The sequence below is a fragment of the Pinus tabuliformis genome, chromosome Q, assembly GCF_031772625.1.
Source record: "Pinus tabuliformis cultivar Carrire ecotype Pingquan chromosome Q, CPIR1, whole genome shotgun sequence".
Classification (NCBI taxonomy): domain Eukaryota; kingdom Viridiplantae; phylum Streptophyta; class Pinopsida; order Pinales; family Pinaceae; genus Pinus; species Pinus tabuliformis.
This window is the reverse complement of record NC_142296.1, coordinates 616,950,128-617,022,216: the sequence shown is the minus strand read 5'-3', so window position 1 is coordinate 617,022,216 and position 72,089 is coordinate 616,950,128. Positions and strand designations below refer to the sequence as shown.

Here is a 72,089-nt window from a genome sequence, read left to right as displayed (position 1 = left end):
GATCATGAAAACAGTATGAAAAATAATGTATTGTATTGTATCTTATTACAGGTCTCCTCCCAGCATTGAAAGAACTTCAGATCCTCCTAATAAAGCATTTCACCCGATAAACGGCCTCATACTTTAGGGGGCAACTGTTATAGACATTTTTGTGCCTTACAGCTATAAGCATGAAATGTCCATAATCCAAGGGATCCAAAGTCCCTAAAAGTGTTGTTCCTACCCCTAAAGGAACAAGGTGAACCAATGACAGCTTCTCCCAGAAGTTCTCCACCAGAAACTGCTCAAAACTAGTCAAATCAGGATCAATTCAGAAGCTCCACTAGCTGCCTGCGTTGCAAAGCACCCAAATACACTGGCTAGGTACGTTGCAACGCACTTGAATGCACTACCCAGGTGCGTTGAGCGGGAAATGACAAGTGGCAGAGTCATTCAACGAGGTGGAGAGACAATGGAAGCTTCCAGAATCTTCTCCAATGACACTTGCCTCACTGAATTCGACCAGTGATGAGTAAGAGGCTCTCAGTCTCCAAGTGGAAGCAAGAACTGACAGAGAGAGGCCATAAGTCAAAACATAAGCTGACTCATCCTCTCTGCTTACATATATATATGGATCCCTCATCCCAGAGATCCAGAGGCTGGAATTTTGTACTTTGCAGAGAATTGCTGTTGGTTTGAGATTGAGATTAGTGCATTGGGTGATTTATGCTTTGTTGGAGGTGAGGAAGGGATTCCTTTGCTGGGAGGTAGATGCTGGATCGGGACTCACTTGGTTGTATCTCCTCTTGGACTTTCTTATCATATCAATAAAATTATTTGAGTTTCTCCTACATGCTGTGTATCAATGATGTTTTGTTATATTTGCATGTTTAGCTTAATCTGATCCTAAGCTTTTTATGAATGTAAATCTATATCTTCGTGTAGTTTCTCTCTTCTGTGATCTTGCAGGAATTTGGTGAAGCTGGGCCGGTAAGGGAGCAGGGAGCTGGGAGCTATTGAAGAGAGGAGCGATTGGATCAACAAACTAGCGCAAGACACAGGTTAGTTAACCCTTCATCTTCGTTTACATTTCATAAAGAAGAATACTCAAGTAGTTTTCCTTGTTTGTTGCTAAGGCACTGTCACACCTTAGAGTGGGATAGGGGTGTTCTGAATGGATACTTTTCCCAACAACACCAGGTGGATCTACAAGGTGAAGCAAGCAGCAGATGGAACCATCGAGAAACATGTTGGCTTTGTGGGGCCTGACCTAGGTTCAACGTTAGTTAGCCAAACAAATCCCTACACTACTGGCCCTTTCGGCATCAGCCCGCGGAGTGCAGACCGAAGTCTCACCCGAAGCAGTATGGAGGGATGCTGGAACCAAGTTTTTGCACCCTGATATGGTCATGATGTCGGTTTATACCCTCTGTTCCTACTTTTGCATAGGTCACTAAGCTTTAGGGCTTTGTAAGTCTACCCTTTATTCTGTGCTTTAGTACCTCCACGAATGTGTATGATTGACCTTCGCGCAACCATAACCTGCGATCCAGATACTTTCGCGCTGCTATGACAACGTATTGTATAGGTTCCCAAGTTATCTTAAGTGTTTAATTATCTTACTAAACAATCATATTTAGCGCTGAGTAAACTGATATTCTTACTTGCATTCAATTAACCAATATAATCACATACATTCACGCATCACATAAACATTGTAAATTAAACCCAAAACACGATATAACTAGATGCATTAACAGGAAATAAATACATAGAAATTGTAGAATACTTCTCTTTATTGATATCTTCAGTTTGGCACAGACTCTATCCGCCCTGCGCACACAGCTACAGGGGTTCACGCACTCAATTGTGGACGTCCACCCTAGGCCTCTGCACACTCAGTTGCAGAGCCTCTACCTACGCTAGGACCCGAAACACTTAGACTTCTCTACCAAGACTCTTCACTTCATTCTTCACTATCTTCTAAAGACTACCTAGATCTTACATACTTACCTCCTTTTTATACAATCCCATGGTCCGCGGACCATGGGTGGATCTTTACAGTTGACTTTACACTTTACAAAATAAGGGTGAACAACCCTTTATGACTCATGACAACTTCGCACTCCGCGACACATAATGAGGAGACTTTATAACTTTATTACAAAATTTGTCCCAAAACATGGGCTTTTAGCCCAAAAACTGGCCATGGGGGAATCCGTTCCTAACAAGCCCCCAACAAAAACATGGCGACTCGCCCTCGAGTCACTTTGTGGGCACGAAGATCTTGGTGCAAAGACCTCCCAGCTCGACCTATATGACCACAACCTTGGCAGTGCACTGTGCGGCCGGCTGCTTTGCTTCTTCAACCAACTGCTCGGTCGCTGGTCCTAAATTGTCAGCCTGAAGCTTATGCTGAGTTGCTTGCAGATTCACAAGCTTGCCTTCAATAGAGGTTGTGACCGAATAAGCCTCATCCAACCAGGGATTCAAGCGTGCCTTTATTACTGCCTCCTTGTGCTGCGCTACATCTACCTGTTCTTTCAATTGCTCGGCCTCCTACAGCTTCGCCAGTCTCTGTGTGAGAGCGACGGTTCACGCTGTACCTTTTACTTCGTCATAGTGTTGTTGCAGTTCTCACGCTTCTTTCTCCAGCTGTTGTACATTAGGGTCCTCCTGCAGGCTCTTCAGGACCTCAAATGATTGTTCAAAAAGTTGTGTGCAATTTGCTACTGCACTGTCTACCGCCGTTATCGCCTCTGTGACAACGGTTGCACGTTGCTCCTTTACTTCTGGCGAAGTTGAAGGCTGGGCCTTCAGCTGTAAATCTGCAATTTGTAGGTTCAGCTCCAGCTGAACCCTATCCATCTCTGTGTGAGCGTTGCGCACTAGAAAGCTTGCGGATGCGCACCTCGACCGGTTCTTCTTCAGGAATGGCCAACTCCAGGACCATTCGGCATGCCTCCTCCACGACCTGAATTATATGCTTGTTTCGGTCGGTTACCTCGGTGACGGTAGCGATGGCAGAGTCTCGCTCTAAGGCCATCTGTTCGTTATTAATCCTCTGCTCACTGATCGCCTGTAAAGGGTGGTGTTCGCAGGCCCTCAGCTCTGCAATCACTCCATCCTGCAATAGGTGGAGCGCTTCGCCAGGGAGCGCTACCAAGTTCAACCCCACTCCCTTGAGGGCATTGACAGTGGGCCTGTCAGGTTTATTCTCTGTGGTCAGTGGGTCTATCAGCTTCATTCTCTGTGTTCAGTGCTCCACCAGGCAGCACTATCGCACTGGAGACCTTCGCACGCAGCATCTTGGTAGCTTCTGAAGTGCCGCTAGTGAGGCTAGTGGACAACGTGCCAGCCTGTGCTACGTGGGTCTATAGCTCCTGCAAACCTGTTTGGATGGCCCCCAATAGTAGCTACTGTTGTTACTCAAACTACTGTAGGGCCTTCGCGCTGACATCTCGCATCGTGTCTCCAATGTCATGCAAATTCCCCTCTGTGAGGGTGATTGGGTCCAACGACGTCTTAGTGGCCTTGGATTTCTTCCTCAACCCTCCTTTCTCTTGTTCCCTTGGATGCTTGATGTGGGGCGATGTTTCCCGCGGGTCCGCGCCGTGCTGCTCTGTTTGCTTGTTCGTTTCTTCCTCTGTTTCGAGTGAAGGCGACCTCGCGCCTTTGTTAGAGCCACGCTCTGTTTCACCTATCTACTTTTCCATCTACTGGGCGTCATCGTGCTCCGCCTGAGCCTTGTCAGCGGCCTCCTTCTTCCTCTTCTCGGCCAGATGCACCATCTTCATCTTGGCTTCCTCCATTTTGCGCTGCGCGACGGACTTGCTCGCCCCCACCGCCAAGTTTGAGGTAGTGTGCCACTCTGCCGGCCAACGATCAAGTACTGCATCAATTGCGTCGTCCGTTGCCAAGTAAGGAAAGTCATACCATGTCTGTGCAGGGTCCTTCCGTGCCCTGACCAACACATGGTGAAAGTCTGCCTTGAACTCCATGTACCCTTGCAGGTTGGAAAACACAGTAGACGACAACCATGGTTTGCGATTGATGGCCATGCAGATGTTCATCTCCATCAAGATCCAGAAGATCTTGATATCTTTGATACGCTGAGCATCCTTGGTTGCCCATAACGAAGCGTACTTCGCTGCTTTTGGTAGGTCCGGCATGACTGAGGGGAATTGACTATCTTTAGGAAACTCTCAGGCTACCAACACAATAGACAGTAAGAGACACGCGTAGTGGAAGATCTTGCTGAGCTCATGTGCCTCGCAACAGTTCGCAAAGAACTCACCGAAAAGATAGTGTGCCCAATTGAATTGGACTCCTTCAGCGCATTGGGCTGCAAGAGCTACGACTAGTGCCGACACTTCATCTGCGTGACACTTCCTCATAACCTTTCTTGCCAAAATCTGCATGGCCACCTTGACAGTAGGATCACTGATACTTGAGATGGCATAGCCTCGCGACTTCTTTATGAGCTTGAATTTCTCCTTCATGGCCTTCGCAAGGGCCAGATCACCACCTTTTTCGCCAAACATCATGGCCGGATTTTCCCCTGTGTAGGGCAATTGTGTGATCCTATGGATCAATCTGTCGGTGATGGGTATTGGCTCCTCCAGCCACAGACACCCATCATGCACCAAGCATAGAAGCTGCTTGATGACCAATATTGTAATGGGGGTGCGGTTGTAGTGCTGCACCCATAACAGGTTGAGCAAACCTGCCTTGTCTACTCCCCTAAGCCACTTTCGTGGTTCCAATGCAGTCATCCCGGTGGTTGTGTCAATAATGCGGCGCATTAGTTGCTCTGTCACTAAGTGCGAGAACTTCTCATGGTCAGCTAAGTCCCAATCTTCCAGTTTTAATAGAGGAACCCGCCCCAAGCGCGGTCCTTCAAAGACAATCTCGTCTGGCAGCAGAGGGGTTTGCAAGGGGACCTTGCTCTCGTCAATGTCCTTTGGCACCTTGGTCTTGCCCTTGCACGAAGGGACGTACTTGGGAAAATTAGTGATAGGTTCAGCACCCTGGACTTCAACTTCCTCCACTTCTACCCCCAAGTCCTCATCATCCATTGGGATGTCCTCAATTTATTCCTCCTCTGGCTCCAGGTTAATGGCTTTGCCCTTTTCCTATGTAGTGGGCTTGTCCTTCGGTGGGTTTCTTCTCAGTGACGCGCACACTGGTATTGTAGCTTGCTTGCCCTTTTTATCCTTCGCACTCTCCTTGGTTGGGGTCGACTTCGGTCTAGGAATCCGTGGTGATTTGGGAACTTCAACTAATACTTCTACAACCTTTGGGGAAACTCCCTTTGCCTCCCTGACAACCTCTGACACGACCCCCTCGGCTGTCACTGCTTCGGTGTCCATAGCTTCTGCGGGTGTCGAGATGACGCTATTCAACAGTTCATGTGTCTCCTTTGGTAATTACTCAAACGTCAAACTCGCTATCAGAGCTTTAAAGAATTCATGGTTCATGTGCACTTGAGAGCTCAACAACTCTCAAAATGCCAAGTGTTTTTCATTGGGCAACCACCTGTAATTTATAGGGAATTTTGAATTCAAATCCGACGATTCCTCCCACATTCGTTTCATTAATGCTGGATTAGCGGTATATTTCCAAAGATCTTACCCATAAAGTTCATCTTAAATGCTGGCCGTTGGCTCCATTTGGCCACATTTCTATCGTCAAATCATGAACAGTGACTTTAACAGTCACTTTCTGGCTGACCTACGTAATTTCTCCTTTGGTAGCGCAACTCCCTTCGCGTTGTCGCGAACCATGTGACATTTCCTTGCTCCGCCCAATCCTCCAATCGCTCAGTTCCCCAAACCGGACATTGTAGTTTATAGTCTCGCACCTCCTTTCAGCTGCCTAGAGCGCTAAGACTATGCTACCCTCATATAGTTACCTGGCCGAATCACCGGTGTATGGCTTCAATTTGTTGCCATTCACCTTTCTTGGGAAGGGATCTCCATTTAATTTAACCAAATGAACGGCTCCGCCGTAGGTAATTTCCTTAATGACATAGGGCCCTAACTAGTGCATTCTAAATTTCCCTAGAAATTTATCAAACTTATTGTCGTATAGCAAAACTAGATCATTTACCTTAAAGGTGCACAACTTAATGTGCCAATCATGCCATGTTTTTTCGCGCTGCTTTTGGACCTGTTGGTGAAATCCAGCTAGAAATCTCTCTTCCTCAAGCTCAGCCAGCTGCGCAAGCCTCTCTTCCAGGGCTCCATGATCCGTCATACCCATTAGTGCTGCTTTGTGTAGACTAGGCATAATGTATTCCATGGGCATCACTACTTCAACACCATATACAAGCCTAAAAGGTGTCTGTCCAGTCAACTTTTTGCATACCGTCCGATAGGCCCATAGTACTGCGAGTATGCGTAGGTCCTAATCACTTTGCTGAGCGTTACAAACCTTGGTCAGCATGTTCTCCAACACCTTATTGAATGCTTCCATCGTCCCATTAGCTTGTGGGTGATAAGGCGTTCTTTTCTGGTGATATACCTGAAATTCCTCCATAAGCGCGCTAATCATCTCGTTCAAAAAGTGCGTACCACGATCGCTCATCAGAATCTTTGGACACCCGAATCGCATCAATACATACTCAAAGAGGAACTTCACAGCATTCGCGCTTGTGTAATCCTTCATAGGCTGTGCCTCCGCCCATTGAGTCAAATACTCAGTAACGGTGATAATGTACCGCGCTCCCGTCTTCTTCCCTTCGGGCTGAATGGGTCCCACAAAATCTATCGCCCATTTCTCAAAGGGTTGTAACATCATCTGTGGATTCAGAGGTAGCTCATCCCTTCGCGATGGCCTGCCAGTCCTTTGACACACATCACACGCCTTGCAGTAAGATTTTGAATCCTGATGGAGGGTTGGCCACCACAACCCTGCGCGTAGAATCTTTTGCGCAGTCGCTCTTCCTGCATAGTGGCCTCCGTGAGGGCCAGCTCACCACCTTTTCCGATAAACATCATGGCCGGATTTTCCCCTGTGTAGGGTAGCCATGTGATCCTATGGATCAATCTGTCGGTGATGGGTATTGGCTCCTCCAGCCACAGACACCCATCGTGCACCAAGCATAGCAGCTGCTTGATGACCAATACTGTAATGGGGGTGCAGTTGTAGTGCGACACCCATAGCAGGTTGAGCAGACCTGCCTTGTCTACTCCCCTGAGCCACTTCCGTGGTTCCAATGCAGTCATCCCGGTGGTTGTATCAATAATGCGGCGCATTAGCTGCTCTGTCACTAAGTGCGGGAACTTCTCATGGTCAGCTAAGTCCCAATCTTCCAATTTTAACAGAGGAACCCGCCCCAAGCGCGGTCCTTCAAAGACAATCTCATTTGGCAGCAGAGGGGTTTGCAAGGGGACCTTGCTCTTGTCAATGTCCTTTGGCACCTTGGTCTTGCCCTTGCACGGAGGGACGTACTCGGGAAACTTAGTGATAGGGTTAGCACCCTGGACTTCAACTTCCTCCACTTCTACCCCCAAGTCCTCATCATCCATCGGGATGTCCTCAATTTCTTCCTCCTCCGGCTCCAGGTTAATGGCTTTGCCCTTTTCCTGTGCAGTGGGCTTGTCCTTTGGTGGGTTTCTTCTCAATGACGCACACATCGGTATCGCAGCCTGCTTGCCCTTTTTATCCTTCGCACTCTCCTTGGTTGGGGTCGGCTTTGGTCTAGGCGTCCGTGGTGATTTGGGAACTTCAGTTAATACTTCTGCAACCTCTGGAGCAACTCCCTCTACCTCCCTAACAACCTCTGGCATAGCCCCCTCGGCTGTCACTGCTTCGGTGTCCATAGCTTCTGCGGGTGTCGACATGATGATATTCAACAGTTCGTGTGTCTCCTTTGGTAATTACTCAATCACCGAACTCGCTATCAGAGCTTCAAAGAATTCATGGTTGATGTGCGCTTGAGAGCTCAACAACTCTCAAAATGCCAAGTGTTTTTCGTTGGGCAACCACCTGTAATTTATAGAGAATTTTGAATTCAAATCTGACTGTTCCCCCCACATTCGGTTCATTAATGCCGGATTGGCGATAGATTTCCAAGGATATTACCCATAAATTTCATCTTAAATGCCAGCCGTCTAACCCATTTGGCCACATTTCTACCGTCAAATCATGAACAGTGACTTTAACATCACTTTCTGGATGACCTACGTGATTTCTCCTTGGGTAGCGCAACTCCCTTCGCACTGTCGCGAACCCTGTGACATTCCCTCACTCCGCCCAATCCTCCAATCGCACAGTTCCCCAACACGGACAATTAGTTTATAGTCTCGCACCTCCTTTCAGCTGCCTGGAGCGCTAAGAATATGCTACCCTCATATAGTTACATGGTCGAATCACTGGTGTATGGCTTCATTCAGCTGCCATTCACCTTTCCTAGGAAGGGATCTCCATTTAATTTAACCAATTGAACGGCTTCGCCGTCGGTAATTTCCTTAATGACATAGGGCCCTAACTAGTGCATTCTGAATTTCCATGGAAATTTATCAAACTTACTGTCGTAAATAAAAAATAGATCATTTACCTTAAAGGTGCATAACTTAATGGGCCGATCATGCCATTCTTTTTCGCGCTGCTTTTGGACCTGTTGGTGAAATCCAGCTAGAAATCTCTCTTCCTCAAGCTCATCTAGTTGCGCAAGCCTCTCTTCCAGTGCTCCGTGATCCATCATACCCGTTAGTGCTGCTATGTGCAGACTAGGCACAATGTATTCCATGGGCATCACTGCTTCAACACCATATACAAGCTTAAAAGGTGCCTATCCAGTCAACCTTTTGCATATTGTCCGATAGGCCCATAGTACTGTGGGTATGCGTAAGTCCCAATCACTTTGCTGAGTGTTGCAAACCTTGGTCAGCGCGTTCTCCAACACCTTATTGAATGCTTCCACCATCCGATTAGGTTGTGGGTGATAAGGCATGCTTTTCTGGTGATATACCTGAAATTCCTCTGTCAGCGCGTTGATCGTCTCATTCAGAAAGTGCGTACCATGATCACTCATCAGAATATTTGGACACCTGAATCGCATCAGTACATACTCAAAGAGGAACTTCACAGCATTCACGTCTGTGCAATCCTTCATAGGCTGTGCCTCCATCCATCGAGTCAAATACTCAGTCACGGTGATAATGTACCGCGCTCCCGTCTTCTTCCCTTGGGGTTGAATGGGTCCCACAAAATCTATCACCCATTTCTCAAAGGGTTGTAACGTCATCTATGGATTCAGAGGCAGCTCATCCCTTCGCGATGGCCTGCCAGTCCTTTGACACACATCACACGCCTTGCAGTAAGATTTTGAATCTTGATGGAGGGTTGGCCACCACAACCCTGCGCGTAGAATCTTCTGCACGGTCGCTCTTCGTGCATAGTGTCCTCCCACAATGCCCCCATGAGCATCCATTAGGATACTGCTCCTCTTAAACTTCGGTACATATCGTCGTAATACTTCATCAGACCCCATTTTGTACAGATGTCCGACAATGACAGAAAAGTCTGCTACGCGCACCACTAACTCCTTTTTCTGCTGGACGGTGTAACCTTCTGGGGTAGTTCTTGTCGTTAGGAAGTGTATGATGTCTTCAAAATGACCATCCGTGGCGCACACTACAAATATCTGTGCATTAGGTAATCCCTCCTCCAAATTAGTGGGATCTTCCCCTGTTTCGATGCGCGACAGATGGTCTGGGCCCACGCTTAGTCGTCCAGGTTTCACAATAACCTCAAAATCATTCTCCTGGAACAATAACAACCACCTAAAGGTTCTCCCCCCCAACACAAACTTATCAACCAGGTATTTCAATGCAAAGTGATCTGTATACATCTTAAAATGTCCACCTAGAAAATAGTGTCTAAACTTCTGGAATGTGTATACCATGGCTAACCCTTCGCGCTCAGTGGTGGAATAGTTCTTCTCATCGTTAGATAACCTCATGCTTATGAATGTTATAAGATGGTCTAATTCTCCTCCACTAGCCCGTGTCAGTACTGCTCCTAATGCTATACATGACGCATCTACATGTACATGAAACTCCTTCTTCCAATCCGAGAAGACTAAAATCGGCGCGGTGACCGTTTTTCCTTTCAATACATCCAAGCTCTTTTGACAGTCCTTGTTCCAATAGAATGTGACATCCTTTTTCAACAACTTCTCCATAGGCGCGGTGATCTAGGCATAGCCCTTGATAAACTTCCTGTAATACCCTGTATGTCCTAAGGTTGCGCGCAACTCTTTTACACTCCTTCACACCTCCAAGTTAAGTATCACTGCGATATTCGCAAGATCTACCATCATTCCCTGTCTACAAACCACATGACCCAACAGAGTCCCAAAGGGAACACAAAACAGACACTTCTTCTTGAGCGCGATCTGGTACCTTCGATAGGTATCTAGCATCAGACGCAAACTTTCCGCATGGCGTTTTACTAGCCCAAACATAGTCCAGTCATCAAAGTATAGCTCCAAAAACTTATGAATGAATTCTTTGAATGCAGCAATGACTACGCGCGAAAAAATTGCAGGCGCATTCTTCAATCTGAAAGGCATTATAGTGTACTGAAATCATCCCCACTTAGCCATGAAGGTCATCTTGCTTTTATCCTCAAGTGTAATTTTGATCTGACGGTACCCAGAGAACCCATCAGTGAAAGAATACGCTTCCTATCCACCTATGTTATCTAATACCTCATCTGTGAACGGAGTTGGGAAAGGATCATGTACGCAAGCATCATTCAAATTCCTGAGATCTACGCATATTCTTATTTCATCCTTCTGCTTCTTTTCCTATACCACCATTGCGCTTACCCAATCAGATTCTTCTATGGGCTCAATGATGCCTACTGCGAGCATCTTGTCTAGCTCTAAGCAAACCTTCTCCTTATACTTTGGATTGAGACGGTAAGGTCTTTGCTTGACTGGCTTCGCGTCAGGTTTTAACATGATCTTCATAACGCCCAGATGTCCTATTATCCCTTTTAGCTCCGTAAACTTGGTAGGGAACAAATCTTGGTATTCACAGAGCAATTCAGCGACCTTATCTACCGTCGCGTCATCCCAGTAATTTCCAATCTTCGCAAATTTGGGCTCCGCCTCCGTACCAATATTTACCTGTTTCATTTTCAGTGGCACGGTTATATCAGGATTCTCAATCTGCAGTCCCTTGACCTCGCGGTGACCCTCTGTTTCAGGGATATTAATTTTTTATGGATCGTCGTCTTCTTCTTCAGCAGTCACATTATAGCATTACAGTGCGTGGCTCAGCTGAGTAGTCCAATCGGGTTGAATCAGATCCAAAGGATCTTGCGGTATCCTAAAGATTGCTGCTTTAACTTCTTGTAGCGCTTCGTCGATACAGTCAAACCAGTCTTCAGAGATGAACGTCATTATGAATCCTTCGAGCAGAATATCCAATTCACCTATACCATGGCGTAACTCTGTCTCAAAGTACCAGTTAATCGGGATGATATCCAAGGTGTGACAAAACAAGTGCACCCATTCAGGTTGGGGCTTCACTCCATATGCCTTAGCCCATTTGGTCAAGTGCGCGCGCGGATCATCCTTCCCGTCATATTTGTTTGTCATTCATACCTTCAGCTTCCCAAAGCGTGTTCTCATCACCCTCCTACACTCGTGCCAATCATCAAAGCTACCCTTATGCGTACCCCACCATCTTGCGGGCAGAGCGCACATGGCCCAGTCCAAAGCCTGGAAGTGCTGCTTCTCTGGTACTTACCTCTCAAATGTATCCAAAAATACATCTACATCATTCAAGCCATCATAAGTGGACAGATCTCTTACCTTTGACGACACAACGCAACGACTGGGTCATCATGTTACAACTCACCGTGGTTACTTCATGTAGCCGATTCTGCCAGCGCTCTAATTCTTCATCAGAGTCTGAGGTGCAGGAACTCTCGCGATCCCATGTAATTTGTCCATCCACTATTGGATTCACCCAATCTTGGTCTCGCACTGTTATCTTATATGTAGTCCAAATCGTCATCTCTCTCATAATCGCGGACTGGTTCAGTATAGCACGATCCTTCAACAGGATCTAGGGGTACTATTACACGAAGCGAATTCTTTTCAAATATCATCTTTCGCTTCTTTAGGTTGACTACCCCGTTCACGTCAGTGGCCTAATCAATGCCAAGGAGTGCAGTGTAGGGGTTGTTGTCATCCATAATTTCTATTACTTCAAAGTCAGCCAATGCGCTCGTGCCTTCAATATCTATAGTCACTCCTTGCAGCTGTCCCATGGGGATGATCTTCTGCTGATTTTCCATCCTTAACTGAATCAGAGACCACTGCAGTGTGGGTCTCCCCATCTGCTCCCAAGTCTGCTTTGGTAAAACGTTCGCATCTGACCCCAGATCCAAAATAACCTGATCCATTTCATATTCTCCTATCTGCGCGGTCAGTCTCATTTCTCGCCCTGTCCTTGCTTTATGCTTACTAATCTTCAGTACAACACGCGGTTCACTCGAAGTATTTCTGGTACATCTATTTATAAGCTCCTGTAACCCCTTCACAGCCTTGCTATCACGCAACAGCTTCATGCAAGTCTCTAGAAAGATCGTAAGAATAGAAGGGTCCATCTCCTGGTCAGGCTTATCCTTGCTCCCTGAGGTAGAGACCTTAGCGAAGCTCTTCTTTGCTTCCATGAACGTTTCACATGCACGCTCCAAATCAAATTCAGCCTCCTTCATCGGAGCTTTGCAAACCCATGTGCTGTCTTCGGGTTGTTTCCCCTTATCATCGCCCATTGCAGTTCCACTTCAGAGCACTATATTCACATTCGGATGCTCTTTGCGAGGCTCAGACCTCATCATTTGCAGGTTCTGAGTTGGCTGAGGTGGTAACAACCCTTTGTCACGTATCCTCACTATCAGCGTAGGACAATCTTCTATCTCATGATCAAACTGAGTACAATATTTGCACGACGGTCGCATCGGGTTAGTGCATTCACGGGCATAGTGTCCTGGTCCTCCACAGTTGTAGAAGATTAGCTGTCCCTGACCTCTGCCAGGTCCTCCTCGGCCTCAACCTCATCTACGCCCCTGAAAGTCTATTCGCGCCATGCCAATGATTTGGTTAGGAGGTCTCGTTTCTACCTGGACTTTATAGGCGGGTGTTCTGTCCATCATCAATTCATAACTTCTGCAGTTGCACTCATCATGCCCTACCGACCTGCAGAAGTTGAAGAACAGTTGTTGCGGTGTTTGTTCAAACTTCTGCAGTAAGAGACGGTTATCCGTTGTATGTTTTCCTACTACCTGACATATAGCGCACCACAACGCAGGCCCCGTGCTCGGTCCTTCTTGGGCTTCCAGCCTCAAAGGCATCGGTCCTCCTCCTGCAATATAGTTCACAAAGACCATGCAGTGGTCTTTGTCATGCCCCTGACCTTTACATTTCAGGCACCATACCTCTTCGCGCACCTCTGGTCAAACTGTTCTGTCCTGCTTCAAACTTTGCATTTCAAGGCAAAGATTTTGCAACTGCGCATGGATCTTTTGAACCCCTAGATTTGGATCTTGCATCGGTGTTTCATGCAGTCTCATTGCAATCTCCAAGGCCTCTACCTGAGTCGTAATCTTCTGTTGTGACAGTGCAACCCTTAGGTGAGGCAGGAGTGAAGCCACGAACCACGCGCGGTGCTGTCCATCTATTAAGTTCATATTGGTTTTGTGGATTTTGCACTTCAATCTCTGATCCAATTCCCAAGGTGTCTCGCCTGGTTTCATCGTGATTTCCTTGAAACCCACAATTGACTGTGCCTCGGATTTAGGCCTACTGAATTCTTTATTAAGCGCGGTCTGAATGTCTGCCAACCCAACATTTAGGTTATCATTAGAGTACTTGATGTACCAGGTTAGCGCGTGATCCTGCAAAGTACTAACCAATGTCACCTTCTTCATATGGTCATCTGTGATGCCCTAAGCTTCCCATACAGCTTCCACCATGAACCAAAACTGGTCCGGGTCCTCATTTCCCAAGCCTTTTAACAAAGGCAGCTTCACTGAATTTGCCATGTTGAACTACGGTGGAGGTGGTGGTGGTATGGGTGAAGTCGCAGGTGATGGTGGTGAAGTTGGAGGTGGTGTGGGTGGAGGTGGAAGTCGCGGGAATCCCTATCTTATTAACTGAATTGTACTTCACGGAGAAGCCTGTGCTACTCCCTCTTCATTAGTCAATGGAGGTGAAATCAGTGGCTTATATTTAGGACCCTTTCTTCCTTTGTTTATATAAGTCTTTCCACTTCGCATAGCTCCGAATATCAAGGTAGCTGCATAACCCGTTTTTCGCACAATAACATCTTAATCCAGGTATTTAAAGATTTCAAGTACTTACCTCGCGGACCTTTGAAAAATCACCGCTCTGCCTTACTGTAGCTAACTGAGGAATTGACTGCGAATTCAATCACAAATCCTCCTATGATGCGATTGAGCCAATGATTGACGACACGAGTGATCTTATCCTCAAAGGCTTCCAGTCTCTGTACTAGCTTCGAGGTCCAGACAATAGGACCGTCAAGTATCCACCTTCCTTGGCTATCTGCTAGCTTCGCGATCCACTCGTATAACTCAATTGGAAAGGAACAGAAAAAGATCTCATGGATTTCTGTATATAGGTACCTGTCTAGCCACTGTTCCTTTGTCAGCCGCAGATTTCTATTCTCTTGCACCACGAACTTGTGGATCTTCCTATCCAACCAGTCTTTGACCTCTTTCTTAGTTGGATTCCAGTGATACGACATCACACATCTCTCATGCAGATTACAGTCCCGACAACAGAACCATTTGTTGGTTTTGTGGGGCTTGACCCAGTGTTGGGTGAAACTATGTTCGTTTAATTCCGTTGTAGTACTTACCCAACTATTTAATTTATCAATCCGAGGTCCGTAGACTTACGAGACACACGCACTATATATGCAGGACTGAAGTGGAACTAATCTAATCTAATCTAATCTAATCTAAATTACTGAAATCAAATTAAAGCATTGAAACACTAACTAGGAAAGCATGAAATTGCATAAAGGAAAATAAATAAAACATGTGAAGAAGTGAATGGCAAACAACAAATATGAGCTCATAACAATAAAACTATGTCAAATTATATTACAATAACTAAATTACAAATCATGAAAGAATCAAAGTTAATCTCCATTCTCTATTATTCATTATTCATCCCAATGAAGAGAGAGCACTCTCTTATATACATGAAGAAGATAAGCTTTCCATAATTACATATCCAATATTCCCTCAAGCACTCTCAACTAGTTTCTCATTATTACAAGATATCATCGCACAAATCTCTCAAACATGATCCCACAAATCTCTCTCATATCTTGGATAAGATATGTCTTCATGATTTTCTCCTTAGGATAAGATATGCTTCCATGATTTTATCGATATGCCTCCATGATTTTCTCCATAGAAAAGATATGCCTCCATGATTTTCTCCATAGAAAAAGGCTTGCATAATTATCTCCTTGATATGGTGGAGGAGATATTAATTCTTCACATATTTCCTACACATCACAAAACTCACATATTCTTGAGATATAGATAAAAATATGTACATTTTCTAATAATTAATCATAAATTCACTTATAATACAAAAATGAATAAAATGGAAAATAAGAAGGTGAAACCCAAATGTATGTATGAAAGTGATATGATAACAGGTTAATGGGATGATGAAATGTAAGGAATAGTGAAGAAAAAGGTGGATGAAAATATGACATTTCTGAGTCCCAACATCCTCCCCAACTGAACTTGTTGCATGTCCTCATGCAACCATGCATGGGTATCTTTTAAGAACATTTGGCATACTGAACTTTGGCTTTACATGATGATGTCTTAAATGTTTCCACGATATGTGAGAGACATTTAGTAACAATTTACATTTTCTTATGGTTGGTTCTTGTGTGACAACCATGAATACAAAGAATGTTGGTTCTTGTGTTAACAACATTCATTTAATTTTCTGTTCTCTTTTCTTCAATAATGTAAACACTTACTGGAAATCATAATGTGCATAAGAAAGCCCTTTTGTAATATTAATGAAGCATGCCAATATTGCGTATGAAACAAAGTGCAACAAAATATCATTGGAAAATAAATGTTGGTGAATGGTAAATGGAGTGATAGTGGTGAAGAAATGGAATCATGGAAGTGAATATGTAGTGAATGTAGTTCTCCCCCCCTCAACTGAATTGGTTGCATGTCCGCATGCAACTTAACATGGCGCATGAAAGGAAATGTAGCATGGTGAGGGAATTTTCCAAAATATTCAAGTTAGCATATAAAGAATTGCATGATTAAAGATTAGAAAACAACATACCTCTACTTACCCAAGAATGATGAATTATGCAATAGGAATGTAGCTGCTGCTGCTGCTGGATCGGGAAAATGTGACTGATGTAACTGGATCCTGGAGAATGAAGGAATCTGAACTGCTGATGCTGAATCATGGAAAAGATAAAAGCTGAAAGTGGTACTCTCGTAGATCAGAATGCATGCTGCTGTAACTGCTGAGGGAGTCATGAAAAAGTGTATGGTCTTCACCCGCTACAAACCCGATGGTACAATTCTAAACATGCGAATGAATGTGTCGATGTCGAGCATGAATAGAAATCATTGGATTACCGGCCATTGATGTATGCCGTTAACCAATGCGAGGCAACTCACCATTGATGTCAATGAGTGCCAAGGTACCAGAGTACATCTTGCAAAATGCGAATGGATGTGTCGAGGTCGAGCCACTTGCAAGATCTGAAGATCAAGGGACACTGATGTATTCCCATGATCGCCAGCGAGAGAACTTGCCATTAAGGCATGCAAGCCGCTAGGTACTCAAAATGAACTCTAGTCTATTTCCCAGATAAGGTGCTGGTGTCGATGGGGCAAGACTTGTTGAAAGGTGGGCCTTAAGGAATCCCACATCAGTCAACGCGAGTTTGTACAAAAAGATTTGGTAGGACTATAAATAGAAAGAACTCACGGACAAGCAGTGTGGATCAGCATGGCTAGGAAATCAAGGTAATGTGATCATGGAAAGGGAATGAGTTTTATTCAAAAGGCAAACTGAAAAGGATAAATGGATGTATGCGATTCAGAAAAATAGGCGTGCATGAAGTCGTGAAAGATAAGGAAATGGAAGATGGGCTGCAACACAAGGAAGGTCTAGGCATGTGGAAGGAAAAAGGGAAGTAATCATGACGCAAAAGGTGTGTAGTGGAAAATGTCATGGTATGTGCAGTGAAGAATTTGTTCCTTCAAGCGTCCAATGATGCATGTTTCATTGTGATTTCGAAAAATCACTTTGCATACTCTGAAAAACTTAGCACCATTCCTGCATAAAAATTGTCATCTTCATGTGCCATCTCCATCGATCATTCCTGTATGAAGTGACTCAAAAACAAATTAGCGCATTTTCAAGAATTTACAAAATGTCCATTTTTTTTTTTTTAATTATTTTCCGAAATAACTCTAATTGTGGATGAAAAGGTGTCGCATCATAATGTTGAGCTTTCTGCATAAGCTTCTCGTTGTCCTACACATAACACCAATCTCATTTCACTTGTTAGTATATGCATCCTAACTTTTGCCCATAAATTCACAAAAAATCCAACATACTTTGATTTCCCCCCAACTAAAATTATTGCATGTCCCCATGCAATGTACTCATTGATTGTGCAATACTTTTTTCAAAATGTTTTTATTGGTTTGCAGGAAAATTGATTTAAAACATTTGAAAAGGCGTTGTATTTGTTAGGGAACAAGTAGTGAGTTTATGAATGAATGAGGGCAAATTTTTATTATGATCATTTTTTATTTTTATATTTTTTTTAATCAGAAAAAAAAAGGCACAACAATTTCTTCCTTACTTCAGAAGCAATAAACCTTTATATTTATACATTTTGGTGTCCATATCTAATTTCAGATAATAACCACCTAATGCAAACGAACCGCTGTTTGACATGATGTTGAAAATTTAAAATCAGAGACCTTTGTCACCATGATTTTGCATTCACATTTTCCTTGGATAAAAAAAATCACAACATTTACATAAATCCATAAACGAAGGAATGCAAGCTTGTCTCAAAATACAACACTTAAATGTCTAGAAAGCAAACTCTTAATGTATAATGATGGAGATTGAGAAAATATTATTGCCTTTCTAGTTGTAGCAACTTGCTCTGTCGATAACTATTTCACTTGACCAGAGTTCAATGAAAATAGATTGAGCATTGACATACGTTTCGGTCCCTTGTAAGATTGGTGTATCATTTCATCATAAATTCGACTTAAAGAATGATCTGTCTGCAACAAGATCTCCTCCAGTGGATCTTCCACGGGCACTGTTATGGATCTTCCACGCAAGTCCTCTCAATGATGTTTCTCCTTCATGGCAAATAGAGACGTCCTCTCCATTTATGTGGAGTGCCTGAACCAGTTTCTGATGCAGAGAAGTGTTCGAAGAAATCACAGAAAATAAAAATATGCAGAGAAATTAAATTTTGTAAAGATGTTTATGTGACAGAGTGCATTTGGCACTCAATTGTGTCTTCCTTTCGGTGAATATTCTCCTATCAGCGCAGTGATCCAATCTAGCAGCCACACCATATAGTTTACGCGCAGAAAACCACACAAATTTGGATCACGATGACGCAACCAATTGCACACTTCATGGGAGGATATTAGTCTACTTCTCTTCATGATGCTACATTACACACAAGGAAGGGGCCGCCACTATTTTGAGTGGAAGGGGGAAAGGAGCTAGAATGTGGGACTTCCACTCCCATTTCAATGCGAGATCCCATCAATTTTTGTGATAATGGAGTCAAACATAGTCTGGAACCTGGTTTGCCTTTGCTGGAGAAGGTTTTGAACAAGAGCAGTTATATCTGCAGTGCTCTGAGTTGGATAATGCCAGCTCTTATGAAGATTAATCTGTGGAACACCAAAGCTTCGGTCAGGATGAACGATGCATCGAGTAAACCTGTGATGGTCAAATCAAAGCTCAAGAAGATTTTTGAACGGCAATTTCAAGGAGTTTTGAGGAATTCTTGTGTTGAAAACCCCCCTTCCCAAGCTCTTTCACGCGTATTTCCCGATCCTCGTCCTCCTGGAGAATCATCAGGGCTGCATGATAACAATAACAACACTAATGATAATAATTTGAATGTCCCTAGAATAGCAAGCAATTATTTTGGCGGCAGTGGTAGCTATCACGAGCCGAGCTCTCTCTGTCTGTCAGAAATGGTCTACGACTTCATGGAAAATGGGGGCAAAAACTCAGACTGTGGTCGTCCTCGCTGTAATTGGTTCAATGGACTTTACAGTGGAGATGGAAATGGAGACAGTGGAGACGATCCTAAATCTGCTTTTGCACCAGGCGAAGTCTGTGATATTCGTAAGAGTATTGTACCCTGTGCTAGTGTATGTGAGAGGAACCTTCTGGCGGATGTTTCCAAGCTTGTAGAAGTAGTGAGTCATGAAGGAAATAATGTTTGCAAGGACAAGGAAGACTGCACAAATGGCTGCCTTAGACGAGCTGTAATGAATCGACTTAGGTCTTCTGGATACAACACCAGTTTAAAACATTGATCTGATCATAAAGAGAAAATGCATGTCTGAGAGAAGGTAGTGGTTGTTTAAAATGGCCCGATGCTCTGTTGCGGAAGGCTTGCATGAGTAAGGGGAGGGCTATTGTTTTTCTTGCCAGGTGTCCTGAAACTTGCGCAGGAATATAGCACCCGATAGTGGTGCGAATGCTGATGCATGCATTGGAGCGTTATTCCGCCTCCTCATTGTTATCGAAAAAAAAATACTTCCCACTGACTCCCTTAAGCTGAGGATGCAGTGCCACATTTCACATTTCTGACTGCCATGACGACATGGGCAGCGGAAATTGGAATTCAGGGCCGGTGAATTTTTGCTTCGGACATCCAGAAAGGGATTAGAGGGGCCGCCCGGATCAGGGCAATCACCGCACTGTGATGCACGCCTTGTGTTCGACAATATGTCCACAGCAGATATGTCTTCATGGATTACAATGATTGGAGGGTATGCAAAACATGGCGATTGCGAAGAAGCCATCGCCCTCTTTCATCTAATGCAGGGCCGAGGGATTCGACCTGATAAGTTCATATTTCCCAGTGTTCTTAAAGCCTGTGCTGAACTTGGGTATCTTCAGCAAGGCAGGGAAGTCCACAGACTCGTTAGAGAAAGAGGGTTAGAGTCGGATCCCTTTGTAGAAAGTGCCCTCGTGAATATGTATGTGAAATGTGGGCATTTGGAGAATGCGCGCGAAGTGTTCGACAGAATGTCTCATAGAAATGTGGTCACATGGAGCGCTATGATAGCAGGTTATGTTCAGAATGGGTTTCGGGATAAGGCTATGGAACTCTTTGATAAAATGCGGGTTTTAGGAATAGGATCCAATGAGATTTCATGGAATTCGCTGATTGCAGGATGTGCGCAGAGCGGGGATGGAGAAGAGGCTCTGAAGCTATTTTGTCGAATGCATGAAGAAGGTGGAAAACCCAATTCTGTTACGATCAATCCGAGGGGTCGTCCGAATCACGTGGATCACTGTTATTTTTTTTTTATTTTTTATTTTTTAATTTTATGTTATTATTTATTATTAACAGTCTAGAAAATGAAATTAATCCTATCTTTAAAAACAAAAATGGTTAGTTTTAAATTTTCTTTTTAACAAATGGACACAAAAATTTGCATATTGAAAGATATTTTTGATGAAGCATATTGCAAAACATTTATTTATTCCTGAAATTGGTCGCCTAAATCATCCCTATTTTCTGATCCTCAAGATCGTACAAAGACGCAGGAGGAGAGCATACTTATTCTAAGCAAAACTGAAACCTATTTTCTGATCCTCGAGATCGTACAAAGACGCAGGAGGAGAGCATACTTATTCTAGGTAAAAGCAGAACTGAAAATGAAAGCAAAAGCTAAATCTAAAAGCCTACCTACTCTATACTAATTAGAATTTACAAATTAGCTACGTGTAGTTAAACTTCCAATGAAGCCATTCACGTAGCAGTGACAGCAATAGATTCAGTAGCAAGTTTTCAAATGATGGATGAAAATATTCGAGAGTGGATGAGTCTAGTTGCTGTAACTGCAAATCAACTAAAAAATAAAAAGATGAATCTAATCTAATACTTACCTGGAACCATTGGTCGATAAAGCTTTGATAAGCACAGTTACTCTCACTCAGATTATGCTGTAACTCCTGTTCTTCTTCTCCGATCTGCTGCTCTTCTTCCTCGATCTCCTGTTCGAATGGTTGTTCGCCATCAGATACACAAGATTCTTCAGATGTTGAATCTTCATTTATTTCTTGGGGAGTAGTTGAACTTTCAATTTTTGTCAAGATCTCCTTTTCCAGGGAAGAGGAGATTCCAACTTCTGCAAGGATCTGAGTGAGTAGTTCCAAGCTGACACTCATTATAAAACCATGTTGAAAGAGAAAAGCAAATAAAAATCAGCACACTAACAATTGAATTAAAAACAAAAGGACCACATAAATAATCTTGAATTCAATACTCAATTAAACCCTCTTACAAGGACTGCTCATTAATTGAGTAATTGAATGCTTCAATTATAACCATGAACCATGAATTCATCACACATTCTTCACAGTTGCGAAAATCAAACACACCTGCAGAAATTGAAATTCACACTTGCATAAATGTAAACACACCCTACATGCCCTGATCCATAAGAGGTCGAGCCCATTACGGTATCTCGAATGCGATGCGTAGGCTGTTCCCCACGTCTTACCGCATTAACACCTCGGAGTTAGGAACATGTCTAAACACACTTGCAGAAAAATCAAACTAAACTTCAATCCATCGTGCGTCCCCGGCAACGGCGCCAAAATGTTGGGTGAAACTATGTTCGTTTAATTCCGTTGTAGTACTTACCCAACTATTTAATTTATCAATCCGAGGTCCGTAGACTTACGAGACACATGCACTATATATGCAGGACCGAAGTGGAACTAATCTAATCTAATCTAATCTAAATTACTGAAATCAAATTAAAGCATTGAAACACTAACTAGGAAAGCATGAAATTGCATAAACGAAAATAAATAAAACATGTGAAGAAGTGAATGGCAAACAACAAATATGAGCTCATAACAATAAAACTATGTCAAATTATATTACAATAACTAAATTACAAATCATGAAAGAATCAAAGTTAATCTCCATTCTCTATTATTCATTATTCATCCCAATGAAGAGAGAGCACTCTCTTATATACATGAAGAAGATAAGCTTTCCATAATTACATATCCAATATTCCCTCAAGCACTCTCAACTAGTTTCTCATTATTACAAGATATCATCGCACAAATCTCTCAAACATGATCCCACAAATCTCTCTCATATCTTGGATAAGATATGTCTTCATGATTTTCTCCTTAGGATAAGATATGCTTCCATGATTTTCTCGATATGCCTCCATGATTTTCTCCATAGAAAAGATATGCCTCCATGATTTTCTCCATAGAAAAAGGCTTGCATAATTATCTCCTTGATATGGTGGAGGAGATATTAATTCTTCACATATTTCCTACACATCACAAAACTCACATATTCTTGAGATATAGATAAAAATATGTACATTTTCTAATAATTAATCATAAATTCACTTATAATACAAAAATGAATAAAATGGAAAATAAGAAGGTGAAACCCAAATGTATGTATGAAAGTGATATGATAACAGGTTAATGGGATGATGAAATGTAAGGAATAGTGAAGAAAAAGGTGGATGAAAATATGACATTTCTGAGTCCCAACACCCAAGTTCAACATTAGTTAGCCAAACAAATCCCTACACTACTGGCCCTTTCGGCATCAGCTCACGGAGAGCGAATCGAAGTCTCACCCAAAGCAGTATGGGGGGATGCTGGAACCAAGTTTCCGCACCCTGAGATGGTCGTGATGTCGGTTTATACCCTCTGTTCTTACTTTCGCAAAGGTCACTAAGCTTAAGGTTTCTATTAGTCTACCCTTTATTCTGCCCTTCAGTACCTCTGCAGAGGTGTATGATTGACCTTCACGCAGCCCTAACTCGCGATCCAGATACTTTCGCATTGCTATGACATCGTATTGTATAGGTTCCCAAGTTATATTAAGTGTTTACTTATCTTACTAAACAATCATAGTTAGCGCCGTGTAAACTGATATTCTTGCTTGCGTTCAATTAACCAATATAATCACATACATTCGCGCATCACATAAACATTGTAAATTAAACCCAAAATGCAATATAACCAGATGCATTAACAAGAAATAAATACAGAAATTGTAGAATATTTCTCTTTATTATATCTTCAGTTTGGTACAGACTCTATCCACCCTGCGCACATAGTTGCAAGGGTCTGCGCACGCAGCTGTAGACATCCACCCTAGGCCTCTGCGCACTCAGTTGCAGAGCCTCTACCTAAGCTAAGACCCAAAACACTTAGACTTCTCTACGAAGACTCTTCACTTAATTCTTCGCTATCTTCTAAAGACTACCTAGAGCTTACTTACTTAGCTCGTTTTTATACAATCCCATGGTCCGTGGACCATTGGTGGATCTTTACAACCGACTTTACACGTTACAAAATAAAGGCGGATAACCCTTTATGAATCATGACACCTTCGCGCTCCGCGACCACAAAATGCGAAGACTTTACAACTTTATTACAAAATTTGTCCCAAAACATGGGCTTTTAGCCCCAAAACTGTCCTTGGGGGAACCCGTTCCCAACAAAACACAAAGTCAGATTTGTGGCCAAGGGGTTCTCTTAGATGGAGGGAATTTATTACAAGGAGACCTTTGCTCTAGTAGCAAGGTACTCTTTTATCAGATCAATTCTAGCTCTTGGAGCACAAATGGGATGGAAGATACATCAGATGGATGTGAAGACAACATTCCTCAATGAAGTGATTGAGGAGGAGGTGTACATTGAGCAGCTAGAAGGATTTGAGATCTTCGACAGAGAGTCGCATGTGTGCAGACTCAAGCGAGCGTTGCATGGATTGAAACAAGCACCTCGTTCTTGGTACACCAGGATCAACATCTATTTCGCCAGGTTGGGCTTCACCAAAACTGAAGCAAATGCAAACCTTTACCATATCGTTGTTGAAGGTAAATTATTGATTATAGTATTATATGTCGATGATTTAATTCTATCAGGTGATGAGATGCTGGTCAAATATTGTAAGAGAATTCGAGATGAAGGACCAGGGGCTCATGCATTATTTCCTCGTTATGTAAGTATGGCAAGGAGATGGGGAACTGTTTGTCTCTTAGGGCAAGTATGCCAATGAGATACTGAAGAAGTTCCACATGGAGAGCAACAAACCCATGGAGACTCATCTAGTAGGGAATTGGAGGAAGGAAGATGCTATCATCTATAGGCAACTTGTGGGTTCACTTATGTATTTGGTAAACACATGACCATACATGTGTTATGAAGTTAACTAGCTTAGTCAAGCAATGGTTAAGCCAACCAAAATGTATTGGAAGGTAGCTAAACATGTGTTGAGATGCCTCAGAGGCACCACTCAGTTTGGTCTTTGGTACATGTAGATAGAGAGAATGAAGTTGAAAGGCTTCACAGATGCAGATTGGGAGGGTAATCCATCAGACAAGAAGAGCACATCAGGAGGCATCTTTAGTATTAGGTCAACAATAACTTATTGGTACAACAGGAAGCAGAGAGCAGTTGCACTTAGTTCAGTAAAAATAGAGTACATGGTTTCTAGTCAAGAAGCTTGTGAAGCTATCTAGATGAGGAAGATTATTGTTGGGTTATTTGGTCAAATGACATATCCCATTGTCATTTACAATGACAACTAGAGTTGTATCAAACTCTCTGAGAATACAATTTTTCATGATTGATCCAATCATATCAACATTAGGTATCACCATCTACGAGATTGTGTGCAAAGGAGAATCATGTTGTTGGAGTACATTCCTACAGAGGAGCAAGATGCAGATATTTTGACAAAGGCATTATCAAGATGAAAATTTGAGTTCCATAGATGCAAGATTAGGGTAGTAGATAATCCCTTTTTTGTTGAGAGGGAGTGTTGAAAATGGCAATAAGAAAATCCCGATTTAATTTTCCCTTGAATTAAATTAGGAGAAAAATGTAATTCCACATCACAAGACAATGAGAATGAGTTAACTAAGTTAATTTTAGTTAGTTGGCTCAGTTAATTCGAGTTGAGGGCCTAACTTGAGTCGTGTAGAGTGGTTCCTAAAATTTAGGAGCCTAGGTTGAGTTTAATTTGAGTTGTAATAGTATAATTCAGTTAAACTGAGTTAATGTGAATTAAACTAGTTCCAACTGTTGGAGGAACTTATAAAAGGTCTAGAAGTGGGGTGCAACTTCATGTGTTCAACTAGTTAACTGATAAATCAACCATAATTAACTCATGCATGCATGAAATTTGAGTTACCTAGTTGAGATTGGAGTTCAAGGGAAGTGTACTATTAGTTGTATAATTTTCTAAGTTGTACAGGTGGTGCATGCAGTTAGAGAAGGGCCTATAGGGATTGTGCAATTCAGGATGGGGATTTCCCTAATTAATAGGGGGATAATTCCTTGAGAAACAATGCAAGGAAATAGGAGCTTGGCAGGCAGAAAAATTGGCTAAGTATTGGCCAGAGTCAGCTTGTGAGGCAATGAGATAGATTGTACTAGGGAAAAGGTTTCCCAGGCTTGAGCAAGCATTATAAATCTTCTCTATTTTTCTGATTTAATGCAATATATAGATAGGAAGGGGTTTTGAGCAGTAATTTTTCCCCTTAGATAAATCTTTGAGCATATGTGATTGAATCGTGTCTCGTGTTTTGTGATTTCTCGATCGATTAATTGTTTCCACTTATGAGTAGAGTAGATTCAAGTCTTTTGTTTTAGAATATTACATAAGCAGTTTGAATCTACAAGGAATTTCTACAACAAAGAAATAGAAAGAGAGGCATACCAGTAGTCCAAAGTCTAACAAGACAAAAGCACCAAAAGACACAAAAAACCAGTAGGAAACCAATGACCATACTCAATCATCGAAGGTAATTGACGTTGGATTATCCAACCTAATCCATAGAGGTGGGGGAGAGTGATATGGGCAGTTGACATGTTGTTCGAAGCGAGCCAACCACGATTCCAGCTTCTCAACATTTTTTGCTAGCAAGTTTTGACCCCGCCTAACAACTACAATTCTTTCTCTAACATGGAATTGAATGTAATGCAGCTGATTGAGCGTGGCAGTGACAACTTCATGCTTTTCCCTTCTGGTCCTGTCATAAATTTCCATCCGATCTAGCACAACTTGAAACATGTCATGAAGGGCTGCGGGGCTAATTGACCGACCAATAGCTAAACGTCTCGAGGTACCCGCACGCTCTGAATTTCTACTCAGACCACACACGCCCCCTCCACGACCCTAAACACCACGACCACCCCGCCGAGAGCCTACTCCTCCTCTACCACTGCTTCCTTCAATCGATGCCCCAACCATGCCATCACCAGCTATCCAGCCCCGCTTTATCCCTATAGCAAAGTGACACCCCCCCCTCCCCAACTTCACCAAACTACTCGAGCTGCCCCGATTGGCTGAGACTCCTGACTTCTAAGAGTGGGCGGGAAAATTCCTTGGAGCAGGACGCGTAGTGCAACCACATAAGGACACCCCTGGGACAAGACCCACTACTCACTTCTAACCCTTCCACCACCTCAAAAGCTAGCAAGGGCCTGGCTCTAGTCGCGTAATAACCAAGAAAAAACACCTCTACAAAACTAGCTACCACCACCCGTAAACCTGGAAAGAGGAGATGACAACCACAATTGGCTTCCACACGAGCTAGTTGACCACCTCTACAACTCCATTGACACAAAAAATACCCGAGGGCGGAGTCACAAGCCTCCTGTCAACACCCCATATCCCATAACCGCGAGAGCTTGACTAGGGCCAAGCTTCACTTAGAGCCGATGCCACCAAATCCTTCAGAAAACCCCCAGAACAAATGAAATTCACCCAATTAAACATTAATCACCTAGGAATTCAACCACATACAAAGGAGGCCAAGTCAGAGCCCCTCTACCTCCTCTATCAACCAAATTCCACCCCGATACCCAGGAAAAATTCCCCCAAAAGACAAGCAACACAGGGAACGAATAAGAGACCAGAAAGAGGAGAAAGAATGGAAGTCCCACCACAAGCGAAGTACCCCAACACCAATTCAACCACAAAAAACCCTTATGCTCCACTCTACAGTGCATCACTAAAAGAGAGACCAAAACCGACCACTCTTTCCTTATACAATTCCGCAACCCGCAGACTGGAACAGAGAAAAGGGCCCCGACGAACAAACTTGTAGCTTTTGGATAGCGAACCCAGTGGTTGGAGCGGCGACGTCGAAATCGCCACCACTCCAAAAACACTCGCGAGCTAGAAGACCTTGCCAATATGCAATAGCTTAGACAAACATCATGCAACCTACACACATTGAACCCCATATAAATTTTGTCAATCCCATCATGCGCCATTAAACTCTCGACCTTACCAACATGACATCTGACGAAGGTTGACTGGAATTTCACATGCTTCAGGTAACATTTCGTCTTATGTCTTGTATGTCGATAGGTTGGATGCGCTGTCCTCCTCCCCATCTACCTGCTATGGTTTTTCATTGCCCACGTGTTGGGCCTTTCTCGGGGACCGACACCTCCATCGGGGATATTGGTTTATTATATTTAGAATTGAGACTGTGTTGGTTTCTTCGACGTCTTGGTCTTTGAGAAAATTCCAAAAGTTGGGGGGTTTGCATATGGGTTTCAATCTTGGGTATGCCTCCACTCTCTATCTTGTTCCTCATGATATCAGTCCTTTCAACAGAAATCCATCTGCAAAGCTTGCTGGAATCTGCAGTTTCATCTATACCATAAGAGTGAAAGATTTGACAAGGTTATTTGAAAGTGTCTAGTTTATTTTTAATCAGATTTAGATTTCTCCTCTGCTCGGTTTCATGGACAAGGATTCAGACTCTTGAGTCCTCTTCTGTGGGAAGCCCCTACTCTCACTGCTTGGGAACCCATGAAGCTCTGCTCAAAGCAAACTATGATCTACAAATTAAAATGTGCCAAATGTCCCATACACAAATTGATTTTTCACATAACCTCTTGGCATATCAATTTCAACTCTCTAAATTGGTTGATGAAGTGGATGCCCTCAGAATTATGGTCATGGAACTCAAATTAAGCAAAGAATCCCAGGCATCTATAGACAAACTCTAGGATAACATAGGGCATCATGAAATTGATCTCAACAAGCCACCATCTGACAATGGCTAGTTCCTTCTTGAGGCTGGATGTGGGAATTCTGGTTCCCCTGATTCTTTTGTCAGGTTCGTTGCTAAATGTTTTTTGGAATTGATGGTTTTTCTATGGCATATAATAAGGTCTTCTAATAACAAGTCAGTGAGTTCATAGAGCCCTTTTTGTTATGTATAAGCTCGCTCAGTTAATAGTGTCGTGTTGCAGTCATGTAAATAGGACTTTAGTCTGTTTATGGTTAGTTTAGAGTTTGGTGAATATTATCAGTTATACCTTGGTCTTTATGTCAAGAATGAACTTTGAAGATGTAACTCTTGTGTAACTTGTTGCAACCGGGCACAAATTTCTATCAATATTACTCATTTTTGTTCAATTTTTTGTTGTATAAAAATAAAATAAATAATTGTAATTGTAATTATAATTAATTATTAAACTTGCTTAGATCCATCTTAATTCCGAAGGGAGAAAATATTTTGAGGTACAAACCTCTTTTAAAGTGAAAAGATATTTGATCCCTCTTTTCGCTTGGTAGATCCAAAGTTAAGATGGATCTACGTTGGTTAATATTAATGTTTTTTTGTTTTTTAAATGTTAATAAGTGAAAGGTTGAGTTTATATTTTTGAATTTGATTTGTTAATCATTTTAAATTTAAAATATCATACTTTTCTTTATAGGTTAGGAGATGGAATGTGGGACAAGATGCTTTGTCATGTGGATAGGAAAAACAAATTAATAAACTTTGAAATAAATAAAATATTTAATGTAATTATTGTTAATTAATAAAAAATAATTATTTTATATAAATAATTTTAATAACAAACAAAATTTTAATTTATCTTTTATACATATTCATTCATTTTTCTATTATCTATAATTGTTTTATTACACAATAGAATGTTATTATTTATCTTTAAGAGTTCATCTAATCGGTGGAGTCTTTGTTGTTGAAGCAACTTTGCTATTGAGAGGTCACAAGTTCAATTTCTCTCAACTCTTTTGGGGTCAGGCTTCATGGTTGAGCCGATAGGAAGTGATCATTTGTTTTGAGAAAAGATTTCGGCGATAATCACATCAAAATCCATTTGTCGACGCATTTCGAACTAGCAAGTGTGGTTCATCGTTAGAACAAGATAGCGGTCAATAATTTATGAGGTCGTGAACCACATAAAACATATATATATATATATATATTAATAATATAATAAATTAGTTATTAATATTTTGTATCTCTATTGGATCAGCCACACTTGCTGGATTGAAACATCAACACTACAAATTTTGATATGAATGATTAGGAAATACCAGAACAAAATTACTCTTCTCACAAAAGCGTACACTATGAAATACCCAAATAAATAAAATTAAAAATTAAAAGTTTATATATACTTAACATTAAAAAAATTATAATTTTTTATTCAAAAATCATATATAAAATGTTATATATAGAGAATCACTTATAGTAACTAAAATAGAGTAAATCACATTTTGAGATAGAGCCATCAAATTGTTGAGACTAGTGCATCGTAAAAATTGTCCATTGACCATTTCTATTCAATAATAAACTAGCAATTGCCCCTAAATGTGCAAAGATATGCCGAAGGAATAGATTTTTGGAAATATTATGTAGCCATAAACGGAGTCCACCCACAAAGGTTACATAATTTATTTTCATTTACTACCAAACATGTTTAAAAGAAAACAACATTTAACGTCAAATATGTTTTAAAAACAAAACATGGATGCTACAATACATAACAATAAAATCTAAGAATGAATTTAATGAACGAATGACTATGTACCCAAAAGCAACATACAGTAAAATCTAAGAATGAATTGAATGAACGAATGATTGTGTACCCAAAAGCAACATACAATGATATATTGTATAGTTATTATATGATATCATATGTATGAGTCTTATTATCTACTGTTGTGGTGTTGTTGAAGTGGAGGAGTGACCAAACTCAGGTTTGATTCCTCTAGCTGATGCACAACCTCATCCATATCTAGCCTTGCAGATGGCGTAGGGTCCACACAATGCATAGCCAATTGCAAAGCATTAAGCAACTCATCTCCAGAATTGGAAGCTTCTTTCATCAATTCCAAGTCAAAAACTTCATTAGTCCACTCTTCTTTCACAATGGAAGCAACCCATTCAGGAAGGTCCATCCCATTGTTTGCAGTCATGGGATTTCCTAGTGCCTTGCCAATCAGAAGCTCCAACAAGACAATCCCAAAGTTGTATACATATGTCTTGGTGGTGGCTTTCTTTAGTTTTGTGAGCTCAGGAGCCCTGTATCCAAGAGTCCCTGTTGTGGCAATCACATTGGAATTGGCAACAATTGTCATCAACCTAGACAAGTCAAAATCTGCAATCTTGGCATTCATGTTTGCATCAAGCAGGATGTTGTTGGAAGTGAGATTTCCATGAATGATGTTCTCATTGTTGTGTAGATAAGCAAGTCCTCTCCCTACACCAATTGCAATTTTCATTCTGGTGTGCCAATTCAAAGGTGTCTCTGGGCCTCTTGCATGAAGAAATGTTGCAAGGCTTCCACTAGGCATGAAGTCAAAGACCAAGATTTTTTCATCTTTAGGACCCCAGTAATAAGCTCTCAGAGCAAGCAAATTAGGATGCCTGATCTTCCCAAGAGCATTAGCTTATGTCTTGAATTCTCTTTGACTCTTTGCTATTCGCTCTGTTAGCCTCTTCACTGCAACTTGATTCCCTTCCTCCAAAGTAATCTTATACATAGTTCCATAAGTGCTCTTTCCCATTACTTTTGTAGTTGCACAAAGTAGGTCATTTGTTGTGAAATTTAAGGCCTCTAATTTTGTGGAATATCCAAGTAAACTAGAGGAAATGTTTAGATACTAGATTTTTTACTTGGAATGTTTGGATACTAGCTATATTTGAGAATTCATAAATTTTTGGTTGAGTTGCACTATATTTTCACATGCTTGTTTTTTAACTAAAAAAAAGTAACAATGGAGAAAATGATCTCTAAAATGTATAACTAATAGGAACCTTTGCAAAATAATTTACAATTTAAAGATACTCCTATAATAAGAGTAAGCCCTAGATATGTGAAAATAGAGTGCAACTCAACTAAAAATTTAGAAACTATTGCAAATAGTTAGTATCCAAACATTCCAAGTAAAAAATCTAGTATCTAAACATTTCCACTAGTTTACTTGGATTGTAATAAAACAATTGCTTTATTGACATTCTTGAAAGCTTTTAAACACGATTTAGAGTGCTGGGAAAAAAACCAACCCATGTCAAGAACATCATTTAATATGTGGATCATTGAAGAAGATGGTGCATCCATCATTTTGAGAATTTCTGGTTGTTCATGAGGTTGCTTGCTAGCATATGCCCAATACCAAGGACAACAACATTGAAGGGGAATGCAAAAAATGCACACAATCTTAAGCATCCTCTCCTTCACCATAAAAAAAAAGAGATATTTATTATGGAAAGAAACAACCTTATTAACAACAAAAGATATGATTGACACATCCAATTACAATGTCAATTTCCATCCGAATAGGTTGAAAAGAAACCATATCCACAATTATTACCCCTTATTTCACGGAATATGACGTTGATGAACTGTCACATAGTATTTTTTCTGTGTATTCAGACTTATTTTGAAATTTGTTCTGGAGTGCAAATAGTTCCCTCCTTTACTCTGCTTTCGTAGAGGACTTTTTCAAGTGCCTTGATGGTCAAGTAGAATTGCTTATCTGAACATCTCCCACAGTATCCAATGAAGACAATAGCAAACATAATAAGCAAGGCGATCCCTGAAGTATACAAAGCTTGCACGAAAAGAATATCTGGTGTCATACAAGAGTGAATTGCTAGTAGTAACAAACCAAATGACGACAGCGTAAAAAAGGCACAGTAGTTCTTCCAAGACAAAAACAGGGCATGATATAGGAAACATGGAAGGCTAATAACCATGAGAAGATCAATATACTGCAAATCCTGTCGAAATGAATTGTGCCATGGAGCACTAGCTTTATCAAAGGAATTATCAAAAACTCATGAAAGTGAAGTGAGAAAGAAAAGCATAGATGAAATACATCTGCAAGCAGTTTGAACAGTCTCATAACAGATAATAAGGCGAAAGAAAAGCGAAAAAGAGAGACCAACAATCAACATCAAAGGTATTGCAAATGTGAGATGCATGCCCTCCATTTCACAGTGAACCAGTAGGACAGAGAGCACCAAAAGACCAAAGCATCCAATAAAAAAAAGTACAACATTCTTTCGTTGTTTCCACCGGAAATATTCAAAATCGGTAGAGCTACAAGATGGCATTGGAAAGTGATACTCCCATTTGGCATCAAATTGACCCAACTGTTTTGGATATTTTTCCTTGGATCTCTGGCAACTTGACTTAAAATGCGATACCACTTGATTTTTTTTTGCCTAATCTGAGTCCCACAACCTTGGACTAAACTACTGCCAAAGCTTGGCCTGCCAACCTGCATTTCCCGTTGAACATTTAATCTTGGTGTGTAGGAATTGGAGGTGTACAAGATGGCCCGGTCATTAATCCTAACCCATCAATAACTGTATTCATCAATGACGTCCCAACTTCAGTTCCCTCAGGGCCTATAAATTTGAGGGATTTCTTCGGGGCTGATGCGTTTTTGCTCCATTCCTATGGTGAGTCTGTTCTAGTTAATGAATTTGGATTCGCATGCCTGGACACTGGAGCTACATATTTCTTGGTATGAAATATATAATCTCCTTCTCTTTCTATATGCAGTATCAACATAAGTTCAATTATATCGAAAAAAATTGATTGTAAAAGAGCGGTTGAATTTACTTTTCATGTGTGTGTGTTTGCTTTCTATTTTTGCATATATGAAGTCTCTTTTGCTTTCTATTTTTGCATATATGAAGTCTCTTTTGATTTCTATTTTTGCAGATATGAAGAAATCTCTTTATCAATGGTTTCAAACTAGTCCCAATAACATATTGCTACTCCTAGTTCTTCGGTAGCCCTATTGTATCCTGGCTTAGCTGCTATAGCTCGAGACTTCATATGTTGTACCTATGTTTTTCATGAATTTGTTGCAGTGCATGGCAGGATCAAGATCATAGTACTGCTGATTGTGTGCTTTCAACACTTCCATACTATTCAACTATTCTTTTTTTATTACAAAATGGCCCAAATGTTCTCCGAGCAGAACAGGCGTGGGCTCGATCCATGAAGTATAACGATGGACGCGAGGTCCAGAACGCGAAGGGAGCCAAGCTAGCAAAGCGAAGACTCGAACCTTCAGCACGGGTAGGAAGAGGAGAATTAATCATGGATTCTAACATTTGAGTAACAATGACAATATGATTTCCAAGGATATTGCACTTGTATATCATCATTTTCTGAGTCAAGAATATCTTTTCAATAGGAATCTCCATATCAAGATCTCCACGAGCAACCATAAATGCATCAAACTCACACAAAATTTCATCAAAGTTGACCACACCTTCCCGATTCTCAACCTGCTTATTTTGAAGATGGGGAATGCATTCAGAAGGCTGCCATTGGGAGAAAATGGATTCGGGAATAACGGAGTCATGGGCATTAAGCCGCTTGTGTGGGAAACTTGTGTCGTTGCAATTGCTGTCCTCCTCGGTATTCGAACCTCGCCTATTCGAATTTCCAAAGCTAGTACCGTAATCTTTTAACAAAGTCGTGGGCATTGAGCCGCTTGTGTGGGAAACTTGTGTCGTTGCAATTGTTTTCCTCCGGGATTCGAACCTCGCATATTCGAATTTCCAAAGTATCATAATCTTTATTTTTTCCAAAGCTCTTCCCTGCGTTTTAATGGTAATATCCATCTGCTGGCTTGTGAGCGCCTAGATCAACACCTCTACCGGGTTACTGAAAGTGGAAGGAGATGGCACAATAGTTGTTTCTCTCCATTTCACCATTTCTTTGGTGAGGCATGACAACCACTGCACGTAGAAACACACAAACCCTTCAGACTCGAACCTACCTGAGGCAACGTGGTCTGACAGACACTTGCAACGTGGTAAAAAACGATTTGACGGAGGAGGACGAAATTTAAGTTCATTGATTCGCTGCAGTGAACAATGTCTACACAACAAAAGCCAGCAGGGAGAGTGCCTTTGGCGTAATTGTAGTTTTCATTTGGAATTTCTAATTAAGCGTGGTATCTTTTATGGTTATAAATATTATTTAATTTTTTTAAATGAAAAAATATATAGAATATTTTATGATGTGTATGTAAAGCTATAAGCTTAAAAGATTAACGTTTAATTCTAATGGGTAATTACCACTTTATTATTAGTCCTTTCTATGGATATTCAGATTATAGTGATGAGTTAGTTGTTTACTCTATATATGTGTTTTCTTATTTCTTAAAAAAAATGTTTTTCTTGATTTATTATGTTAAATACAAAGGTTTTTTTTATTAAAAAAATTGTTTCTGTTGATTTACAATATTAAGTATAAAGGAATTGGAATAGTAATTTTATTAGAATTATATATATATATTTTAAATGTTTTTTGGCTTTCAAATTTGAGGTTTTATGGGTGGGTGGTGACATAAATTAAGGTTTCTTACACATTTAATAAAATTTCTTAGCAATATTTATTTTGTCATTGTAACATGCCTTCTCTCATATCTATCCACTTTCACCAGCTTGCTTGGGGTAAACATGAGCTTAGGGGCTACTATGACATGACTCAACCTCCTAGATGACATTAAGGAAATGGATCCGACATAACAAGACCTTATTGACTTCCCTCAGGTGCTATAAGACCCCCAGGAACTAACCAACCTTTCCAGATGCCCAACCCTTGAGTTAACTTACTTTTCAGTGAGCCAGTGTTTTGGGAATATTTAGTGTTCTTGGACAAACGCCTAACCCTCTAGACTTAATAGCTGGTCTAGAAACAACAGACAAAGTAATATCTACTTTTCCTATAAACAACAGATAAAATAAGAGGATAGAGAACCTACTTGTAGCTTCCGCTCGTTCCTTATCTCCCTTGACCGATTCTGTTGCTCCTTCCCGTACTTAAGTCGCTTGAGAAGTACCTGCACACAGACATCAACAAGAACCCATCAAAGCAAATGATATTGATCTATTGTTTATAAATAACATGGAATCGGGAACATGATATACATATGAAAGCATCAACATATAACACATGCATAAGGGAATTCTTTTTGAATATTTTATTGATAAGAGGAAGAATTACAACCCATATGTGCTCGATCCAACGACACTCTTCCAATTCAATTCCATCCTCTTCACCTCATGACAAGCAAGACACTTCAACACTATTACAATACTTGCAATTAGCTCTAATCTCATATCACCAGCATCTCCCTACAATTCAATAATTTACAGCCCCCTGATCTCTTAGATGAGTGATCTTTTTATAGGTGAATGAAGGAGGTTATGCCATCAATGGTGATAATGAATGCCTTTCTAAATTTAGAAATTAGTTCCATGGAAGAAGGGATAGGGGATTGATGTTTTCTAATTCCCTTCCTCATCCAAATGCGAACTCAAAGGAGTAGGTGGCATTGAGAAACTTCTAGAGGCTTCCAATGGATAAGGAATCTTCAACCCTCACGAAAGTTCGCTCAAATTCGTCCAGTGCAGGCCAAAGAGGGACCAAGTGCATTGCATAGCACCCTGTCAGTGTATGGTTTGCGTTGCAACGCACCCTAATGAAGGCCTATCTGCGCTGATATTCTTAGAGGCAGTTTTTGGATGTTTTCAGTGATGGAACTTCTTGGGATGTGAGGCATTCTGATGACTAACTTCTTTAGGGCATGTAACAATTGCATTAGGGGTTGATGGAACCTAATAACATCGATCTGTAAGTTGGGGTTGATGTGCCCAAATGGATCTGTAACAGTTGCTCCCTAAAGCATGAAGTCAAAAATATATATGTCGAGTGAAATGCTTTATCATGAGGAGAGGAGGTTTTGAAATGGAAGGTGACCTGCATCAATTACAATACATATATCATGATAATTTGATTTTTCTCATGAACTAGCTGAGGGAAGGCATACCCATGCTCAGCTTATAAACTTTCATTACATGTACAAATATAGTCGTCTACAGATATAGACCCATGAATGGTTGACCATGAATGTAAGGCCATTGTACATTTGATTTAGTACTCCTGAAAATATCACAGCCCAGATGGATGGAACTAGATCCGGGGTCTTCAATCTCGTTCAATCTTTTTCTCAAGTACAAGTCTAACCATGTGAATAGATGTTCTGAAGTCGAACATGGAAAGACATCGTCTGATTACCAGCCAATGATGTAAGTTGTTAATAGACGCGAGAGGAATCACTGATAATGATAATGACCCTCAAGGTACTATAGTACATTTCGCATGGTGTGAATAAATGATTTGATGTCGAACACCATACAAAGTCTTTCGGTTGAAGGCCATTGATGTCAACCTATCGCCGGAAGCGAGAAACCTGCCATTGATGTATGCAAGCTTCAAGGTACTGAAGGGGTGTTTCTGAGTCAACTTCTTGGATGATGTGCTGATGTCGACAAGAAGTGACTCATCATAGGAGGGCCTTGATGTATCCCACATCTACGACACGAAACGAGGTAAATGATTTTGGAGATGAAAAATCGACTGATGACACAAGGTTTAGGAATGGCGATCATGAAAATGAAGGTTTACGGTATTGCAAAGGATGAAGTTTGAACTGAATGACTTCTCTTGAACATATCGGCGACACTGAATGAATTGGCAGCATTGACCCAAAACCAAGTAATGGATGGTATGATAGACCAATGGTGTGATAACCATCAAGCAGATAACCCAACCCAAATAGTCACGGAGATGAAGTGAAAGTGTCATGTTCAAGAGCGACTTGCTACCATAAAGTTTTCTTGACTTTTTCCCTTTTTCCCCAGTCATTGCTGACCAGTACCTCTTTATTTTTTATCAAGCTTGAGGAGGATAACATATGCTTGTTGTATAATTTCACCCTTTGGGCAAATCCATCGCTATTTGATGCTTTAACGAGTCTAGCGAAGGTGAAACTCGGCCTTGTCTAGATGGACAAGCTTGTCGCTATTTGATGTTTTTAACGAGTTTAACGACAAAGACAACTCAATCCTTTTCATGTTTAGAGAGTTTGAAAAGGGACGAAAAGGAAACTCCACAAGTTATTTTTCATAAAATAATCTCTCAAGTCTGAAAAAGAGTAAAATAATACAAGAGAGATGTCGTTTCCAATCCTTTAACGAGTTGGAATAGACAAGCGCTCGACAATCTTTTCATATTAGAAGAGTTTGAAAAGAGTTTAAAGAGGACTCCAAGGGGGTTCCTTTTTCGTTTTTAACAGAGCTCGAAAAAGGGATAAAAGTTTACTTTGTGGTCAAAGATGTTCAATTTACACTTAAGCACGTCAAATTATGCTTTTAGTTGTTAAACCTGCTCAAAACTCCATCAAAGAGGATTAAAAATACATGTTCATGGATAAAAATGAATAAAAACCAATGTTTACTCGATTAACGTGCAAGAAATAAACATAAAAACAAGTTTTATTATTCATTTTTACCATTTCACTTTTACCCTTTGTTTTTGGTGCTCTGGAGCAGTTTTCTACCTCAAAGTTCACTAGTTGATTGTGGAGGATTCAGTGGACCGTTTCTCATGCCGTCCGGATCAGGTAGGAGCTATCCCTATTCTCTTCCATTTTATTCCATTTATTTTCAGTTTTAAGCAAAAAAAATTGGTTTTTGAGGCCCTTAGGGTTTCATTTTGTGCACTCTGGATCAGCGCACCCTTTCTATATCGAAAGGTGTGCTGCATTCCACACATCTAGAAGGCTGTATGCATTGCAGCACACTGTCTCTAAGGGAGGGGTGCGATGGGCGCAAAAACCAAATTTTGACAACTGTTTTCTCCCAAATTTTCCATTGTTTTTTGCAAAAATGGATCCTAATTTGTCTAATGGTTGCATTTCAGACATTCATCAGATCAAAATGGTGATTATATGGAGAGAACGAGAGCATGAAGAACAAGACATGATTGCCTTAAATAATTATGGAACAGTTGATGCCTTAAGGAATTGCGGGTTGCTGAAGTATTTTTGATTATCCAGCATGTGACAACAAATTGAGCTTTTGCAATACCTTGTTCATTCTTGGGATCCTACCGATCAGGTTTTTCACATTAGGGGTAAAACGGTCCCCTTTACCATCGATGATATTTACTTTCTGACTAGACTGTCGAGGCGGGGTGCCCCCATCTCATTATCAGGATTTACTAGAGGAGGTGAATTAGTGAGAGATTATATACGACAATTCTACTGAGAAGGAGCTCAACCTAGTAGAGACGGAAAGACCAATATCAGGGATGCTGATGATTTACCATTGAGAACAATCCTTTTACCCTCGCCAAACTGGCTGGCAGTGAAACTTTACACTTGGCAAATAGGTCATATATGCAGTATGCTTTAGAGTGTTTGGAGCCAAAAGTGTTCAACTGGTATGATGCAGTTCTTTTATCCATGAAAGAACAATTGACCAAGGTAAAGAATGGAAAGACAAAAATTTTTGGTTATGGGTCCATCTTGGTTTCTTTTGCCTTGGAGAGAATTCCACTCATGTAGCCACAACACATCTCACTGGGAGTATCTGGACCTAGAGACCCACAAATGCAGAGGTGGGTAGATCTTATGGCTAGGCATGCTGGCCACTCATTGATCTCGTTTACACCTGCTTTCCTTGAGTGGTTTGACCGCCAAGACATGACCTTCGCAAAATATCCATATTCAGGGATGGATTTCCGTGGTGATCCAGATCTAATGTTACCGGTTGGGGTGTAGTGGAGTGCTATTAGTAAATTGATTGACCAAAGTGTTTTTGTTTTTAAAGTTTCTACTTTTTTTGTGTTTTTTTTTTATTGCCAAGACTAAACAAACATTTTTAATATGTCTGTAGATGTTGGACCTGTTCGATCTGTGGGACACCAACGAGAGGCAGGTGCGCTAGTACAGAGAGCTGTTGGGAGAGCAGTTCTCTGAGACTTGGATTTAGCAGAGACACTGGCCCAGCTATAGGATCACATAGAGGGTTTGACCCTAGGCATTGCGGATGTCTGGATTAAGGAGATTTCTATGCGATTGCAGTGCCACACCATTGGCGTGATGAGTCATTGGATAAGACTCCTACGCGTGATAGCACAAGCTGTGACCTGTTATCATGAGCAGCATTAGTCTACTTGGATATTTTCTGCATGCATTTTTGGGTTTTTTGGGTCAGATGACCAATTTTTGTCTTGGACACAAACTATTTGTAAAAACTTATATACAACTATCTATTTGACTTTCAGAGTTTTATTATGGTTAAGTGATGCAATCCTATTCAAATGATGTTGTGAATTGAAAATGTTTACTCTACATATGTTGCAAATGTCTGTTTAACACATAGTTCGCTAGAGAATCAGTTAATGTGTTTAGATTTCTAGAAATATGTTGATATTGAATAAACTCAAAATACCTTTCCAAAATACGAACTCTAAGGAACATGCGATGAATTGCTGGGTTTCGAACGGTATAGACGCCAATAAGTTGTAGTACGACAAGTTGTGAGTCTAGCCTAATGATGATTCGGCGTATGCCAAGTGAAATGGCATCAGAGAGGAGTTCAATCAACACGCTATACTTAGCGATATTGTTTGTCGATTGTCCAATACATATCCCTCTAAAACTCACTAACTCGCCGCTTGGAGCGAAAATGGCCCATGCTGTAGAAGATAAATTCTGCGTACTACGACTAGCTCCATCGGCATAACCAACAAATGGTTCCGAAAAGTTCGACATCTGCAACAAATGCAAAGTGGATTACCTAACCAAATAAAAACTCTAAAAGAAACACACACACAAATGCAATCAAAGCATATATACAGTGAGTTTTACTACACTCAACTAAGCATAGTAACGTTTAAGGTACAACCCATTTTGGGATTGTGACAGTGGAATCCCATCATAGTCCACTAACTCGTAGGCACCTTTTGTCAACACATGTTTAACAATGTAAGGGCCCATCCATAGTGGTTCAAATTTTCCCGCTCCAAGTTTATCAGAATCCTGATCGTAAAGCAAGACCAGGTCACCTTTTGAGAAGACACGAGGCTTAACATTTTTATCATATTGCGCCTTGATGTGTTTTTTATGCACTTCATTAGCCACTGCGGCATCATGACGGGTTTCATCCAGATGGATTAACTCTAAGAAACACGTTTCTTCTTCAGAAGTGTCAAGTAGAAGGTCAATTGCGAGTTTGAGAGACGATATTTCACATTGGATTGGTAAGACTGCTTCCAAACCATATACCAACTGAAAAGGTGTAAATTTGGTCGCATTTCTCACTGAGGTTCGATATACCCACAAAGCCGAGTACAGGATTAAATGCCAATTCCTTTTATGAAATCCAATCATTCTTTGCAACATGCACTTAAGGACTTTGTTGATAGCCTCAACTTGTCCATTAGCTTGCAGGTAGTATGGAGTAGAACTATCATGTGACAATCCTAATTTGGCAGTTAATTCGACCATCATGTGATTGCGAAAATGTGACCCATGATCTGTAACTATAGCTTGTGGTACACCAAACCTGGCAACCACATGGTTGAAAAAAACAGAGCAACCGTTTCGCCACTGTTGTTCAATGTTGGCATCGCCTCGGCCCATTTGGTAAAATAGTCAACGACGACTATAATATACCCATGCCCCCCGGCCGAGGTGGGGTTACATGTCATAAAGTTAATGCCCCATTTTGCGAATGGGCCAACAACAACGACTGGATGCAGTGGTGTAGGTGGTAATCTGGTTTTACGGTCAAATATCTGGCAAGCATGGCAACTTTTGACAACAAGAATGCAATCTTTGAATATGGTTGGCCAGAAGTAGCCAACACGTAGAATTTTTTGTGCAGTTGCGTAACCAGATAAATGCCCCCCACAAGCACCTGAATGACACTCATTCAAAGCTTTTTTGACCTCCTCATGAGTAAGGCACCTACGTAAGATCGTATCGATACCACATTGATAAAGTGTATCACCAATGATTAGATAATTTTTGGCTTGGTATCGAGTACGTCGCTGGTCTGGACATAGACCAGTATATCTCCATACCATGGATACCATGGATCCAAGATTGATGCTTCTAATGTTAAATCATTGGAGGATGAGGGAAGATCGCAAAGTAACTTGGCAAAGACAAGAGATTTCTTTGATTTAGATTTGATGAATTCCAAATCAAACTCCTGCAAGATAACTATCCATTTAGAATATTTGCCCCCCAACAATTGACGTGAAAAAATGTATGTCATAGGGTTGCAATATGATATAATGGTAGTTTTATGGAGGAGGATGTAATGACGAAATCTCTGCACAGCTTGAACGGCTGCCAAGGCTAACTTTTCGACATATGAATACTTACTTTTTGTATCGTTGAGATTACAACTCAAATAGTAAATAGGATGTTTAGTTCCACTTTCTTCTTGAACTAAAACCATACCAATGGTTGTATTTGCAACGACGAGATACATGCAAAAATCTTTTTGATAGTTTGGGGCATACATTAATGATGCTCTAATCAAGGAATCTTTGAGAGCATCAAAAGAAGCTTGTGCAACTTGGTCCCAATGGAAGGGTACCCCTTTCTTCAATAGACGTGTATAACCTTTAGCTAATTCAGCATAGTTTGGAATGAATCTCCTCAGAAAATTTGCCTTCCCTTGAAGTCTTTGTACCTGTAACAAGTTTGAAGGTGGAGGCAAGTCAAGGATTGCCTGAACCTTAATGGGATCAAGTCGAATTCCATCTTTTGAAACTATGAATCCAAGCAATCGACCAGAGCCAACAAAAAACACACATTTATGTGGATTGAGTCTTATCTTGTAGTGTCGACATCGTAAGAATATTGCTCTCAAATGTTGCGGTGATCAGTCCGTTTTTGCGAATGAGCAGGCAAATCATCAAGATAAGGTTGAACAATGTGCTTGATGTCATGGAAGGCATAATTCATCGCCCTCTAAAATGTAGCCCCTGCATTCTTCAAACCAAAAGGTAGCTTTCGATAAGCGAATGTGCCCCACGAACATATAAAAGCGGTTTTTGATTGGTCCTGTGGGCGGATATTGATTTGATTGTAGCCAGAAAATCCATCCATGAATGAAAAGATTTCACATCCGGCACATTCGTCAATAATCTGGTCAATAAAAGGTGTAGGATAATTGTCCTTTGGACATGCTTGGTTTACATCCCTATAATTGACGCACACTCGAATTGTCCCTTGTTTTTTCATCACTAGAACAATATTAGATACCCAATCAGTAAGAGGTATAGGGAAAATGAAGCCAGCACGCAAAAGTTTTTCAACCTCTGCTTTAATGGTAGCAACTTTCTTAGGATGAATAGGTCGAAGCCACTGTCGTACTAGTTTGACATCAGGGTACATTTTAATCTCATGTTCAACAATACTTGAGTCAATGCCTGGCATCTCCTCATAAGACCATGCAAAGATATCTTGAAATTCGCGAAAAAGAGCACAATAGGTATCAAGTTCTAGTGAAGAACAGGATTTGCCGACATGAATGTTTTCTACAATGTTAGGCTTGGTCGAAATGTTTATAGAAATCGTTTCTTCTATGTTGGACAAATTACGCTCAGAATCTATAGTATTTACAGAATTTGACAAGAAATCAACAATCGATGGGTGATTTAGTTCATCTGAATAATCTTCATTGTCATCTCGAAGTTGTTGAGTGCGGATTAGGGTTTGCCGCACAAGCCCGAAAAATTGATTGCTATGATGATTCAATGGGGCTGAACGACAACCCCTCACTATGACTATCAATTTCAAAGTAGTTGGAAATCTTCGTAAAATCAGATGATGTCAAAGAAATCATGTTGCAAGTCTCCACTCTTGCCACTTCTGCTAAACTAGATGGTGACGGGAGGGTAAAAGTGCCCATTAGGGAAGGATCTTTAAGGAGACCTACTCCAACACTTTGAAGTGACAGTGGGTTTCTGTGTATCAACGGAATGCTTCCCATAGCCTATGAACTATTGGCAAAGAAGGCTAGCTGATCAATGATTGTGATTCCACCCTTGAAAGGGAATGCAATTGTACGAAAGTACGTGGAAACGATAGCAGCCATAGCATATACCCAAGGCCTTCCTAGTAAAATGTTGAAATCGAGGAGTCCATCAACTAGCTCAGCGTCAATAGTAACTGTCTTGCCCCCTAGTTCGATTTGCAGGTTACTCAAAATCCCATATGGAGTATATGTTCTTCCATCAAAGGCTTTTAACGTAGTTGGTGATCGTGACAATGGCGGTGAACCAAGTGTTTTCCAGCAGCTCATGGACATAATGCAAGTAGATGCCCCCTCATCAATAATAGTTCAGTGAACGTTCTTATTGAGAGCTTTTACTTGTATTAGGAAAGCTAATTGTGCCAGTAACTATGGTGAATATCCTGCATGGTTAAAAACCACAAGATTTGAATCCATAGGATCTATTCCACTTGTTGCTGACAATAAAGCTTGTTTCTGGGAGGGACAATTTTGCAACACCTCGAGTGTCGACATAGCGGAAGGTGATTGAGCCAGATCCTCCATTATGTTATAGTTTTGAGCTGCTCGAGCATGAGGATTGAATGTTGATTTGTGCACAACTCCCTTAGGTGGTTTTATTGTAAACTCAGGTACAACTGGTGGAACAACTTCAGGTGGAGTCGAGGTTAAAGTACTAGGTTGATCAGTGGCCTGGTTATTTGACGACGACGGATTTCCATAATCTTTGTTTCTTGTTGACACCAAAACATCATTTTGTGGATTTGTGATGGATAACATGAGTACTTTGGATGTGGAAGCATTGTCAGTTGCAACCAAATGTGTCTCCGGGGTAGGAAACCGATCTGTCAACACTGCTATTGTAGTTGAAGTCTTTAAGAGTTTAGAGACCTTAGAGCAATGTGGACAATCTCTTGTATAATGCTTGTCATTACACGTCATTCATTATAGCAGTAATTACACCAGAAAATGCATATATGGGCATATGTCATTATGCATTCATGAATTATATATTACATTGCTTTAGCAAAGATAGACACAACAGGATGATATCAGACATGGATAACTAGGTTTCCTTATCGCAGTAGGGGAATCAGATGATTTCTCTGGAGTGGAATTTTCTTGTTTCTTTTTGTTATTCTTCCCCTTTTTCTTACCTCTTGGTTGCTTTGGATTTTTGCCTTTGTCAGATGACACGACATTAATCTCTAAGGCATGAGTGTTTTCTGATGCATTGGTAGCTTGATTGGAAATAACAAGAGTTTGACCAGATGGTCTTCTTGCCCCCTGTGTGCTTGAAGAACTGATCACACCGTCGCCAGCATGAGAGTCCCTACTTGATTGTGGAGGTGGTGGAATAGTGAAAGCTGGTCTAGGTGCATCGGGAATTTTATCATAGAGCGTGTCAGATTATGTGTAAATCAAATATAAGTATTGGACACGAGCGATAACTTGCTATTCTGTGACAACTCCTCCTTTTGCCACATCCTTGGCGATTGATGGCAACAAGGACTTTATGAACCACTCAGCTAAAAACTGATCGGGAACGTATGTCTTAACCATTCGATGATGACACCACCACTCATGAATATGATCTGAGATATGGGTAGCAGTAGTCTGTTTAAAGTTGGTCAAGAGCTCTGTTCCAGTCTCGTATCTGATAGGTAACTGGAAGTGGGTCAAAAAGGTAGTGGCTAAAGTGGTGAAGTTATCGAAAGAAGCTCTCGGTAATTCAATGTACCATTTAGCAGCTGGACCAGTAAGTGTTCTTTGGAAAAGATGAAGTCTGATCGAATCATCATTCAAAGTGTTGGATGAACACCATAAATGAAAGGTCATAACATGATTCGATGGGTCTTCTCCAGGATTTCTGTTAAACTTCGGAATATCAGATGGTAACTGTTGGCATTATGATACATATGTTGTACTTGATGGCAACCCACTCATCTCAGATAATAAATTATAATGTAGAGAAAAGTTCACGCACTTATATGCAGAGAAAAGTTTATTTCATGTAGAGAAAAGTTCACGCACTTTTATGCAGAGAAAAGTTTATTTCATGTAGAGAAAAGTTCACGCACTTTTATGCAGAGAAAAGTTTATTTCATGTAGAGAAAAGTTCACACACTTTTATGTAGAGAAAAGTTTATTTCATGTAGGGAAAAAGTTCACGCACTTTCATGCAAGGAAAAGCGCGTATATGTTGGAGAACTTACCTTTGGTCCATGGTAGTTAGTCCTTGGTATTTGAACCTATGGTTTTGGACCATGGTACCTCGTCAGAAGTGTTGATCTCACGCACTTTCATGGTTGGTTCATGGTATTAGTCCAACAGTTTTTTGATCCTATGGTTTTGGACCGTGGTATTGTGGAAGGCCTAAGACTATATAAGAGGAAGAAGATCATTTGGCAATGTATCATCAAATGAATTGAATATCTAATAAGTGCTAGATCTGAAATATTTGTGATTGGGTTATGGTGCAGATCTGGATCTGAATGAAGGAGGAACCTTAGCGCATAAAGAAGGATAAGTTCTATTGATGGGTCATAATCTTTATGCTTGAATAATAGTATCTTTGTATGATTTTGATCTGTTATATGAGGCGCATGCTTGATCTATAAATTTGACAATCTGGGTTAATTAGTGTCTGAATATTTGAAAGAAGGAATTATTCTTTATAGATCTGCACGCAGGTTTCAGATTGTTGAAGTAGCGTATATCTTTAAATTATGATCTAGCTGCCTCTGTCTATTGCTGCAGTATTCTGGGTTCAGAATTTGGTGTGTGGTTACTGTTACTGTGTTCTGGGTACAGTTGTCAGAGAAGTGTTTACTTGATTCAGTGCTAATTGGGAAAAGGAGATTGTTTGATGCAGATATACTTGATGATTGATTGATGTTCATGGATCCAGTTTGAAAATTTATGAAAAGTGGTCCTTGAAAGAAAAGAAGTAGTGGGTTGTAACTCCCTTCCAGGAGAGAGAGTTGTAGCTCTCTGCAGGTTGCAGCCTGCGTACTGGTAAAGGACTGCACCAGTACAAAATCATTGTAAAAGGAATTTCTAATTGAAAGAAGATAGAGACATATTGCAGCAGGTGGTTTTAACCCACATTGGGTTTCCACCTTATATCTGGTGTTCTTTGGTGTGACTATCTATTTTTCTTGTTCATGCTCATTATTTTATGGTACTGACATATAATAATTCAAAGTATAAATATATTGAAAAAGAATTAGATAATACTGATTCACCCCCCTCTCAGTATTATTTCCAACAATTGGTATCAGAGCAGGTCCTTCTGAAGAAGCTTGATCGCTTGAAGGAAGATCTAACATCATGAGCAACTACGAGAGGGAAGCATCAATCAGGCCACCGATTTTTGATGGAACAAACTTCGTATATTGGAAGGTAAGAGTTACTGCCTATCTTCAATCCTTGGGTACAAAAGTATGGGACATTATAGAAACAGGGTATACTTTTCCATCAGCTACTCCTACAGATTCAGCTGAGAAGAAGAAATATGAAACAAATGCAAAGGCGGTTAATACTCTTCTAGGATGTCTATCTCAATCTGAATTTGTGAAGGTTATGCAATATAAATCCGCAAAAGAAATATGGGACAAGATTGTTTTGAGCTACGAAGGAGATGAACAGGTAAAACGTGCAAAACTTCAAACCCTCAGGATTCAGTATGAGAATCTCAGAATGTATAATGATGAAAGTGTGGCTAACTATTTCCTTCGGGTAGATGAGATTGTTAATTGTATGAAAAACTTGGGTGAAGAAATAAAAGAGGCTGTTGTGGTTGAAAAAGTCCTAAGATCATTGTCCCCCAAGTTTGAATCTAAAGTGTCTGCAATAGAAGAAAAGGAAAATCTACGAACTCTTACTATGTCTCAGCTACACGGAATTCTAACTGCTTATGAAATGAGAAAAGGAGGTCTATCAGACAGGAGAGAAGCTGCTTTTAAGGCTTCAGGCAAAGGAGACTACTATGAATCAAGTCACGTGCCAGAAGAAGAAGAAGAATCAAATTTTGTTAGAAATCTTCAACGGGGTACTGGAAGGTTCAGAGGTAAGCTACCTTTTAAATGTTTTGCTTGTGGAAGAGTAGGTCATTATGCTGCAAAATGTCCTCATAAGGATAAGATTGACAAAGGAAAGGAACCTGCCAGATGGAACAAGAAACATAATGCAAATAAGAAAAGCTACTACACTCATGAAGACAGTGATGGTCTATCAAATAGTGATGAAGATGAACGAGGTAATGACTATAAACTTTTAATGGCATTTGAAGATGATGATTACATGGATGCTATAGATGTGGATAGTTTTTATGAAGAGATTTCTAGACTTAAGACATGTATAGACGAAAAGAATATGATCATTGATACTCTACAATTTCAAATTGATGAAAAAGAAAAATATCTTGAAAAGTTAGAAGGTGAAATTGTTGGCCTTAGAAAAGAAATTGAGAAAACAAAGGCTATTAATCTTAAGTTTGTCAAAGGATCTGAAACTCTGGATGAGATCATCAATGTACAACGTTCTCCGTTAAACAAGACAGGTCTGGGGTATAATGGAGAAACATCTCAAGCATCCACCTCAAAGAGTTATCTTGATGCAGCAAGAAGGAATGAGCAAAAGCACAATGGAGATCACCAGGTAAAGCAGGGATGAATTACATCAAGAACTAACAAAGACTACCAGGTGAACCAGGGGCAATCTGTCTTAAGGGTGAACAAAAGCTACAACCAGCCACAGGTAAAGTCTTCTCAATTTGCTTCAAGAATGGATGACAATAAGAATTACAATCATTTGGGTGGTAGATTTGACAACCGCAGAAGTTTCTTCAATGGCCAATGTTTCTCTTGCCATAACTTTGGTCACAAAGCAGTTCAATGTGTTGCATATAAAACAATCATGACTAGAGAAGCTCAAAAACAAAGAAGTATGACTGGGATTACAAAAAGGACCTATAACAACTTTTCGGCTCTTGAAAATGAAATTGAATGTTCTATTTGTAATAACTTCGGTCATGAAGATTCTGAATGCAGGAGCAGATTTCAGCAGACAAAGGAACAAGCCTCAAGCACCAGAACATGGAGAATAAAGGAACCACAATCAGAAAGATGTGGGATAGCCTTTTATGCAGAGGGATAGGAAAATCTATGGTACATCGACAGTGGATGTTTGAAGCATATGACAGGTGATAAAGAAAAACTTGAATCATATTCTGCTTTAGAAAAGGGAAAGAAAGTTTCTTTTGGAAATGATACTCCAGCAGCTATAAAAGGAAAAGGCACAACTCAGTTAAAAGAAAAGGTCAAAGCTTGAAATGTTTTGTATGTTGATGGCTTGAAGCATAACCTTCTGAGTGTCAGTCAGATGTGCGATCAAGGAACCGAGGTAATATTTCGATCAAATGGATGTAGTGTTCGTGATCTTGATACAAGGAAAACAATGATCAAAGGTAGAAGAACTCCAAATAATCTATACATATTTGAAGAAGGACAACAACAATGCTATTTGAGCAAGGATGATGAACATTGGTTATGGCACCGGAGGTTGGGGCATCTAAGCTTTTCACAAATAAGGAAGGCATGCAAATATCAGGCAGCTCGTGGTCTTCCAGATATCAAAATTCCAGACAACACTATATGCAAATCATGTCAGTTTGGTAAGAAAACTAGCACCAACTTCCCAGAGAAGGAAGGATCATCCAACAGGCCTCTTGAACTAGTCCATACAGATGTATGTGGTCCTTTCAGGACGAGGTCACCTCGAGGAGAAGAATACTTGATATTATTCATTGACGATTTCTCCAGGTTTGTTTGGTTAGGACTTTTGAAGCACAAAGATGAAGCATTCAAAAAATTCAAATCCTTCAAAGCCTTGGTTGAAAATGAATCAGGTTACAAAATTAAGTGCCTCAGGTCCGACAGAGGTGGGGAGTTTACCTCAAATGAATTTTTCGATTTCTGTGAAGAACATGGGATAAGAAGGGAATTCTCTACAGCTAGAACTCCTCAGCAAAATGGAGTGGTGGAAAGGATGAACAAAACAGTCCAACAAATGGCCCGTGCTATGCTTGATGAGTCCGGAACTCCCGCAACTTTCTGGGGTGAAGCTGCATATGCTGCGGTTGTTATTCTCAATAAAACAAATGTCCGAGTGAACAACACTCAAACTCCTCATGAACTCTGGTATGGTGAGACTCCTTCGGTAAAACACTTCAAAATCTTTGGGAGCAAATGCTATATTAAGAATACTGATGTGAAACTTGGCAAACTTGAACCTAGAGCAGATGAAGGCATTCTTCTTGGTTATTCTCCACACAGCAAAGCATATAAGTGCTACAATAAAAGACTTGGAAGAATTGTTGACAACATTGATGTAGTGGTTGATGAAAAAGGATACATTCCTAGGCAAGTAAATCATGAAAATATCGAAGAAGATGAAGACTACCCTCAAAGACAGAATGATGAAGAAGAAGAACCTCAAGAAGCACCAGAGGAACAGATAAGGGTAGAAGAGAAGACTCCATCCAGGTACGTTCAGAAGAATCATCCAGAATCTCAGATTTTGGGGCAAAAAGAAGCAGGTGTACAAACAAGAAGAACAATTGCAGAAGCTTCAAGCTATTTGGCATTACTCTCATCCATTGAACCACAAAATGTAAAAGAGGCATGCAAAGATGAATGTTGGGTCAAAGCAATGGATGAAGAACTTGAGTAGATCGAAAAGAACAACACTTGGGAGTTGGTTCCTAAACCAAAGGATAAGAATGTTATAGGGACAAAATGGGTCTTCAAAAATAAGTTGAATGAAAATGGGGAAGTAATTAGAAACAAGGCCAGAATTTTTTGTAAAGGGTATGCGCAGCAAGAAGGAATAGATTTTGAAGAAACTTTTGCTCCTGTTGCAAGACTTGAGGCCATCCGAATGTTCCTTGCTCTCTCAAGTTTTCAAAAGTTCAAAGTATTTCAAATGGACGTGAAATCAACCTTTCTGAATGGAGACTTAGAAGAAGAAGTATACATTGAGCAGCCAGATGGTTTCATTCTTGGAAATGATCCAAATCTTGTATGCGGATTGAAAAAGGCTCTCTATGGTCTTAAACAAGCTGCAAGGGCTTGGTACTATCGTTTGGACAAATATCTTCATCAACAAGGTTTTTCAAAAGGATCAACAGATAGCAATCTTTATATAAAAATTGAAAATGACAAATTGCTAATACTTGTTGTGTATGTAGATGACATTATCTTTGGCAGCAATGAAGAATCTATGAGTCAAAGCTTTGCCTTGGTGATGCAGAAAGAATTCGAAATGTCCTTGCTTGGAGAATTGACATATTTTCTTGGTTTGCAAATCCAACAAAATGAAGGAGGGATCTTCTTGTCTCAAACCAAGTATCTCAAGCAGATTTTGAAGAAATATGGTATGGAAGAAGCAAAACCAGTATGTACACCCATGGTCACAGGATGTAACCTCAGTGCAAATGATGAATCAACAGCAGTGCATCAACCAACTTACAGATCTATGATTGGAAGTCTACTTTATTTGACAGGTACCCGACCAGACATCATGCATGCAGTGGGAATAGTTGGAAGATTTCAGGAAAATCCAAAGGAAAATCATCTTCAGGCAGTGAAGAGAATCTTCAAATATCTTCAAGGGACTCAAAACTATGGCTTATGGTATCCTAGAGATACAGATCTCACACTTCATGCTTATACAGATGCAGATTGGGCCGGAAGCGTGGATGACAGGAAGAGCACAAGTGGTGGTGCATTCTTTATGGGTTCCAGATTAGTATCTTGGTTCAGCAAGAAACAAAGTTTGATTGCCTTGTCTACAGCCGAAGCAGAATATGTTGCTGCTGCATCTTGCTGCACTCAACTCCTTTGGATGATGCAGACCTTGCAGGATTTTCAAATCACTTGTACACCACCCATCTCCATCTTATGTGATAATACAAGTGCAATCAACATTTCAAAGAACCCAGTCATGCATTCAAAAACCAAGCACATACCAATCAAGTATCACTTTCTCCAGGAACAAGTGCTTGAACAAAAGGTCAAGTTGGAGTATGTTCCTTCTAAGGAACAGGTTGCTGATATACTCACCAAACCATTGCCTAGGGAGACCTTTGAATACCTCAGGCAAAAGCTGGGGGTTGTTGATGCATCATCTTGTTGTTGAATCTCTTCTGATTGTTGGTTGTACGCAAGGTTCATCTGAAGTATATGCGTACATGTGCTGGGTTGCGGATTGGTCAAAGATCGAATGGCACAGGTTTAGGGGGAGCATATCATGCATTGTTGGCATTATGGAGGAAGTACAGAAGGAGATCATGGATGCTGGTCTGAATATTGCTGCAATACGTCTCTATCTCTTTCATGGTCATGGATTATGGTTCTTCTTTGCAGATCTGGTTTATAGTCAGGGGGAGCATGTTCTTAGGGGGAGCATAACCCTTTGCCCTTGATGTCAAAGGGGGAGAGTGATTGGTTGTTGTTGCCATCAAGTCCAAAGGGGGAGATTGTTGGCATTATGATACATATGTTGTACTTGATGGCAACCCACTCATCTCAGATAATAAATTATAATGTAGAGAAAAGTTCACGCACTTATATGCAGAGAAAAGTTTATTTCATGTAGAGAAAAGTTCACGCACTTTTATGCAGAGAAAAGTTTATTTCATGTAGAGAAAATTTCACGCACTTTTATGCAGAGAAAAGTTTATTTCATGTAGAGAAAAGTTCACGCACTTTTATGCAGAGAAAAGTTTATTTCATGTAGAGAAAAAGTTCACACACTTTCATGCAAGGAAAAGCGCGTATATGTTGGAGAACTTACCTTTGGTCCATGGTAGTTAGTCCTTGGTATTTGAACCTATGGTTTTGGACCATGGTACCTCGTCAGAAGTGTTGATCTCACGCACTTTGATGGTTGGTTCATGGTATTAGTCCAACAATTTTTTGATCCTATGGTTTTGGACCGTGGTATTGTGGAAGGCCTAAGACTATATAAGAGGAAGAAGATCATTTGGCAATGTATCATCGAATGAATTGAATATCTAATAAGTGCTAGATCTGAAATATTTGTGATTGGGTTATGGTGCAGATCTGGATCTGAATGAAGGAGGAACCTTAGTGCATAAAGAAGGATAAGTTCTATTGATGGGTCATAATCTTTATGCTTGAATAATAGTATCTTTGTATGATTTTGATCTGTTATATGAGGCGCATGCTTGATCTATAAATCTGACAATCTGGGTTAATTAGTGTCTGAATATTTGAAAGAAGGAATTATTCTTTATAGATCTGCATGCAGGTTTCAGGTTGTTGAAGTAGCGTATATCTTTAAATTATGATCTAGCTGCCTCTGTCTATTGCTGCAGTATTCTGGGTTCAGAATTTGGTGTGTGGTTACTGTTACTGTGTTCTGGGTACAACTGTCAGAGAAGTGTTTACTTGATTCAGTGCTAATTGGGAAAAGGAGATTGTTTGATGCAGATATACTTGATGATTGATTGATGTTCATGGATCCAGTTTGAAAATTTATGAAAAGTGGTCCTTGAAAGAAAATAAGTAGGGGGTTGTAACTCCCTTCCAGGAGAGAGAGTTGTAGCTCTCTGCAGGTTGCAGCCTGCGTACTGGTAAAGGACTGCACCAGTACAAAATCATTGTAAAAGGAATTTCTAATTGAAAGAAGATAGAGACATATTGCAGCAGGTGGTTTTCACCCACATTGGGTTTCCACCTTATATCTGGTGTTCTTTGGTGTGACTATCTGTTTTTCTTGTTCATGCTCATTATTTTATGGTACTGACATACAATAATTCAAAGTATAAATATATTGAAAAAGAATTAGATAATACTGATTCACCCCCCCTCTCAGTATTATTTCCAACAGTAACTTATGCGGAATTACCGACCACTAAGGTGCATATGCGATTGGATCATCAGTGAGCCAGTTTAAATCTGGTAATTCTAAAGTTTCTACGAATGGCAACTGTCGATTCAAGTCAAGTTGAGCATACCCAGGATATGATGGAATTGCCTGTGAAATAGGTCTTTGCATACCAACATAGGGCATCTGCATTTGGTAACCTTGGTATGGTTGTTGAACAAAACCAGTATAGGGTGGTTGTTGATAACCAGACTGAATTTGTGGTTGTCCATAACCTGAAAAACCTTGTTGCCCAGGACCTTGGTAAGCTTGATATTGACCAAAACCAGGTTGAGATTATGAACCAAGTCCAAACTGAGGTTGGAACTGGGGTTGTTGGAATTGTGGCAACCATGGTTGTTGAACCAACTATTGTCGCCCAGCAATGAAAGGTTAAACAGGTTGTGAATCAACTATACTAGTGTAAGCCTGGGTTAGTCCAAATAAAGGTATACTAACCCGAGGTTGTTGTTGAGCTCCAGAAACAAGTGGTTGTTGTATAACTACTTGAGAAACTTGAACCTCTTGACTTGAAACTTGTGGTTGCAAGAGAGAAGGATCAACTTGTACCAGTTTAGATATAACAGTTTGAGCTTGTGATTGTGGCATAGTGGTAACAACAGGTGTAGTAGGAATAGTTGACAAGGTTTGCATTGGTTGTGTTGGATACACAAGCCTTGGTTGAGTTGGCATTGCTGGTTGCCATTGACAAACTCTAATTCCAGGTTGACTCGAATATTGTGGGAAATTACCATATGGTTGTCCTCCAGAATAAGGAGGATACGATGAATAAGCAAATTGCTCTACATATGGTGTTAATCCAGTATTTAATGGATATATAGGTCTTTGTTGACCAGATTGCCGAGCATGATACTGATGTGCATGATCAAACTGTTGAGTTACCATTAGAGAAGAACTAGGTAGAATTCCGGTTGAGGACATGGGTGATGACCATGGTGCAGAAGCAACCCTTGCGTGGGTTCCTGACAATGATTGGTAACCAATTGGGACGATTGATTCACCATACAGGTGCGATTCAGGTGTGGTAGAAAACATCGAAGGAGTTACAATAGAAGATTCTACTGCAACTGCATCAAATGATACAATTTGGGATGTTAACGGTTGTTCAGCCATAGTTAACTGGCCCAAAAGTTGTCCTAAAGATTCGACGGGTACTTGAAAGGAAGCAGGATCAGATGAAGCAAAGTAATCAGGAGTAGTAGGGTAAAGATAAAGCCCAGTTCCGAAGTGAAACGGGGTTCCAAGTGTGGACTCTCCTACTAATTCCTCCTCTATGGCAATCAAACCTGGTGGAAGGACTTGACCGTCAGGTCCGTAAAAGATTTCTGGTGTTGATGAAAGTGTAGTTTCAATAGTTACTGATGTCTGAGGGGTAACAACTTCTGAATGTCGAAATTCGAAGTCCAGATGTTCAAGTAAATGAACAACAGTTTTAGAGGGAGGTTCCTGAACAACTTCAGGTTCAGATGTAACTTCTATTTGAACTAGAATAGATTCTGGATGAACTTCTGGTTGAACTGATTCAAGTTCAGAAGCACTTTCTTGTTGAACAATTTCAAGTTGAGTATCAACTTGTTGTTGGACAACCTTGGTTACCGTTTCACTAGGATCAGTGCTAATGTCCTCAAGTAATTGTGAAACTTCTTCTTTAGGAACAGATGTACCAGAAATAGTCGGAGTAACTGGAGTCTTTGTAGCTACTAAAACAAATGTTTCAGGTAATCCAGATGAAGAACTAGGAGTTCTTGATGTACTAGACTCAGTTAAACGAGACCGCTTTGTCCGAATTGGTGTCGCTTCAGGAGGCAAAGGCGGTTGGCTCGCTGTTCTCCGTGAACGACGGGGTTTGGGTTGATGTTCCTCCACGATTGCTGATTAATTCTATCAACTTAAAGTCAACTAAGGAATGAGGATGTTATTTGTGGTCAATTAATTTTTTACGACACTGGAACACAACTTCGCTTTTTCATTTTTAAAGAGTCAAGAAAAAGCAAAAGATGACTCTAGTCGCCTTCGATGTTTAATGAGCCTGAAAGGACAAGTGCTAAGATGATCCTTTTACTTTTAAAGAGTCGAAAAGGAACGAAAGTGACTGCTCTAGAGATTCTAGACAAGAGGATTTACCAGACAAATAGCAAAATGGCAATATACACCTTGGTGATAAATTAAAGAGAAATGACCAAGGACTTTATGTACGGCAGTCAATCTTCCCGAAAACTGTGTTCGGTGCGTTGCAATCGGTAAGGCGGTAGACTCGGCTTCCTGGGGATAAAGGATTTCAACCTATTGGGGTCTCCCACCATATACTCGATGGTACAGGGAGCACAAGTCCGTACTAGCACTTATCGAATCAGAGAGGAGGAATCACCCAAACTCAGTGAAAACGACAGACACTAGGTTTAAAGACATCAGAACACGTCTCTAGCCTATACCTTTAGATGTTTTTCGTTAAGTTCCAATGCGTTATTAGATAAATTGATGTTCATTTTAAGTTGATCTTGCTTAGGAATTTTCCTTTCAAGTTCACCACGTGATGTATTTTGAAATTCCTAGGAATGAAACTATCATGATAAGCATTCTTTCCATTCAGTTTTAACAATGAAAATCCTAACTACTTAGGGATAGAGAAATCAGATTTCTTTTGATCAAAGAGAAAAGAGCACAATCTAAATGCAAATTCCCTACACCATTCCTTTTAGCACACACAAACTCTTTTCAATGCAAATGCATGTATTTCTTTTCAATTTCCCTTTATGTGAATGATTCAAAAAGGAAAACTAATGCACAAACGATCAGCAAGTTCTTTTCATAAAAATGACGATTTTGCGACAATTTCTTTTAAAAGGGAAAAGAATGTACGACACTTTCGATTTTAAAGAAATGAAAATTTTCGACACTTTAAATGAAAATACAAATCAAATGCACAAACAAATCAATCAATTATTTATGAAGGAAGACTTTACGACACTTCATTTTTCGAAGAAAATGACGGTTTTAGGACACTTTTCTATCGACAAAACAATTGATCAAAACTACCTTTCGACAATGGATTGAAAATGATAAAACAAATACACAAAAATATCCAACAATCCAGTCTAAGTAGGGCCAAATTAAGGAGATGAAAAACTGTTTTTAGAGACAAAAGACCATTGACATTCAACAACTAATTCAAACAAGAGAAAATTGGCAAAAACTTTTAGTTCCTAGATGGGAAACTGACCCTCAAGGGATCAGCACAGGCAGCAGTTAGAGACAGTGCGCTGAATCACTCTGTATCTATGCGGGAAGTGCACTGTAGCGTAGGTAGCAGTTAGAGACAGTGCGCTGATGACAGTGAGCAATTCTAAAGGCAATTTTGACATAGTTTCGACTCAATTTTCAGTGAAAGAGGACTGAAATTCAATGAACGACCACAAGTACAATATGTAGAAATGCCTTAAGAGGCTTATAAGCTACTAAGATAGATAATCTTTTTCCCAGTGGAGTCGCCAATTTGTTTTGGGAATATTTAGTGTTCTTGGACAAACGCCTAACCCTCTAGACTTAGTAGTAGGTCTAGAAACAACAAACAAAGTAATCTCTACTTTTCCTATAAACAACAGATAAAATAAGAGAACAGAGAACCTACTTGTAGCTTCCGCTTGTTCCTTATCTCCATTGACCGATTCCGTTGCTTCTTCCCGTACTTAAGTCACTTGAGAAGTACCTGCACACAGACAAAAACAAGAACCCATCAAATCAAATGGTATGGATCTATTGTTTATAAATAACATGGAATCGAGAACATCATATACATATGAAAGCATCAACATATAACACAAGCATAAGGGAAAAAGTTTCGAAGACTTTATTGATAAGAGGAAGAATTACAACCCATATGTGCTTGATCCAGCGACACTTCCCATCCTCTTCACCTAATGACAAGAAAGACACTTCAACACTATTACAATACTTGCAATCAGCTCTAATCTCATATCACCAGCATCTCCCTATAATTCAATAATTTACAGCAACCTGATCTCTTAGATGAGTGATCTTTTTATAGGTGAATGAAGGAGGTTATGCCATCAATGGTGATAATGAATGCCTTTCTAAATTTAGAAGTCAGTTCCATGGAAGAAGGGATAGGGGATTGATGTTTCCTAATTCCCTTCCTCATCCAAATGCGAACTCAAAGGAGTAGGTGGCATTGAGAAACTTCTAGAGGCTTCCAATGGATAAAGAATCTTCAACCCTCACGGAAGTTCGCTCAAATTCGCTCAATGCAGGTCAAAAAGGGACCAAGTGCGCTGCATAGCACCCTGTCAGTGTATGGTTTGCATTGTAGTGCACCCTAATGAAGGCCTACCTGCGTTGATATTCTTAGAGGCAGTTTTTGGATGTTTTCAGTGATGGAACTTCTTGGGAAGTGAGGCATTTTGATGACTAACTTATTTAGGGCATGTAACAACTGCATTAGGGGTTGATGGACCCTAATAGCATCAATCTGTACATTGGGGTTGATGTGCCCAAATGGATCTGTAACAACTAGACCCCCAGATGCTCCCATGAAAAGGCCTCAAAGCAGCTAGAACCCTCGAGTCGCTCACACAGGCCTGCTTCTCAGCGATTGTAGTATTTTTCAAATAGTCCTATGCTAGTGACCTCGAAATTTAAGGCACTTTTTCAGGGCCAGGGTCTAGACCTCTACCCAGAACTTAATGAAACTTAAAGAAATTGTAAATAACAGAGAGACAAAGCCTCTAACACAAAACCCACTCAAGGACTTGACCTAGCGCGGTTTAACCATGAAAGTCATTATGTCAAACATATTGAGAACATGCAACCTACAGGTCATGAATGCATATATAAACATAGAGATCTAAAAATTATCTGAGGTTTACCAAGAAAGACTAATGCCCTCTCACAATCGCTACCATGATACCAATTAGGTCATTCATTCATTAACCAGTCATTCATCAATTAAAAGGTGATAAGAGCCATACTTAAATATGTTATAAAACTATGCTTATAACCAACATATAACCAGATACTCAACAATGATAGAACAACCATTAAAGACACATAATAACAAGTATATTTACTCATAAATAGAAGAGGAACTTAGATCTTATTAACCATATGCAAAATCCAACTAAGTCAGAGACTTCCACGTACCGCCCGACTATAATTTGGGTTAAACCAAATCTTTATTTCAACCATTCACCCCTGTGCCATATTCCAAGCATTAATGTGGGATCTCATGGGATAAAAAAATCTATAAACAACCATTGGAATCCATAGGTTAACCACCTCCTCCCTCACATTGTCGTGATCTCACCTAAACCAGTCCTGAGATCACAAAACCAAACTGAGCTTGGATGCCTCGGAATTCCTTCACCATCCCTTAAGGAATTTTCCTGTCTCCACCCACCCATTGAGGGCTTCCTGAAGAAAACCATATCCACCCCCAACCCTTGGGATTTTCTCGAGACCACCTCACCCAGATCCAAAAAGCTTCCTAAAATCCAAATCTCAACCAAGAATGAATCCTATCACGCCATGGCTATTCAGAAATGGCAAGGCAAGGCTAAAACCAATGTTGAAACCTGATAAAACCCATGCTAATGACAACAAATGAACCAAATACACACATGCATATACCATGCATGCCAAAACCATCTAGGAAATCATACATGCAACTTGCTACCTGCAAGTATTCCCGCTAAAGCCGCTTGATCCAACCTTTCTTTGCTTGATCCTTGCTTTCCTTGTCCTTCCTTGTTCTTCCTTTGCTTGCTTGCATTCCTTCTCCTCTTGGTGCTCTTCTCTTCTCTGAGACTAATTCCAAAATTAAACTAACAAAAGACCCCAAATTGATGATTTGATGTATTTTTATTATTAATTCCTCTAGTTTCTTCACTTTCCCTCTAATTTCCTTCAATTTCCTCCTCATATGCAACTTGTGACCTTTCACCCCCCTTTTCTCCTATTTTCCTTTATTTTCATAAATAAAATGCCAATAATGCCTTTTTGCCTTTTCAAAGCCTTTGCGAATGCCTTTGCCAATTTCTCTTTAGCCATAATAAACAACAAGTAATTCCCACTAGGGTACTTTGCCCAACATTCAACTTGGAATATGTATCTTATGACTTTGGTCTTATTTTTCCTTTACTAACTTTATTACATGAAATTTTAACCTAAGGCTATTATAGACCCCTCCCCCTTAGGGGAACACCATCCTCGGTGTTCAATGACCTATGACTATTAAAATTGCTGAAAAACCAAAACATATTTCCCATGGGGTTTTATAACCCAACTCGTTGCAGTATTTACAATGAACAACCTGCTCAAAAGCAAAACCATCATGACAAACATGACAACATAACAATCATACCGCTTATTGGAGCTTTATAACACAACTCATTGCAGTATTTACGATAAAAACCATACATAACTATGTACATATATCAAAAAATCATTTGCCTTCACTGGAAAATAATGAAGGATATATAACCTACATTTGATCTACCATCTCCCATGTAGCTTCATTGGGCCCAAAGTGATTCCACTGCACTTTAACTTGCTCCATTGCTCGGTTCCGGAGCATGAGTTGTTTTCGCCGCAATATGCACTGGGGTTCCAACTAGAATTCTCCTTCTGGCTCCACCTGCAAAATATACTAATCAATAACATGATCAACATCTTTTACATATTTTTTAAGCAATGAAACATGGAAAACATCGTGGACTTTCACTGTCAGAGGTAGTGCAAGTCTATAGGCCATTAGTCCAATCCTCTCAAGGATCTCGAAAGGCTCGCAATATCGAGGTGCCAACTTAGCACATGATCCAATCCTCAAGGAGCCCTTCTTAGGCTTGATGCAAAAATGCACATGCTCCCCAACTTGAAACTCCTTAAATGCCATGTGCTGGTATGTATAACTCTTCTGCCTGTCCTGTGTTGCCTTTAGATTCTGCTTGATAACTTGCATTTCTACAAACATGTTTGGTTCAATAAGTACCCTGTTCAATGGATCACTCCCGATGATGGGATTATTACAACTCCTCCCATAAAGTTTCTCAAACAGACTCATCCTCAGTGACTCTTGACAACCATTATTGTAAGCAAACTCAACCAATGGAAGATACTCCTCCCACTTTCGCCGATGATGCATGACATACATCCTCAACATATCCTCCAGGATCCTATTGATCCTCTTTGTCTGTCCATCTGTGTGTGGATGATAAGTTGTACTGAAGGCCAACTCTGTACCAAAACCTGCAAATAACTCCTTCCAAAACCTGGAAGTGAACTTAGCATCTATGTCTGACACAATATTCTTCGGAACATCGTGCAACCTCACTATCTCACTGATGAAGACATGTGCTACCTCACTAGTTGAATAAGTATTCTTCACTGGATTGAAGTGAGATACCTTGCTCAACCTATCAACCACAACCATGATGGAATCATGCCAATTCGATGTCCTCGACAAACCTGTAATGAAATCCATGGAAATGACCTCCCATTTCCATTACGAAATCAAAATAGGTTGTAACAAACCAACTAGGTGCTTACACTCTTCTTTCACCTGCTGACAATCCAAGCATTTAGAAATAAAAACTGTAACTTCCTACTTCATATTTGGCCAATAATATAACTTATTTACCGTTGTTAATGTCTTCTAATATCCTGGGTGACCTCAATATGGCTTGACATGAAACTCCCTCAAGATAAGATTCTTGATCTCCTTGTCATCTGACACACAGATCCTATCCCTTAATATGACCAAGCCATTTGCTATGAGATGATAGTCCACATACTGATCACCTGTACCCTGCTGTAACATGTGCTTAAGCCATTAGTTCCTGTCATCCTGTTGACCTTTTTGTAGGATCAAACCCTGTAAATCTGTCCCATAAGAACTCATAGTTGCTATATTATTTACCTGTACTCTTCTACTAAGAGCATATGCAACCATGTTCTCCTTTCCCTTAATGTATCTAATCTCAAAGTCAAACTCACTAAGGTTTCCCAACCATCTAGCTTGCCTGACATTCAGATTCAGTTGGTCAAATAAGTACCTCAACCCACTGTGATCTCTCATTAATTCTGTTATCACTCAGGTTGTCCTTAAAGCTACTTAAAGGATACGGCCGAGGTAACCACAAACCAATTTTTGGACTGCAGGTCCTAGCCTACCAACAGTCAGAGAGGGCTCTCTCTTAATGATTTAGCTTTGTTGATGATGATTTTAGGCTAGTTATTGAGTTCAAGGGATTTTGTTTGATTTTGGTGGGAAGGATGATGCTTTTAAGTAAAGAAGCAGGGATAGCATGAAAGTTTTAGAACCATTGGGCGTGGAGTCAAGGAGGGGGACTGCTGGTGCATTTTCTTGGTCACAAGAGGGAATATGGAGCAAGATAGCTGCACATGAAACGATGATTCAAGCCTAAAGGATGGAATGAGGGTTAAGGAATGAGAGGCAGTTAAGAATCTATCGTTCAACTTAATAGAGGGAAGGTGAATGAGCTCTATCTAGGAGCAGTGAAGAATCCCTAGATAACTGTCAAAAATGAGTGAATTAGGGAAATATGAGCCACATGGAATTCATATTCATTACTAATTCAGATGAAAACATAAAGAAACAACATAAATTGAGCATAGAGGGAATTTAAACCAATTCTAAACTATTCATTCTTTCTGCTATTTTAGATGGTACATCAATGGAAAACAAAGGTAAGAAACACTTAATGAGTCATGTTGCAGCACAAGAATTCCACATTCAATTCTTCAAAACCTTAATACACAGCACACGGTCATTCCTCGAAGATTTTCAGCAGTCTTTGATTAAGTAAACCATCAGGTATACAGAGCGAGTCTCTCTTGGAGCTATACAACCAACCAACCCTTTAAACAATGAATTCGGGTCGTTTATATAGGGAAAATATCTAAAAATATTCATTATAGCAGATCTTAAACAGATATGAGGAAAACGAGTTCTTTAACCTAATCTTGTCGTGAAATAAATGCAGGAAGATATCTAAGTGCCGCGCTGGGCAGCTGCCTCAAAAATATGATTTGAAATCTGTCCTTATGGCTCTGTGCGGTTCATTCAGCCATAACTGTGCTTTGGGCTATGATGCGCCACTCTTGAGTGGCTTTGATGTGTATTAACTGTGATCTGAGAGCCTTTAAATGGCTGTACCGCTTTCTTTGACTTTGTTTGGGGGCTTTTAATGTTCGCTTGCTTCGAACTGATACTCTTTGCCGCTTCACTGATACTCTTTAATTTAATCTGGGCTTCATCTTTCCTCTGATACTCTTTGACACTTGAATCGGGCCATTTTCTCTCCCTCGGCGTGTTTGAAACTGTCAAATTGCCTCTTTTCTGCCCTTTCGAGGCAAGAATGGTTGCTGCAAATGATTTCCGTGGCTTCCGGAATGTTACTGGTGCTGGCCGATTTGAATAGGAATCATAAATGAAGAAATCCTGTTAAAACTGCGAATTTTCGGGCCTCTTGGAAGCCGAACGATACGAGGCTTTCCATTTTGGTCATTTTTTCTTAGCGATGCGCGATTAGCGCTAAGCGCTAATCGCGCATCGAAAACTGCCTCAGATTTTCATTCCGGGCTCTCTTTGCTGCGATTTGCGCCCTTCGCGCCTTCCTTTAGTGATGACGTCGGCATGACGTCAGCGGGGGTCCCAGTACGGTAGTGACGTGGCAGGGTGATGTGGCAGTACGGCGGGGTTTTAACTCGGAGATCGGCAATCGGCAAGGACAGAGGGCAATGGTTTTTATATATGTGATGCGATGGGAGCGATCGCCGATTTCTGAAAAGCGACAAGGCATGCGGCTGTGCAAAATGGAAAAATTGCGGAAATGTATGGAGTGCGATGCGATATGCTTTCGGATGCGATAGCAATATCGCATCGGCGGACGAGAGGGGGCGTATGTATATAGGTAAAAAACCTTGCGACTGCCGATCGCGAAATCGCATCGGCGAAGCGATATCGGGAAAGTATAAAGGGGCGGGCCGATGAATGAATGCTGCGACTTCCGACATCGATATCGCGTCGGAGGAGAGGACAACTTATCGGAGGAGGGTTAATGTGATCGGAAAAGCCGTTTACAGCTTTGGAAGGGATCTTGATGCATCAGAGTGAGTCCGATGGCATTTGAAGGGGGTTTTTGTGTTTTGGAAGGAGTCCAAACACTTTAAGAAGATGGTTTTTTGAGCGAAATGAGGGTTCTTACTAAGTTTCAAGTAAACTTAGTAATTCCCAAGCGATACTTATGGTTATATTTCAACTCGGGGAAGGGATAAGTATATAGGGGAATTATTAACATAACGTTAATCGGGGGAGGGGAAAAAGGATAAGGAGTTACATAATAAAGTTAGCAGTTAATATGAAATGTGATGAGAGAGCGCTAAGTATGTGAATCTTAGGCTATTTAAGGGGAAAATGACTCGTATAAGAAATATAAGCATCCTTAAGCAAAGAAGATTTTTACTTAGGCAATGATATGGCAAATGATGAAACTTTAAGAGATATCAAGCAGATCTTGACCTCTTTGGGGAGGTTAGTAAATGATTTGGGGAATAAGAAGAAGGGGGAGTTAGTCATGTCTCGCTTGAAGTCCTCCAAGGGAAAATTGCATTGCATTTGTGATCTGAATAGATATGACACTTGAAAGCATGAAATGGATCACACAGCTTGATTCTGCAACCACAAAACTACTTACCCAGCCTACTTGCCTAACATTTTCTCTTCTTTTGGTTTGGGTGCACTTGAACTAGCATACCCAGCTTTTCTTTCTTTTCTTCTCGCTGTCCTCCTATCTACATCTACACTTATTTCATCCAGGGGCTCAGATTAAGCAGTTGAGCACCCTTGTTTCTCTACCTATCTACAAATCTGCCAAGATTAAGCTGTTTGGACAGATGCTGATTCTCTATATTCTACAACAGGAAATTTAAACCTAGGGAGACTAGGATTAAGCTGTTTGGCCCTCCCTTAACTGAAAAAACTCATCAAAAATGGAACAACTCATCAAAATGGTACATAGTAGTGGCCTTTAGACTAGCACACTCTTATGGGCAATTCTTTGGCCTTTGTAGCAAATATGGAACGTTGCAACATGCAGAGTATGACATATTTGGCATGTAAAAATGTCGATCATGAAAGATGAATACCTGCTGCAGCAGGAGGCTAACAGTGGCTCCACTTGGGGATGGCTTTTCCTTGTGAAAAGCCAAGAACAGCAGGTCAGACTGCCTTGATCTTCTATTGTTGCTGTAGGACTGAGACTTTCTTTGTGCTGACTGTTAAATGCATGGGACTTTGACGTATGAGCAGCACTTTCCCTCAACTGAATCACTGCGAATATGAAGCACTGCCTGCTTTCTTCTTCGTGCTTGATATTACACACATTTTTGCTTGAGAACTGCCTTTTGAAATAAACACAAAAAGGGAACAAACTGGAGCAACTACTCTTAATTTTGTTTTTGAACAGGCTGTAGATGTAACACTAAAAACGCTCCTCTGTTTTGATACTATTGACTGAAGAGCTGGAAACCTGAATGCAACATTTTTAATTGAATTCGCTGTTATAAACAACAGCGCTGCCCCTTGACCATTGAGTACATTTAAAATATACCTAAACCTGCCTTGCGCACCCTTTGAAGTAACTTGATAACCGGGAGCAAATTTGAGGTGCTTCTCTTTGAAATTAACTTCAATCGAATAGAGGCTTCGAATGTCACGCTCCTTTGGCTCTTTTCTTCAGAACTGCGCTCTTTTCCCAAAATCAACGCAAAGACAGAGCTTTGAAATGGATGACTTGCGCTACTCTGTCTCCATACTATGCTGCGTGGCTACTAGCAATCGAATTGCTTATGAAAAATAAAAGGAAAGCTATGATATATACAAAAACTAATGTACAGATATATACAGGGGCACCATATCCCTTAAAAGGGGTCTCGATAATGTTTCAACATTCGGCCATTTACAGGGCCGTCTTCCATTGTGCTGTCATCTATAGTTTTGAGAAAATACGTGTTATTTCCTTGCACAACACTGGTAACAAATGGGCCTTTCCATAGAAAATCAAATTTTGCATGCTTTCCCTTGTCTTCTCTTCATGAGTCCCACCTTAACACTTTATCGCCAATATAGAAATCCTCAGCTTTAGTCCTTTTGTCAAATGATTTCTTTAGCCTTTCTTGCACAATTTGAGCTCTGTCATACACATGCTCTTTGGTTTGCTGAAGATGAATGGTCTGGTTAATTTTTCTTTGAACATTATTTGGTTCAGCTTGGATCTCTTGTAACAGCTTGATGATAGGAATACCCAAGGAAGATGGAAATCTGGCCTCCATGCCATATACCAGCTCATAAGGGCTCATCCCAATGGATTTTTTTGTTGAAAGTTTGTCTACCCATAAGGCATTTGTGAGACTCCTATGCCAGTTCTTCTTGTTTTCTTCCAAGACCTTCTTGATAATATTGATCAGGCTCTTGCTGGATGATTCGGCCAGGCCATTACCTTGAGGGTAATAGGATGTGGAGTGGCCTAAGGTGATATGAAATTTATGGCAAAAATTGATCATCTTTTTGGATTTGAAAGCAGCAGCGTTGTCAGTGATGATCTTCTCAGGGCAGCGGAATCTGGAAAGGATATTGCACTCAAGGAATTGGATAATGGTGGAGTCATTGGCCTATCTGCATGGGATGGCTTCAATCCATTTAGTGAAATAGTTAGTGGCTGTTAAAATCCACTTGCGCTGGCCTGAGGAAGAGGGGTGGATTTCTCCAATGAAGTCAAGACCCCATTGTTGAAAAGGTTTCTCGGTTGAGATGGGCTTAAGGGTCAAGGGTAACAGCTTTCTTTTGCCCTCAAAGATTTGGCATTTATGACATGAGATAGCAAACTTCTTTTTATTTGCAAATAAAGAGGGCCAATAGAAACCAGCCCTTAAAATTTTATCAGCAGTGGACTTCCAATACAGATGTCCTCCGCAGTCCCCTGCATGGAATTCTTTCATGACATTGTTAGTTTTATTCATGGTTAAACAATTAAGCAATATACCTTCATGATTTTTCCAAAATAATGCACCATCTATGACACAAAAATTTGAGGCCTTCATTTTAAAAAATCTTTTCTTGGTTCTGGACAATCCTGGGGGAGCAAACATTTTTAACAATACAAAGCATATATCAGCATACCATGGGGATTGCAAAAAGGTTTCACTGATCTGTGGAGTCGCCAGCTCCTGTTCATTGTCCAGTTGTTTAATGTCTAAGGCTTGAAAGTTTGTTTTAGACATCAGTTTGGCTAAACCTTGTCCCTTTATCAGCTTGGTTGGTTTTATTTCAATGTCATACTCAAGGATACTAGCAATCCACTTGCCTCTTTTGCCTTCTAATCCCTCTTGGGTTAGTATGTCTTTTACAACAACATTTGGGACATAGGCAATCACATGTGAATATAAAATGTAAACTCGGAAATCTTTGATTGCTTTAACAAGAGCGTAGGCTTGCTTCTCCATGATTTGGTACTTCAAAGGAGCATCTCTTAAGGCTCAGCTGAAAAATGCAATTGGCTTTTCAGCTCCTTGATCATCCTTTTGCAGAAGGACAACAACTATGGTGTGCTCAGATGCAAATGAGAATATGATGAAGTCCCTATCAAATTGAGGACTTGTGAGGACTGGGGCTTAGGCAGATTTGATACTCTCAAAGGCTTGTTTAGTTTCAAGAGACCATTTTACCTTGGCATCCTTTTTTAACATGTTGCTTAACAGTCTTATCAGTTCAGCTAGATTTGGGATAAATCTCCTTAGGAAATTGATCTTTCCTAGGAATGCTTGCAATTCTTTTATATTTCTTGGATATGGGATTTGCAAAATGGCTTGGATCCTTTCAGGATCTATTCCGATCCCATCTTTTGAGATGATATGGCCAAGTAGTTTTCCTTCTTCAAGGCCAAAGAGAGACTTTTTGGGATTCAAGGTAATGCCGTATTTCCTACATGTCATGAATATTTGCCTCAAATGTTTCAGGTGCTCTTGATCAGATTTGGAGAAAGGGGTTAAGTCATCGAGGTAGACAACTAGGAAATCATGTATTTCCTTGGCAAAAGAAATATCCATTGCCCTTTGAAAGGTAGAACTAGTGTTTTTAAGTCCGAAAGGCATCTTCACATTTAAATGTTCCCCACGGTGTGGTAAAGGCTGTCTTGTCTTGATTGTCCGGGTGAACTAGTATTTGATTGAAACTTGAAAAGCCATATAGCAAAGAGATTCTTGATGACCCCACTACTCTTTGTAGGATGTGGTCCATTTTTGGCAAGGGGTAGTGGTCTTTTAGGGAGACTTGGTTTAAATTTCTTAGGTCTACACATAGCCTAATCTCACTTGTCTTCTTTCTTGTGGGAACAAGATTGGATACCCATTCAAAAAATATGATGGGTGCTATGATGCCTGCTTCAAACATCCTTTTCACTTCCTTTTCAATCAAAGGGAGAAGCACATGATTGATTCTCCTAAGTTTCTGTTTGAAGGGCTTTTGATTTGGTTTTAAGGGAATGGTGTGTTGGATCACTGAGGTGTCATAGGACTTCAAGTCCTCATAACTCCAAGCAAATACATCTTGGAATTCTTTGAATAAATCAACATATTTGGGCTTTTGATCAGGTGGTAAAGATTGAGATAGTTTGATCATTTTGGGTTCTCTGCTGTCCCAATGTTATGTTCTTCTATTGCGGCATTTAAGGGTTGCATTTTTGGTTTTTTGGGCACATCATTTGCATCAAACATATCTTCTAACGGAGTGAGGCCAACAGGGAGAAAGTTATCCTTTAGATCAACGATCTCGGCCTCTGTTTCAGCTATTTCCTTCAATTGCATCTGTTTTAGATCTTCTATGTTTGCATTGTCAAAAACAGTTGGGTTTAGGATTTGCTTGGCTGTTACTGCTGTTACAACCTGCTGATTTTCATTTGTTTGCTGTTGTTCATCCGTCATAGCATCCATGTCAATGTTTATATTTGAAAACTCATGCTCAAGAGTGAGGAAATTGTTAATCTGGGCATCATTTTCGAATACTTGCCAATCTTTAACATTATTTGGGATGGCAGGCCTATGTTTTATTTCAGCAGTGAAATGGTGATTTGGCTCAAAGGGAAGCTTGCACGTACTAGCAAAAGTGGCTAGGCTGTGTGCATGAATGTTGTGATCTCTTGAGATCTTGGCAAGCGTGGATTCAGTGAATGTATTGAGTATATTAGTGGCAGCGGTCCTATAGGCCCTCATTCTATTGTCATTAGTAACAAAGTTGCCTTTCATTTGTTGGATTACTAGGTCGGAGTCACCTAGAATGGACACTTTGGCAGCTCCTAAAGCTCTGAGCAGCTTAAGGCCTAAGAGGAGTGCCTCATACTTGGCCATGTTGTTGGTGCATTTGAAATTTAGTCTGTATGCATGACCTTGTGCATGATTGTTATGTGTGTTGTGAATCCATATTCCAGCCCCTGCTCCTAACTTGTTTACTGAACCATCAAACTCTAAATACCATGTGATTTCTTGCTTGTGGTTAGTATTGAGAGTTTCAGTCATTTTAGGATTGGGCGGACCTGAGTCTCGTGTTTGGCGAGGTTCTTCTTGTGTGCTGGTTGCATTGGCTGTTGTGACAGTCTCATGGGTATGTGCAACCAATTCTTCATTGATGTGTGCTTGTTGTTCTAAAGCCAAAGGCTTGACATCAGTTAAAGGGCGGCTATCATTATTAAACAAAATGAATGAATCCATATCAGTATGGATCGAGTAGATGGGGAAGTTTTGTGGCTCATCCTCGCTACTCACCATATATTTCATGAGTGTTTCTCTATATAGTCTTTTTGGTTGCCCAAAGACTGATATAGTGGCGTAAGAGAGGTCTAGCTGGAGGGATCCTTGGAGTTTTGCTCCCCAAGATCTTGATAGGAGCATGCCGTATTTTGGTGGAATGTCAGCAACCACCACATCCATGAGGATTGTCTTGTTAGGATATTGGACTAAGGAGACACACAAGTCTCTAATTAAGCCTAAACACTTGACTTGAATTGAGTCAAAGGAGAATAAATCTTTGTATGGCCTGGTTATGTCAAGGTTTAGTTTTTCCATTACCGCTTTGGGCATAAGATTGTGTGATGCACCTGAGTCAAACATTGCGTTATGTAAAATTTTATCATGGATATGCAAACTGATATAAAATGGCAAAACTGCTCCATTGACTGTTTTTCCATTGACTTCTGGGCCAAAGAGCAGCTCTGGGGTATCATCTAAAACATTTACATCATCCTTAACCTTTGGCATTTGTAACGATCTTTGTATTTGCTGCCTATAAACATCATGTTTGGCAAGTTATGAGAGGGGGATGGATATCTTAAGTTTTCCATTCTCTGCCTCTAAATTAAATGGCTTTTCCAGTGGAGTATTGGTGTTGATGATGGAATATTTCTATTTTTCATTGGAATTATCAGCGATTTCCTCTCGTTTTCCAGTGTCATGGAGAGTGATCGCTTGCATTTTTTCAGTTATGGGCAGGCTTTTCGGAACGATGTGCGCATTTTCATTTGAGAAAAAAGGCATGACAGGCTGCTTTTTAGAAGGCTGTTCGATAGCTATATCATCTATGGTTACGTGCTGTGGGTTTGGGACAGATTGTTCAACGTGTTCTGTTATAACAACCTTGCCTTTGATTTTATCGGGATGTTGTTTTTCCTTTGGTTTGATGGGCTTGGGCACATCAATCGTTCTGGTTCTTAGCTTATACTGCTTGTTTAGCTCATAAACGGCTGGGTCATAGGCTTGTTCAAAGTCGAAAGATTCTTGGGTTTGAGTTTGGCATTGATGCATGTTATCATTATTTTGGTCTTCTTTAGTTAAGAAGACGTGTTGCTCGTTCTTCAAACCCATTAGGTTTATGTGAGTGTCTTCCATGGGCTCATTAGCTGTTGATGTCTCAGCGTAATTTTCTTGGAAAGGAGGCCTTATTTCACGGTCTGGGCTCGCCCTTCCGGCATTTGGGTTTTGATTCCTTCTGAAGTTCGGGTTCCTAACAGCGTTGGTTTGCTGCCCGTCCCAAGATGATTTTTTCTCAACATTGTCCACTCTGTCTACTAGCCTATGCATGCCACTGATAAGGGCATCTAGCTTTTGGTCTATGGCTGAGGGTTCTTCCTTAAAGGTTGTTCTTCTCTCTGTTCTGGCTCTGTTTCTTTTGGCAATTAAATTTGCCTCCACAGTGACAGCCACGTTTTGCATTTCGGCAAGGCTGTTAGGGGCTCTTTCTTTTAACTGGTAGGCCATATCTGGGTCGAAACCATCAGGGAATTTATACAAGGCAAGGTCAGGTGGAGGTCTTAAGTTCTGTGGTATTGCATTGTAGACATTATTGAATCTTGCACAATAGTCCAAAACAGTTTCTTGAGGGCCTCTTTTAATTGTATCGTATTCGGCTAGTATGTGCAAGGGGTCTTTCTTTTTCTCCCATCTGTTGATAAATGACTGGTACAAGGCTTCTGGGTCTGCTATGGAATTAGCTGGGAGTGCTCTAAACCAAGTCCTGACATCGCCTGTCAAACTTTGGACAAAAATCTTCATTCTCACCCCATCATCGTCAATCTCATAGCTTTCAAAGTAATCCTGCATTTTCTTTGTATGCTGAAGGGCTGTGCAGGCATTCGTGCCATCAAAATAAGTTATTTTAGTCTGGTAATCCTGAGGCATAGCCCCGAGGTTAGCAGGCAGCTGTAGGGGTGCATATCTATTAGCCATATTAACAGGTATAAGTGGGGCAATAGGGATAAATGGAATAGCTGGAACAACTGGGATAACAGGAGTAGTAGTGGTAGCGTGCACAGTGAACGAAGGTGTGGAAGGAGTGCTTTGAGAGGTGGATAGGGAACAAGGGGAACTAGGAGTTGAACGAAATAAAATTTTGACAGGGGTGGGAACACCACTTGGCCGAACTATCTCAGGACTAGAATCAACAAAATCTTCTTTTCGCTCTAATTTCCTGAGGTTTCTTGTGATTAAATTCGGATTTTCAAAAACAGCTGGTGGATTTGGGTCTGGGTTTGACCTGGTATTATGTATTTTCTTCTTAGGAGCCAGCTTCTAACTTGTTTTTTGGAGATTTTTCTAAGAAAGTGGGTTAGAAAGAAACTTTTGGAGGTCAGATTCTTTCCCAGTGGAGCTTTCCAACTTGATTTATAAAATTATATGAAGTCCCTAGTGGAGTCGCCATTATGTTATCACTCAGGTTGTCCTTAAAGCTCCTTAAAGGATACAGCCGAGGTAACCACAAACCAATCTTTGGACTGCAGGTCCTAGCCTACTAGCAGTCAGAGAGGGCTCTCTCTTAATGATTTAGCTTTGTTGATGATGATTTTAGGCTAGTTATTGAGTTCAAGGGATTTTGTTTGATTTTGGTGGGAAGGAGGATGCTTTCAAGTAAAGAGGCAGGGATAGCATGGAAGTTTTAGAACCATTGGGCGTGGAGTCAAGGAGTGGGACTAATGGTGCGTTTTCTTGGTCACAAGAGGGAATATGGAGCAAGC

At 40.5% G+C, this 72,089-nt stretch overlaps 1 pseudogene; it reads right to left on the bottom strand.

The window, feature by feature from the left end:
- Positions 1-30,317: 30,317 nt before the first annotated feature.
- Positions 30,318-30,890, bottom strand: LOC149220952 (probably inactive leucine-rich repeat receptor-like protein kinase IMK2 pseudogene; annotated as a pseudogene).
- Positions 30,891-72,089: the final 41,199 nt, after the last annotated feature.